Source organism: Peromyscus maniculatus, chromosome 11 (assembly GCF_049852395.1).
Source record: "Peromyscus maniculatus bairdii isolate BWxNUB_F1_BW_parent chromosome 11, HU_Pman_BW_mat_3.1, whole genome shotgun sequence".
Lineage (NCBI taxonomy): Eukaryota > Metazoa > Chordata > Mammalia > Rodentia > Cricetidae > Peromyscus > Peromyscus maniculatus.
Genome location: NC_134862.1, coordinates 82,555,538 through 82,627,064, shown reverse-complemented (window position 1 = coordinate 82,627,064; position 71,527 = coordinate 82,555,538). Strand labels below are relative to the sequence as shown.

The following is a 71,527-nucleotide window of genomic DNA, read 5'->3' as shown; positions in this document are numbered from 1 at the left end:
ACCTGTGAGACCAAATAAAGATAAGGAAAGTAAAAAGGATGCCCAGCTTGGAAGAACTCGAGGGCCCCCTAACTTTCCCCCCCCTTTTTTATTTATTTTATTTTACAATACCATTCAGTTCTACATATCAGCCAAGGGTTCCCCTATTCTCCCCCCTCCCACCCCCTCCCCTTACCCTCAGTTCACCCCCCATTCCCACCTCCTCCAGAGAAAATCCTCCCCCAAGGACTGCGATCAACCTGGTAGACTCAGTCCAGGCAGGTCCAGTCCCTTCCTCCCAGACTGAGCCAAGCGTCCCTGCATAAGCTCCAGGTTTCAAACAGCAAACTCGTGCAATGAGCACAGGACTTGGTCCCACTGCCTAGTTGCCTCCCAAACTGATCAAGCCAATCAACTGTCTCACCTATTCAGAGGGCCTGATCCAGCTGAGAGGGCCCTCTAACTTTAACCAGCTTTAGTCTCACTGTTCTCAACCCATTCCTATAGCCTAGAGTGAGCTGGAAGAGGACATAGCCAGGCTATCTGTAGCACAAATCTTCAAAGGTCTTATTAATAAAAACAAACCTAGACCCAGGTATTGGGGTGAACACTGAAAGATCAGAGAAACAGAGCCAGCCACAGCTAACCTCGCCTCACGAATTCCTCGGCTGATCTTGTTTCCTCAAACTGGAAGCCTCTGTGTCCTCATCCAAATGGATCTCAGTTGAACTGCTGCTGCTAAAAGCCTAAAAGTTTAACAAAGCCTCTAGTTACTGGTCCTCACGCCTTATAAACCTTTCTCCTTCCTGCCATCACTTCCTGGGATTAAAGGCATGTATCACCATGCCTGGCTGTTTCCAGTGTGGCTTTGAACTCACAGAGATCTGGATGGATCTCTGCCTCCAGAATGCTAGGATTAAAGGTGTGTGTGCCACCATTTTCTGGCCTCTATATCTGTCTAGTGGCTGTTCTGTTTTCTGACCCCAGATAAGTTTATTAGGGCGCATAATATATTGGGGGACACAATATCAACACATTAGAAATTTGTCTACAGCTATCCAGCTGGGCATCGGTGGTGTAAGCAGATGACCTTTCCTCCACCTGAAAGCAGCAGTTCCCCCAGCCATGCCCATCTTCCGTGTATACCCAGAGACAGAAGTTCAGAAAGGTGCACCTGGCTGTGTGTCACAAGCCTGAAACAGAGAGGTGAGAATGGGGCTTGCTTCACAAATGATCCCAGACGGTTTCAAGAATCTGGTCAGAAGAGCTGAACAGCAGTCGGAGAGTGTTTACTCTGAGTGGCAAGGTCAAGGAGTAGTTCCTGAAACCCATGTGTCTACTAGGGGAAGCCCAAACTGCAGGACAGCGCCAGCCACTCTGAAGAAAATGTGAAGCAAGGCGCCTCTCAGGATGCTGCCAGTCTTGGTGTAACACACACACACACACACACACACACACACACCAACTTCTGCTCTTCACAAATATTATATCCTATACTCACAAAGTCTATCATCCCCCAGTTTTACTCAGTACTTTGCTGATGCCTTAGAGGACATGTTCTCTAAACCCAAAGGTCCACCTCTTTCTGAGACCCTTATCCATCGCCTGCAATGTTCCCACCTGGTACCGGGGATGCAGTGGGAAAGATTCTGCTGGCAAATCCCAAAGGAGAAACAACTCTGAAAGGTGGATAGGAGGAAAGGAGGAAGCAAGCTATTGCCCACCAAATAGGGCACTGAGTCTCCAAGTCCACACAAAGAACATCCTCCTAGAAGTAGGAAGACCCAGCTTCCTTAGTCGGCTGTGAAGCCGACGTGCTTAAAGAGGCTGAGGAAATCAGTTAACTTCTCACAAGGCAAGGACTCATGCTGTTGGTAAAGAGTAACTGAGATCTGATGGTGCCGACCCTTCCCCTACTCCACATGTTACAATTCTCAGGTCTGACACGTGGGTCACTTTGTTCTCTTTGAAGACTTCCCTTCAACTTCCCCATGCTGCCCCACAGAAATACCATTTCAGGAAAAAAAATATATACCTGCTGCCCATAAGTCTTTGCAGCACTCCTTGTCTGTATCAACAGAAACATTCTGGATTTTATTTCTTGGACATCTCTAATTTTGCCTTATCATCCATAAATCAACCCAGCTTAGTGGTGTGAATAATGTCTCATAACTATGTTTCAATTTAAAAATAAGAAGAGTCAAATAAAGCTGTGACTTTACAGAGAACAGAACGATGGGGTTAAGCCACTCAAAATGATTGACTACAGTATGTATTTTTTCTTCTATCAAACAAGATACATATCATCCGTGTTTATGTAAACCCTTAAGAAGAGAAGTGCATTCCTTTTCCAATTAAAACAAAAGTGCACTGATTTAATTCTCCAAGGATCTATGACTCAAACATTACTCATGCTTCTAATTAGGTGCCTCCCTATGACCCTACAGACAAGCTGGGGATGCTCATACATTATTTCATTCATAAAGTGTTGCTGGGATACGCAGAATAAATGCCAAAAAACATTTTTTCCTTTGATCCAGAAGTAAATCCCACATCCTACTGTGGTCTTACAGCTTTCATAAAAGTGGCTATCCTAGCCAGTTTGTGTTTTACAGGCCAAAGGATACAAGTAGTATAAGGCAGTGAGACAGCTATCTGGTTAGCAGAGCCCTTAGATGCTATACTTTCATCTCAGTTGCTATAACAACCCCATGCCTTACCGTTCACGTCTATTGTGGGTGCACCCTATAGAAGTGACTTCTGCCTGCCATCTTCTCATGCTCCCACCCATTATCAGCCCCTTCTTACTATCTTACCCTAAGGAGTCAGTCTACTTCATTTCTTCTGTGAGCATCTCTCTAGAAAGCTAAAAACAGGAGAAATGTTTTGCAGCATTAGGCCAATAGTACAAGACCTGCCCTGTGGAACTCAGAACTCACAGACGTTCAGTTTGTAACTCGCAGCTGCTTACAAAAGGCTAACACCTGCGGATATGTAATACAGCACTCCCTCCATTCTTTTCCAGGTATTTCACCCTTGTGGAATCGCCCCATACCCACCTGTCTATGCCTCTTATGCATTTCTAACACGTCACAGTAAAATGCATATGCTTCCCTCCTTCCTCTTTTCTTAGCCTGTAAACTTGGCTACCTATCACTTGTGCCTTCTGCAGCTGTCTTGGTTACGGTTTCTATTTTCTATTGCTATGACAAAGCACCATGATCAGAGAGCAAGTTGTGAAGGAAAGGGTGTATTTGGCTTAGACTTCAGGATTGCTGTTCATCCCTGAAAGAAGTCAGGACTGGAATTCAAACAGGGAAGGATCCTAGAGGCAGGAGCTGATGCAGAGGCCATGGAGGAGTACTGCTTACTGGCTTGTTTCCCATGGCTTGCTCAGCCCACCTTCTTATAGAACCCAGGACCAGGAACCCAAGGATGGCACCACTCATCATGGGCAGAGTCCTCCCCCATTTGATCACTAATTGGGAAAATGCCCTAGAGCTGGATCTCACAGAGGCATTTCCTCAACTGAGGCTCCTTCCTCTGATGACTCTAGCTTGTGTCAAGTTGACCCACAAAACGAGCCAGTACACCGGCCTACCTATTCTTATCCTCTGGGATTAAATAGGTAACCCAGGTAAGAATTAAACCCGAGAATCAAACTACAAAAAGACAAATGCAGGGCAAGATACTCCTTTTGTTACGGTGTCCAACTCTCAGAAGCCATTCAAGGTCTAACTCTGTTCTACTGACTTTCAGAGGAGACATTTTAGACCTTCCTCAACATGGTCCCAGAACCTGCCTGTCTTGAAACTGTAGGATCTCAAAGGCCACTAAAACTAGAAATTGAATGCATACAACGTGGCCTGTCCTCCAAATACTATTGGTAAAATTATTAAGGCCACTCCACGTAGTTAAAAGGGAGGTTTATTTAGTGGCGTAACTTACAAATGAAGGGTCTGGGAAAGACGCAGCGTAGTCCGGTGGTGTTCTCTGGAGAACTCTGCTAGGTCTGCCTCCACTGTCCAGGGTCCAGGGACCGAGAGAGGTGGCGCATCTGGATCTCGGGTCTTCAGGGTCCTCTCTTGGGCCCCGCCTTGGAGGCACGACAGTTACCGAAGCCTCAGTGGGGGTTGGAACTTCCAGATCAAAGCTGGAATGGCTACCCACTACAAAACACAGGCTGGGGAAGCTGGAAGGAGTCTTTCTCCCTTGGGCACCTTTCTCCTGTTCTGTCGGCTGTCTCCAGAAAACCATCTGGAGACCACTCTACACTATTTCCCTAAGCATACAAAGTACAAGGAAACTGTCCATGCTTTAACATTAGAAGGGCTATGGCTGTCAACTCCACCAGATTTCTAAATTTCTAGAAATTTAGAAGAAAACTTTCTGCTTCATCCAATGAACAAAGTAGTTCATTCCAGGTGCCAGTCTCCACTTCAGTCTCTTTTATCCTTCTTAGAATCAGGGCTCTGGATGTATCTATGCCTGACTGGCTCCTCTACCGGAAGGACTAGGGTCACCCAAGGACAAGGAACACCCTAGTCCTATTACTCTGTAGTTTCTCCTTGCTCTCCCTATCAATTTCTCCTTCTTCCTAAGGATGCCTAACCTTCAGTAATTTCTTTCTTTAGAATATTCCTTTTCTGTATAACCACACCTCTCTGCTTCATGTCCTCATCACATAAAAGGTTCTGACTGGCAAATCCCAAAAGAATCCATCAGGTGTTATCCTTATACAGTAGCTAGTCATTAAGGCAGATACTTCGTACAGGCACACCACCACCCCTAAAGTCTGTCCCTAAAAATAGTTGTTCTTGAATTGAGGATAAGGACACAGGCTAGCGTTCAACTAGAGTAATCAACTTATTCCCACAGGCTCAGATTCTCTTTTTAGAAGGTAAAAGCTGAACACCCAAGTCCTTTCTTAACACCTGGCTCCAAGGAATAGTAATGGTAGTAGTGGTAATGGTAAAGCTATATTATTCCAAATGCTTTAGCATGTTTCAACATCACAGCTATCCTAGATTAGGAGAAGAATATTGTCATGATCCTTCCACAAAAGAAGCATTTTGATGAAAGGCTCCAGATAATACGCAACAAGTAGCTCTTAAAGCAGTAGAGTCAGAGCTGGCCATGGCACAGTGACCTGACCTGTATCCACTCTGGGAGCCTCCGCAGAAGGAGTTTGCTAAGTCACTTGGCCTGGCCTCGTGATATTTTGCTCTGAAAGAGGACAGAAGAACAGCGAAGATCTGGAAAGGGTTCCAGGTTGGACTCAAAGGTTCTAGTGCTAGTGAAGTCAGAAGGAGTAGCCTCGGGTAAATGAGCTTGGGATGGTCACTGTTTCAGCTGCTAACTCTCTCCCCAATCACCGTAAGTTATAACATGGGAAGCTGATGCCTGGGAGAATGCAGCCCTTGACACAGAAACATTCACTAGTCTTTTACAAGCTTGCCCCCAGTTCCAGACCTTGGGACTCCTCCAACTTGATCTTCTTTTCATCTCACTATAGTGTTAATGAACCTCTTTTGAATCCCCAAGACAGTTTCTACATGAAGAATGCGAGGAGTGGGAGCGAGAGGAGAGCAGAACAAATGCTTTGCACTCAACTGATGAACCAGGAAATAATGGGAAGAGGAAAGCATTCCCCTGGAATCACATAAAATGCAAAATGGAAAAGGATTTTAAGATAACTGAGTCTTTTTCAACCTTATGTATCAGCGTAATTTTTGCCAGGTGTTCTTACTACTTCTAGAAATTTTAGGAAAACCCGCTTGCTTTGAAGATTAAGTTGAAAATGCTAAATGGGTGAATATTTGTTCTTTATTTGCTATATCTGTCTGTGTGGTCTATAATATTTGTCACTCTTTCCACTTATAATTAGATAGATTAGTCAACCCAGGCCCACAGAAATTAAATGACTTATCTAATACTATAAAAATAAAGTAAGTGCAACTGGGAAACTAGAGACTCAGTGAGAACAGAGTTTGAATCCCAGCTCTGCAATTTACTATGTGATGATCAGTTCCTTTGTGTACCTAGACAACCTTCTCTGAGACTTGGATTATTCACTTGATCTTAAAAATTCACACAACTAATAACATCTACACTTTAAGAACATTATAAAGTGGAAAAGAGACAGTGAAATTCTCCGCAGACCGGTGCCTGGCAGCCCTGGCATCCGCAAGGAGCAAGTTTCTACAGTAGCATGTCCTGTCTACTGTCCCTTCCCCTCATCCCTCCTCAGGTGACTCCGGGCCAGCTACTGATAAAGTGTCCTCGCTAAAGTTACTAATGGCTTCCTAATTGTCAGATTCAATAGTCTCACTTCACCTTCCTGTAGCATTTCACACTCTTGACCACAGCTTCATTCTTAAAAATATCCCTCCGGCTTCGGTGAGATACAAGCTCTTCTTGCTGGTGTCTCATTTCTCAGCCTTTCTTTTCACTCTCCTTCACCAGCCCCTCCTCTTTCTTCTTAACTCTCGCTTTTCCAAAGAGCAGTATTATCAGATGCAAGTAAGAATGTTAGTAGTGTTTAAAACTTTAAATAGAAAAAAATGACAGCATAAGATAGGTCATGCCAGAATAAATAAAAGAAAATAGAAGTCATCAAATAATCTCTAATGAAATGTTTTGTTCAGGTACATACACTTGTACCCATATGTCAGCTTTTTCACCACTTAATATAATGTCTGAGACAGTTAACTTAAATAAGGTAAAAAGGTTTATATTGACTCATATTTTTGGAGGTCCCAAATCCAAGATCAGGTGGATCTGTTGCTCTGGACTCTGGTTGGGGTGCTGGATTTGCTGGTGGGGAACACACGGCAAAGCAAATCTGCTTATACAAGTCAAAGAACAAAATGGGATAGTAGGAGAAGCTGGCACTTGAGTCCACAGTCCCCTTCAAGCACACACCCCTAGTGATCTGAAGACTCTCATACTAGGCATCATCTCCTGAAGGTTCTGTATCTTCTAATCCCAGAAGATCAAACCTTCAGCTCATGTTTCTCTGGGCATATTTGATATCTGGGCATCATGCATGTCCTAGAGCATAATAAAAATAAATTGACATCCAAGTGGCATGTGTATTCAGGGCATAATACAAATGATCAGCAAAAATTACTATGATAAAGTGTCTTGGTTCTCTTTTTTCATATTTTCTCCCTGCATGACCTCAGATGGCATAACAACACACACTATTGACTAAGAACTAGAAACCTCCATATTGATCCGCAAGCCAGACAACTCACATGGAATTCAGCCTGGTGAACACAAGCTGCCTTTGGATAGCTGTCCACTGTGACTCATGGGCGTCTCAATTGCAAAGTGTATAAACCCGAACTCCATGAATCTGCTTTTCACAATCCATTTAGTTAATGGACGCAGCATTTCACTCATTAATTGCCACCTATTTATTTATTTATTCATTCTACAAATTCATAAGTAACTCTATCTACCAAGAAATGTGCTGAATTTTGAAGATAGGATAATGGTGCTATCACATGTAGTTTTTTTAATTAAAATTATTTTCATACAATGTATTCTGATTATGTTTCCCCTCCCCCAACTCCTTCCAGATCCTCCCCATATCATTACCTATCCAACTTTAAGTTTTCTCTTTCCCTCACTCTCTTCCAAAGAGGGGGGGAACCACAAAAAAACTAAAATCAAAACAAATGAAAAACCTTTTATGAAGATATGGAAACAGAAAAATAAACAGAATCATAAAAAAAAAGTCCAACTCTACAGATACATCCAACGTTCTACAAAACCAAAATGGGCCAAGTCATCATCAGTTCTGAGGATTCTGTAAGTTTTATAGAGCTACAAGCCTAAGCTGGCATTTAAAATGAGAATAGCTTTTAACCAGTGCACAGAAAGTTATGAAAGTGTATGTGTGTTTGTGTGTTTGCATGTGTGTGTGCATGTGTATGTGTTGTGTGCAGGTGTGTGTGCACGTGTGCATGCGTGCATGCAGTTGGTAGCAGCTAAGGAGGAAGGACATTCTGAAATGTCAGCACCAGCAAATGGCAACCAAGCACCATCTGTACAAGAAACTACAGCAAAGGAGACCATGGCAAAGTCCAGAGGCAGGAAGGGACAGTGATTGCCTGCAAGAACCAGGTCATGAGGTTCCTCCCGTGTCATGTTTCAGAATTCTAGTCCCTCACCAGATACAGGAGTACTGGAGGGTTTTCAGTACCGCAGAGCTGGGATATTGTCTACATCTCAGATACGTGCCTGTTGTGCAGAGATCGTATCCAGGGAGCACAATCAGGGTCCTTCTTTAGGTAAGTTATAATGGAGAGTCAAACCCCAGTAGCAGGACTACTCCAAGCAAATCATGATTTTTTCTTGAAGGTAAACTTAATACGTCTTTTTTTCACTATCACCTAGACAAGAGCTAACAGTGAACTGATTTCTGTCTGTCCTTTCAACCCCCACTTTGCGATATGCAATGCTAAACTACCCAAGACTCAATAAAAGGAGAAAAAAAAATAAACACGAAAGGTTTCAGTTCCATACCAGCATGCCTTGGTATATGGTGATATTTCCTTTCTAGAATGCCCTTCTCTTCTCCCTACCCTACATCTGCCTGAAAAACTGCTCATCGTCCTTGACTCAGCTGAGTCACCTCACTTGCTGTAATATCTTCTCCGACACCCACAACAACCCGAAGCAGATTGGATCACACCCATCTTCACACCATGGCTGCACCCTGTGCATATGGCTATTGGAACCCTGAGTGCAGTATATTGCAATTAATTTGTACACGTCTTTCTCCCACCAGATGACGAGCAACTTGAGTTCTTTCTACCCTTGACAGTCTGAGCAGTGCCTAGCACATGGTGTTGCTCAATATATGTTTACTGGGGTGGGGGGAGGGGGGAAGCAGGAACAGACAAACTGTTGAAGCAGTTCTCTGCCCTTCCCAGACTATTCCTCACTTATTCAGGTTTTTTTTTTTTTTTTAGAATAGAAGTATTAGGTGGGAATTCTTAAAATGAGACCTGAGAATTCTATACGCATTTAAAAGAGAACTATACCAAGAGCTATGGAGTGAATCTGTGTGTCCCTACCCCAAATCATATGCTGATGCCCCAATATGTGTGTGCATCCTTATAAAAAGAGACACAAGAGGGATGATCTTTTCATTTGGCTTGAAAGGTACAGTAAGAAGGTGGTCATCCTCCGACGGAAGAAGACCAGGCCCATGCCAGTACTGTAATCTCAGGCTCCTAGCTTCCAAACCCAGGAGAAATGAATGTCTGACGTTCCCGCTGCCCAGTCTCTGCTGTTCTGTTACAGCAGCATGAAGCAAGACGCGTCTTCCATCCCAAAATATTACACCCCACAAAAAGCTTCTCCTGACGCCAGTGTTTCTTTCCATGGTTCAGCATATTTTCAAGACATTCAACTACCAGGGCTGAGAACTGTATTTCATTTCTTCTCATTTCTTGCTTCTCAAACCACCACCTAACATTCTGTCTCAAGGGCCAAGCTCAGGGCTGTTTCAATTCATTCCCAGATTCCAGTCATCATCATTTGACTGAACTTCTGGGAGTAAGGTTTCAAATTTAAAATCTTTTAGTCTTTCAGTATGCAAACACACGATAATTGTATAAATAGTAAGCATGGAATATAAACAATCTCCTTGTGCATTCGATCCCACTCTCACTAACAGTTAGTATAATAAATAATAACTTTTCAACTTTAATATGCAGCTGAATAATAGAAACACTAATCAAGTGCCTACTCTGTACATGGTACTATTCTAAATAACAATACACTAATACTCACGTCCTACAATTCTTAAGCATATGTACAATTGCTGTCTATATTTTCCACATAAAAACTGAAATCCTCAGAGGGTTAAGTACCTTGCTTGGGGTCATTGAACCACTAAGTAGCTATTCATGTATTTAAATATGCATTTACACATATATGAAATTTTGCATATACATATATACTGTTTTAACCTTTTTGTTCTATTTTGTACAAAAAAAATTAATGATATGTGTATTTCTTTACATTTTAACTAAACAATACATTTTGGATATTTTTCCATAATGGTTCACATAAATTTACCTCATTCTTTTTAACTGCAGTGTGTTATTACAAAGTACGACATAGCCTTATTTATTTTACCAATTTGCTATTGATGGATTTGGGGTTGTTTTCCATTTCTCACTACTGGAAAATATGATGAGATGCACACCTTTGTACATGAATCATGGCACTCATGTGTGAATAAATCTATACACAATTTGTGGAAACAGCACCTCTGGTATTTCCATTTTTAATTTTGATGCATCCTGCCAAAATATCTCTCAGAAAGCTTTGCAGACTTACATTTTCACTCATAATATATGAAGGTGCCTATTTCCCTCAACACTTACCAACACTGTGTGTTATCCATCATTTTAATTTTTAGCAGGCTGATGTGTCTCTTTGTTGCTCCTTAACAGCCTATGGTCCCTTTGGTGCTTTAACTTATATTTTTCAAAATTCAAAAGCAATTGATCATCTTTTCAGATGATAATTGGACAATTGCATTTTTTTCCTGACAATTTCTATTCATGAATTTTGCCCAATTTTCTATTAGCTCATCTGCCTCTTTATGTTTACAGGCTGAGTATTTTATGTATTGTCAACTTTAACACTGCAGTATCTGTGTTCATTCTTTTTCCCACTCTGCAGCCTACTTTTGAGTTTTGTTGATAGTGTCCAGAATGCTAATCCCATCAGAAACACAACTCAATCCTGTTGGTCATTTTTTTGGAGATTTTTTTTTTAATATTATGTCTTAAGAAAGGCTTCTCAACTTCCAAGAATAAATGTATTTTTCCCCCACAGTTTAAAATTTTAATGTGCCAGGTGTGGTGGCACATGCCTTTAATTCCAGCACTCGGGAGGGAGAGGCAGACTGACCTCTTAGTTCGAGGCCAGTCTGGTCTAAACAAAGCAATTTCCAGGACAGCCAGGGCTACATAGAGAAACCCTGTCTCAGAAAAAAATTAATGTATTTTATTTATAAAATTTTCCAACGTATTTATCTGTTCTGTGAATACTATAAAGGAAGTAGATGTTTCCACTCCAACAGACAGATAACCTTTTATTCCACTGCACTTCATAGCCCAATCTTCAGTGAATATATAAGGAAGACAACACTTGGTTTCAAGCACTAAATTCACATGTTGATTTGAAACGATTCAGTGTCTTCTCTGTGTTTTAATGATTATAATTTTTAAGTGGCTCAGGATAGGTCAAAAACCAGCTTCCTGTTTAATTTCTTGTGTCCACCATGATTGTTCTTGACTTGCTTTGGGAAGGGGAAGTTTGAATCTTCCTGTCAAGTTCCGGAAGACATCTTAATGAGATTTAGCATAGTACCGCACTGAATTTACAAATTAAGATTTAACACATCTTTACCACCCTGAATACAGGATTAATAGTTAAATACTAATTCAGTCATGTGACATTCTGCTGCAAAACCACTCCAGTCAATGTTGGACTAAAGTTGAAACCCTTCGAGGGCTAAGGCTGTAGCTCAGTAATAGAGCACTTGCTTAACATTCATGAGGCTTTGGGTTCATTCTTTAACATGGCCCAAAAATAAAGGGCTCTTCCGTGTCTGATTCTCAGATCTTGCTTTCCTAGCTTTGGTTTAAAAGCTCTCCCAATTAATTTTCCTATATTCTCATTCGCAACATTTTTCAAACAAACTAGTATACATATTCTATTCTAAATAATTCTTCAGTCTCAGGGCTAAATATAGAACACAATTAGAGAGAGAAAACAGATACATCCTTTCTCCATATAACTCAGTCTGAAGCACCAACATTTTGTGTCTTCACAAGATCTACTCTTAACCCTTGACAAGGCAGGAATGAATATGATTTCTTTACTAATTTGAGGGGGGGGGATGCAGGTCATGCTATGATTATATAACTTATGGTAATAAGCTGTCTCCCCCCATCCCCCAAGATTCCTAAGAGAGAGAAACTTACACGGGGTTTGAAACATAAAGAAACCCTGCTGAGTCCAAACTCGACATGCATCTACGCTGCATACATCTCTGACAGGTAAGGGGCATGGTAGAGAGGGACGAAGAATGCTAAAGTGTCTGAGTTATTAATAATAACCCCAGAGGAGAAGACAAACTGGAAGGGACTTCACATCCCATCAATGTTTAAAACTCAGAGGAGCGGAGGCAAGGAAGGATTCCGAGATGCCGGGAACCGCACTGCATTACAGCAGAGCGGCCACATCGAGGGGGCAGAGGATCAGGAATGGCGAGGGGTCAGGGTGGCCACATGAGGGTAGCAGAGAGCAGGCTATGTTGCGATCAAGCAAGTGGCCTGGGTAAAAGTGAAGACATTGGAACTGTGAATCCAGATGCACACGCAGTGCTTTATATTAAGACAATGGGTACAAGACAAGAGTCCGTGCAAGACGAACACAAAGCAACGGCCCTCAGGCAGCTGCTCCAAGGTGAAGGAGTCAGAGAGGGAAGTAATGAGTATGTGCTCAGTTTCATGCTAGTGTTACTCGAATGCGCTCACTTCATCATCTTCAGAGTGAAGCTGTAAGATTGACTGTAGTAGAGCCTAATGTTTAGCAAACGAAAAAGACCAAATGCAAACACAACAGCACAGCATGTGTTTTAGTTTGGACTGAGTCTACCCTCAACCCCATGTTTTTCCATGGGCTGTCTTCTCATCAGTCCTAAGCTTCTCCCTGAGGCTGGAGCCAGGACCCCGTGAGCTTTCCTGGGGTAGAACATGCATTCACTTCTAGGTCTGCACAATACACAGGAAATCCCCCCACACACACAACTTCACATGAATTTACAAGAACACTCTGAACACATCCCCCTCCATTTCTGATTCACCCATGGGAGCCATAAAGAAACCCTGAAATGAGGAAGTCTGGTGGGAAACCTCAACCGGTCTCAGCTGGCAAAAGGGATACTAGTCTAGTGGTAGCAAGCTCTTGAACTTTAGGTTTTAAAAATATCTTGGAACCAAAATGGACCACAAGCTGGCCATTCATTTGAGGGAGGGAATGGCTTAAAGATAAGGGGAAAAAAATGTGCCAGAAGGCCTGGAACAGCATTTCATGTTCAACTCATCACCATCAGCTGTGACCTTACTAACCTACTGTGGCCCATCCTGAACCCAACTATCCAAGAGAAAGGGATTAGACATGAGGTGCTGAAATGATAAAGGAACCAGCAGGTTATGAATTGGGGCACTTCTTCTGTTGTACAAGAGGCTGTGGGGCAATTTAATAACAGTTTAAACCCTCCAGAGGGACATTACATAATGGTCAGAAAAAAGAATGAGAAGTCCTCTCTCAGGAACCAGAGGGAAGAGCCGCAAACAGCAGGCAGAGGTTTGCTTTGGACCTAAGACAAAGGTTCTTGAGGATAAACTCAAATGCCTCTTCAAATGTGACCAGGGAATACAATCTGTCCCTTGCATCTATTCAACCAGGATCTACCAGCATGCTCTAGCCACCGGTGTTACACACACCATCTTCCAGCTCTTGGCAATACTATGCTGTAGCAGGAATTTTAAAAGTTCTTATTCATAAAATCAAACCCGAGGCCAGTTATTGGGGTCCATGCTGGTAGATCAGAGAGACAGACCAAGCCACAGCTATCTCACCTCACCGGATCCTCAGCTGGTCTTGTCTCCTCAGACTGGAGGCTTCTGAGTCCTCATCCAGAATGAATCTCAGCTGAACTGTGTTGCTCCATAGCCTGAAAGCTTAACCAGGCCAAATGCTTAACCAGCCAAAATGCTTCTAGTTTCTGGTCCTCACGCCTTATATATCTTTCTACTTTCTACCACCACTCCCTGGGATTAAAGGCTGGCTTTCTGGGATTAAAGGCGTGTCACCATGCTTGGCTGTTTCCAATGTGGCCTTGAACTCACAGAGATCCAGAGGGATTTCTGTCTCTGGAATGCTAGGATTAAAGGCGTGTGCTAATCACTGCCTAACTAGTGGCTTGTCTGTTCTCTGACCCCAGGTAAGTTTATTATGGTACACAATATTTTGGGGAACACAATACCCCCACACTATGCTAATCAAAATTGACAAGGTTTCCTTCCTTTTGGAGCTCACACTTACTCTGAGAAAGAAGCTAAATGATGAATAAATAATAGAAGACAGATTTATCAAAATAATAAGTGATTGCAAGAAAATAAGTTATCTCCAAACGAGGCAGTATCTAAGCTGAGAAGCATATGCAAGAATAATAGCTCAGCACAGAGCACAGGAGAAGCACTCCAGTTAGGAAGGGTTTGGGATGGACATGAGCTTGGTGTCTGCCTGTTAGAAACAAAAGACTGGAGGGCACAGCCATGAGGCTGTGTGAAGCCAGAGAGGAGGGCATGGCCACGGCCATGCTGTGAGCTCTTTTAGGAGATTTGCAGCCAGTGGAGAGAAAGCACTGAGAAACTCAATGTCAAAAGGCACTGGTGTTTCTTAGTGTGAACTGTTCTAATGAGGTATTTACATGGTTTCCTTGGGAATCAATGAACTTTGTCAGGAGATGCAGCCTGTACCAAGTAGTTTCTTAGGGTTGTCAGGGGCTAGGAACAACCCACGAGCATTTGGCATTAGAAACAGGAATTTTCATTATTAACTCACGGAACCAGAGTATCCTGAGGGTCTGAATTATTCGAGTAAGTACCTCCAAGTCAGTCTTTTTTGATCAGGTAGTGAAAGATACGCTGGAATGACCAGACTTTCAAGACACTTAACATTTCTAGAACTCACCAAATTGGTGAGTTCTATGTTCTAGTAAGAGACCTTGCCGCAATATAAGGTGGAGGATAGTTGGAAAAGAAATCCAGCATCAACCTCTGGCATCCACCTGCATGTGTAAGCACACACACGTGAATGTGAGCATGTATACACACATACACATAAAGATATCACCCTCACTACTTAACATACAATTTATAGGAAACTACCAAATTGCTCAAGTCACAAATTCCTCATCTGTAAGAAGGAAATAATACTGCTTACATGCCATAAGGCTATGCATAAAGAATACATAATATAGAATATGCAAAATGCCAGGCACACAGTAGGCATCCCCTGAATGCTGGATAAATAAATGTATGTATGAATATATTAAAGCTACACATGAGTGAAAAGTGTATACATTAACTTTTCACAGTGCTTGTTGTTTGAGCCTAAGATATTCTTTACCATCAAAGAGAGCTCAGAATCTCAGAGAATGAAGATGGAATCCAGGACTAGGGACCAACCTCCCTCTTCTGTTTGCTACTTGGGTTTTCAACTCATCTTCCATTCAATTGGTCTAGCTATCACCCCTAACCCTTGTCACTGCTACTGGCCATAAACAGAAAATAATTCACTCAGTTTTCTTCTTGTCTCTCCAGTTTGCCTTTGACTTGACTCATGGTCTGGGCTACCAGTGCTGCTGAGTGCAGACTACTTCTTCCAGGAACTGCAGTAGTGACCAGACATCCCAGTTTTAGCAGCAAACGCTCTGTCCATGGCAACTGGAACAGTCAGTCTTACTACTAATTCTACTCCACAAAATGTACATTGCTGTGAACCAATGTCCATGTGCACAAGCCTTGTCTACACCATGTATTAGGTCCAAGTCCTAGAGCGATGCTCTGGGTATTTTTTCTATTTTACCCATGCAATATAAGACAAGACCACACTCAGCGGGTCTTATTTTGTGTCATGGTACTGGTTTTGTGGTACCCAAGAGGGGGGGGGGGTCAGGCTTTTGCAGCTCTTATCCATCTATCCAGCCCTGCCAGTGTTATCGCTCTAAAATGGAAATCTGGCTCTGACATTTCTCTGCTTAAGCCCTTCATTGACTGCTTGTGTGCAGAATAAAGAACAACCTAGCATAAATTCCCTCCGAGTGTAGCCACAACTTTGGTGTTCCCTGCTTCACCATTTCTGCATATGCTAGTCGCTCCTTTGTGTCTTTCATTCCTTTGACATCTGGCCCATTCCTTGTCTTGGTGTTTTTCTTACGTTTGCTTTTCATCTCTCCTCTGCTCTTTCTGTACCTCATACATATATATACATTCTACCACACCATCTTGTCATGTTGAATGTGTGTTTGCAAGCTTGCCTTCTCTTTTGGATTATGAATTCCTGTAATGTGGTTTTCATGACTTACTCATCTTTGTATTTTGCTTACCAAACACTGACATTTTGCAACAGAATTTTAAAATTCACCCTCACATAAGGATTTTCAAAAGCAACCATTTCTGTTAGAATGGTAACAGCTATCAAGTATTGGTGCCCCCGAATAGTAACCTGTCTTTGACTCTTGTATTATTCGTCACAGTAAATATGGTTCAAAACTGGAGTAGGGCTTGGAAATGGGATAAGAAAATTGATCTACTGAGCATTTCATTTTGTAATTAAAAAAAAAAATCTACCTAGGCATGGAGGCATGCGCCTGTAATCCTGGCACTTGAGAAGTAGAGGCAGGAGAATTAGAAGTTCAAGGTCATTTTCAGATAAAGAAAACATTAGAGGCCAGCCTGGGCTACTTGTAAGGAAGGAAGGAATTGTTTATATAATTTCTTAAGAGGCTACAACAAAATACCCAAACTCTTTCAACCAGTATTGTTCACCGCATAGGAACTCCTCAGCAAGCTTCTGGAGAGAAGTTGGAGTTGTTCTTACACAGCCTGGGCATTTTTGTTCACCAGATGTGCTTATAAAGGCTCTTGCTGTATTTAGTCTATATTTACAAATGCAAAAGAATGTAACTGTTCAGAAGTGTTCTAGAACTCTTCTTTGGGAATTCCCTTAGGAAGCAACACATAAATCAGCCAATAAGCCAGTGACTATTATTTTACAGCCAGGTCTTAGTTTTTGTATTGCTCGGAATGAACCACCAATTTATAAACAAAGTGTGCATCCTTAAAGATATTGGCCTAAATTTCAAGCGATGTTTAAAGGATGAGTGATTGCCACAACTACAGCAATACAAAAGAACATTACATGCAGCTAGAAATGTAGCTCAGTGGTAGAATGCCAGGCTAGCAAACTCAAGACTCCAGGTCAGAACGCCAGATGACAAACAGACAAGTGGTAGATAGATAGGCAAGTAGCGTGTTCTAACATCAACTATAATAATTATAAAATGTATCCTATATAGACAAAATTATTTGTGAATGTATACTAGAATCTGTCTAATCAGTTTATAAATGGAATATCTATATAACCAAGTGCATGCATACCTGTGTGGAATATGCCAAAGAATTATGGCTAAATGCACGTATATGCTTATGTGGAAGATGGTTTATTAAGCCTGTTTATAAATCTGTCATTTGGCTTAATTCAGAATTAAATAAAATTAGTATATTTTCAGTTTCTACACTGGGAGTAATGAATTCATGAAATATCACTCCCTCAAAGAGTGCACAGTTAGAGAAGAAAATTATTGTGAAATCATGGCAACACAGTGAGAGAATTGTAATAGTTGAAGTATATATTACTTCATACATACAATGGTAGCACCCAGAAAGATAAGCTCACCCTCGGGGGGAAGGCTTTACACAGGTGGTAGCACCTAATCAAAGTCTGGGTGGATAAACACAATTTTCATCAGGCTTGATGAGATGGGCAATCCAGGTATAGAGAGGAGTATGTGCAAAGACACTGAGGCATGAAACAACAAAGTGTGTTTGGGAAATTACAAGCAGCTTGATAATGCTGGAACACAGACTCAAGGTGAACCATGTGGAAATACTTCACTGGAGAGGCTACTGATCCCCATGCAACTGAAAATGTGCATTTTTGTTTGCAGGTGATTATATATGTCTACTGTCTTTCCATAATACATCAATCAGCCTGTAGCTGGAGCAGTGGTGACACACAGATTTATTATATGATTTTATTTTTGCTTGAATTTATCACAAAACAATCTCCCCCGTCCCCGCTCATATTTGTTCTATTTCCCGTCTGCTCTCTCACCTTTTACTCATATTCCCTCTGTAATGTAGTAATCCAGGTCCCTTCCCCCTTACATAGTCGCCTCCTCTATCAATCTGAGACTATCGACAGCCTCATAGGTCATCCTCTTGTCTAATGTCAGGCACCTCCGCTTCTCTGACATTAAGAACTAAGCCCACATGACCTTCAGAGCCAAGCCCTGAGCAGCTTGTCTGGCTAAGCACAAAGTTAAGAATGTAGACTTGGAGGCCTGGTATGTCCGTTGTTCCCATCACAGTGCAAACCGGGCTTCTTCGGGCCCCCACTGTCCTCTCCGGTAATAGAGGTGACGAACACTGCACAGAGGACATGTGAATATTAAAATGTGCAATAAGTGTAGAGAATTTAGCTGAGAGTCTGGCCCTTAATAGTTATTGCTAATTATAAATTCGAAGTGTCTAGTGATTGTCATGCCTAAGTCATACACATACACAGGGCGATTGAATTTGGTAGCTATTTACCTTGACTTTATCTGCTTGCCTGGAAAGCTGTGGGAGGTAGTGCTGCCATGTTACACAACTCCAATTAGAACGATGCCCCCCTGGGGTTGTGCAATATGGCTACTCCGAGAAGGCGAAGGCGAGGAGGCTTTTCTCTGCAGTTAGCTTCTTTCTATAGTCTGAATATTTTAACTCCATCAATAAATTACTTTAATGTTTCAAAGTGCCAATAGGGTCTGTGGGCAGGGACATGCAGGGATTTTGTAATTTGCTCTGTCTCTAGTTTGGGCCGTTACTTATTTAAAAATAAAACGAGACCAGTATTGATATGTAGAAAGAAGTCAAACCAGTGGGTATTAGTTAAGACTTTAGGAGAACCTGGGTCAGAATTACTTGTTGGCAGAGAGGAGGTGAGCACAGGGTCATGGATCAAGCAGGCCTGGCTGGGGATCCGTTGGTTATGAATACAATCATGTTACACCCTGTTTTGCATTGGTAATGGAACTAATGAATTAACCACATTAGGTAGCTTCTGGTACCCACATGAGATACTGTGTGTATAAAGCACTCAGCACGAAGGCTGTAAATGATGGCTTCTCAATCTGTGAAATCTGTGACCATTTTTTTTTTAATCGTATGCACGTTGCTTTCCTGGTCACCAGCTCAAACCTGGCTAGAGTGAAGCTACTAGTTAAAACTGATAGTTAAGTTGAGGGTGCTATTAGGACTGGTAGTTAGAATCGTTAATAGATTAGGGTTAGGATTAAAATTAGAATTCAATTAAGGTTAGAATTAAAATTCGTACTGAGGTTATTATTAAGGATGGTGTTAATTAAAGCTGGATAATAGAAGTAAGGGGTGGTATTGCCAAGTACTGGTTTAGCTGGGTGGAAAATTGAAGAGGAAAGCAGTGTGGGAACCTACATAGAGTCTACTGATACAAGTCAGAGAGGAGAAGGGTCAGCGTGCGAGGAGGGATGTGGGTGACAGTGATGGCTGGCTCACACCTTTTCAAGATGTGTTGTTCTCTACAGGTGCTGCTGGTCTCTTCCAGAAGAACACAGAAAACTCACCCTCTATAAGCTGAGTTCCTTCTCTCTCCCCTTTGAGCAGAAGCTGCGTGGGGAAGGAATGCCCAGGGCCCACACAGCTGTGTCTATCCCGGCATCAATGCCAGTATCACATTCCACACCCCCAGATACCCAGTCTGTTGCTGAGTGGACAAGGGCATGCAGGAGGCCACACTCGACCTCTCTCCACTTCCCTTTCTGTCTCTCCCCAAATTTCACTGTAGCTGCCAGCTCTGTCATCCCACAGACAATCCACCTCAGACCTTGTGCAAGTCTCTGGGAAATGCAAATTGTATGTCATAGCAGTTTCGAGTGGAGAGTAACCATAGAGATCACAATCCAACATAGACACTTACGTTCTACCTATTTTTATGAGAGGATAATCCTTGTAGGTCAGTCTTTCTTTGTAAAGCCCTTTTCCTAAGCAAATGACATGCATGTATGATGCAAGGGGCTGATGCAGACAAGGCAATAGAAGAACTGTAGAGAATGGGTTCTTCTAAGTGGCATGCATCCTCTGTAGGAGACACTACCATTCTGAAGTAAACAGGAAAAGGGAACTCTTCAAGTTGGACATTGCTTTCAGTTTCTGGGTCTCATTCGCCTCATCCCTCCTGCCTTCAAAGGGTCCTTACTATCTGTCCTTCCTCCAGTCCCGTCAGCCTTCACTAGCTAGCTGCTGAACACAGACAGCCACTTGGCTTGTGAGCTTCATTTTCTCATCTGTTCAACAAAGACCCCATTTAAAGGGATGATCCTAAAGGTCCTTTGCAGCTCCAATACGTTTTTATTCCATAATTCTAAAAGCCAACGGCAACTTCGTATCACCAAGAAAGACCTAAAAGGCTGCCAAACTCATGCTGATGATGCAATGCAAGGAAGAGGAGCCAGTGGAAAAAGAGCATCCCAGAGTCTCATTTGCTAGCCTTAATACTGTCTCTCCCAAACAGCTCTCCTTCCTCTCTCCCGCCCCTGGTACCCACCCCTTACAGTAGAGGGCGGGGCCAGAGCAGCAATCATCAGAGAATTAAGGACAGGCAGAAGGGGATCGCTGTGTTGCAGCAGATGGAAAAGATGGTTAATTAAAGGACTTCGGGACTTAATCCCACATCCCGCCTACCCCCACCTAACTCACCTCCACACCCCCTTACCCTGCCCTCTCTAAATCCCACTTAGTTGATAGCTAAGGCTGACGTTTCTTCTGGCTCAAATGTAATTACTCCTTATCCATCAAGAACCTTTTAAATAGAAAGGGCTGATCTTTCCCACCAAGGCTGATAGTTTGTTTTGTTTCGCTTCGTTGTGTTCTGTTGTTGGGTTTTGTTTTGTTTTGCCACACTCCTTCCTTTTCTTATCACAACCAACCTCATACCAACCTGGTCCCACCTCCATCAAGAAGTGTAATCTCCCTACAATCTCGCCTCACCCTGGCCAGTCTCCTCGATCTCTTAACATCCATGTCTTCATGTCCCTGCAATACATGTTACACCATCTTCACTGCTCAGATTTCAAGATAGTAGAGATCTCAGGGAGGCAACTGATGGAGTCACCAACTCAGGTCAAATCAGACCTTGATCAATATTGTCTAGGAAAAAAATAATAACCACCCAGACAGTCAAGAAGTGTCCAAGAGGCAAGCAGATTTCTTCTTCAGAAACTATAAACTCCAGAAACAGTAAGAGAAAAATCTCAGAGCAGACTCAGACCAGCCTGCAGGGGTTCCCTGAACAGTATACTCTCAGCCCCAACCTCACCGCCTGTCATTTAGACAAGACATTACCCGTTACAGGGTATGCTCTGCAGGCTACCCTCAAGCTCTTAGATGACAGGGACATTAACTACATCACCATCAAGAGTTAAGAAACCTTGACATGGGGAAGGAAAGATTACCCAAACGTTAAAGACTAGCCCAGGAAGGCAGCACAGAAGATGGACTGGAGGTGTTATTAAAGACACCCACTCACATCCCACTTCCTGAATGAAGCACCACACACTCTTCCACATGATGCCCTGTGCTGTGTCTTCTGCATCTAAGTGAATATGAAACCTGACTTAGATCTCCTAACTTCCTTTGGGTTAGAGCAGGGTTGTTTGTTTGTTTGTTTGTTTTAAGAACTCTTAACATACCTAAAATTGCCTGATTTTCAGGATTCTAAAATTTAGAAACTTATTCCGCAAAGCTAAATTCCGACAAAACTAACCCAGAAAGATCCTTTTCTGAAACGTACCAAAAACTCTTCCAGGGATAAACTCGAAGAACAGCAAACACTAGGGACTTGGGACCCTTGAGTGTAGCAAGCACACTGTCTTTCTCATCCATCTTCTATATAGCCTTGGAGATAACAGCTGCATTCCTTACAACGTTTCTTGGTCTGTAAGAGGGTTTGTGGGTCTGTCTTTCAACATGGGTTCTTACTAGCTAAAAGCTGAGAAGATAAGAGTCTCGAAAAGACTGAGAAGAAGGGGTATTGAAGGGTAACTGGGGGTAAGGGGCCCAGGAGAGAACACCAAGTTACTTTGCAGGACGCTTCCTTGCTTTAGTGTTTGGGATGGATGATGTCTTTGAGGAAGGCTTGAGAGAGATTGAGTCCCGTGGCCTCCTTGGGTCTGCTTTGCAAAGGAGGTTACCTGGAGCCACAAATTGTTGCTGGACAGATAAGTAGAGGATCTTGAGGAAGAGGAACTAAGGAAGTTAACTCTTAGGAGAATGGCTTGAGTAAGGAGGTACCCTGGGGAGGTATCCTTGGTCACAGTGCTGATGGGGTGTCCTAGCTTTGGGGATCCCGGTTGCCTAAGGAGAAGGCGGGGCCGGAGGATCTCAGGCTAGTGGGCACGCCCTTGCCCAGGCCTGCAGTGGACGCTCTCGCCAGCTGGCCCACCGCCCTGCCCACCTCCCCTCTCTCCACCCCAAGCCTAAGAGGGGTGCGCGTGGGGTCCTACTGCTGAGCCAGCTCCCTCCCTTTGCTCCACACCCGAGTGGTGCTGGAGGAGCTCCCGGGGGAGAAGATGGAAGGCACCACAAAAGCGCGGAGGGGGTGTGGGAGGTGGGGGGGAGTAGGGAATGCGGCATCCAGGCCCCCCCGCCACCAGCCCAGCCCCCCGTCACCCCCCCTCCACCTCCAACCGAATGGTTTGCTCCGAGCGCCCTATTTAATCCCGGCGACTGCAGCAGCGCCGGCTCCCTCCCGGTACCCGCCTCGGCCCCGGGCTTCTTGGAAGCCGTTCCGGGGGCGCCCTTTTGGACAACGACGCCGTCAACCTAGTGTCCCCAGCCCCAGTCCCCGGAGATCCAGGCTCGCCAGCGCCCAGCCGGGGAGGTGGCCAGGAAGCGCGATGGGGGCCCCTTCCGCCCTGCCCCTGCTCCTGCTTCTCGCCTGCTCCTGGGCACCCGGCGGGGCCAATCTTTCCCAGGACGGTGAGTGAGGGAGGGGGCGGCGCCAGGGGAGGTGACCAGTGCCCCGAGGTGGGGGTTCAGATTGGGAGTCGGGCGCAGGGAGCCTGTTGGCTTTGTTTGGAAGCGAGGGTTCAAGTCGCCAGCCTCTTGGAATACCCTTGTGTCTGTCTCCGAGCATCGCTGTCTCTGAGGACCGTGGGGTGTGCCGGCGTGTGCACCCTCCTATGTACACGGCCGACTGTGTGTGTCTGTGTGTGCAGCAGGGGTCTGGATCTCGGGGGGTTGCTGTCTATTTTGAGCAGCCGGGGTCTGGATGTGTTGATGTCCGTGTGTGTCTGGGTGTGCGCGTCTATGTTGGTGTCTGGTGCTGCGTTTCTGTGTCAGAGTCTGTGTGTATGTCTGTGTCAGTGTGTGTTGGGGGCGGAGTGAGATTTGTCGCTGTTTCAGTCAGGGCGTGTGTTGGGTGTTTGTGTATGTATGTCTGTAGGGGTTGGGTGGCCAGAACGATCCCCCAAACTGCTGTATGCAAACATTTCTGCTCCCCCGCGCGTCCCCCACCCGCCGCGGAGCTCTGAGTGGGCAGGGAAGGGGGCCTGGGTGAGGCTGTCGAGGGGGGCGTGGGCAAAGGAGAGGGGGCTTCTCCTTGAAGCAAAACAACAACACTGGGCGGAGGGGCCCCCAGTTTGGCTCTAGTCCTGGTGGTGGCAAATCTGGGAAAGGAAACCTATACTTGGGTGCGGGGCAGCAAAAGGAGAGAGCAAGATATTTGGGGAGAAGGATCGATGGAAGCCCAAAGCTTTCCTGGGCTGAACATCAATTTCTCCAAATTTAGGGTGGGGTAACATATTCGCTTCTTTGCCCCAGTCTGTAACTGAACCCTTTTTGGGTTTATAAAGGTAAAGAGGTGAAGGAAGGGAGTTGGGGGTGAAGAAAGGAGGCGGGGCCAAGGGAGAGGGGACTTGGGGAAGAGCCTCTCCCGCCCCAGGCCAGGCTATGTAGGTCAGCGCTGTGGGGGCACCTCAGCCTTCTTAAAGGCTGCTGGTGGTTAATGGGGTGGCTTGAAGAACTGTGTAGAGACGAGAAGAAGGGCGCCCCAGCTCGGAGCCTCAGGTCCCCGGAGGAGGGAGTACTGGCCATGGAGGGACTAAAGGAATGCATCTTCCTCCTCTCTTCCTCGGCCTGTCAGAGGTGGGCTGGGTGGGGGAAGGGGAAGGGAACGGGAACCGGACCTCTGCGGAGCAAGGGGAAGTAGGGAGAGGAGAGGGAGGGTGGTGGCTATGCCCGGCCAGATGCCAACGAAAAAAACAGAAAGAACCGCAGGGGAGGAGAAAGGGAGGTGGTTCCTGGGCGATGGACCCAGTGGCCAGCAGGGATGGGCACAGGGCGGGGCGGGGTGGAGAGGGGAGGGGTTGGAACTGGGGAGGATGATGTAGAGAATTTCATCTCAGGGAAGCCGGCTGGGAGCCAGGGTGCTGGAGGAATAATAGCTCCACCTTGCCTGACCTCCTCCCCCTATCCTGTCTCCATCCTGGTAAAGGAGTTTCCCCTGGTGTGGGGACCCTGGGGATCCCCTCTCTAGAGTTGGTTGACTGACTCCTTCCACTTTGTACTCCCCAAACTCCCCGAAGGGAGTTCCTACTGTCACCACAGAGATGGCAGTCTCTTCTCTTGTACATGGAATCCCCGTCCCCCGAGGACTGCACTGGTGACCCTACTCACAGAGGAGATGAGCAGTCCTGGGGCACAGTGGGTTTAGTTGTAAGGGGGAAAAAAAAAGACACTGGGTGTTTGTGCCTCAGTAATGAGTCTCCTATAAGGCCTTAACTTTCAGTGAAGCCCCTGGCTTCTCCATACTCACAGCGGGATCAAAGAGGCAAGTCCCCAAACTACAGTCCCTTAGCAATGGGAGCTAAGAGTGCCAGCCTAAGCTGAAAAGAGGAAAAGATCATGTCAGTAAGCTTCAGGTCTTCCTCCTCTAGAACATAAATGGCAGAGACTGGAGTAAGCCTGTTCTGTGACCACATCTTCCTTCACCCAGTGCATGATGGCTCTTTCTTGGTCTTCAACTTGGGAGCCTAGCCCCTAACTGGTCTTCAAGTCCAGAGACAGAGAGTTGTTCTATTCTCAGCTCAGAGCAAAGAGGGAAAAGTAGTAACTTCTGTATGAGGAATTGAAGAGAATGGGTCAGGAGAAGGGAGAGAGAGAGTTAGGATACCCTTTTCAAAGAAAAATCCAATCAAGCCTCCTGAACATCTCTGTAGAGTGCAATACTTGCACTGATATCTGAAACATAGCCACCAGGTATCCTCTATTAAATTAATTCTGTACCTTGAATTCTGAATCTAAGAAGTGAGCCCCCCCGGTGATGGAAAATAAGTGCATAATTATACACTCATGGATGCCAGTCCTGAAGGCCATTCTGATTAGCATCATGAAGGTGTGTCTAGCACCCCTGAGTTCGCTTGGGGCTCCTGAGCAGGGTACTAGGTAATACTTAACTTAACCTGTCATGTTTGATTCAGACTAGGAGAGATGAAGTATGAAGACTTCAGAATAAAATAATACAGCACACTGAAGGTTAGATGGTCAAGGGTGCTATGACTGGGAGGCTAATTCCACTGAGAATAAGAAAAACAAACTTCATGTGCTATTGAGGTATAAAGCTCCCTTGGGCACAGGATTAATATTTAAGACTCATAAAGATGAGCAGGATTGAGAAGCCGAAATAAGGCAGGGCCAGCAAATGCTATCTGAACCTGGCCATTAGTGCTGTGGCCACAAGCTCAGGAATTTGCCACCTGCCCGCCCTTCTGGTCTTTCTCCACTAGTACTGGCAGACGTTGGCAGCTACAGTTTGAGAAACACAAGGCCTGTGAACTTAAGGCACCCTGTGGTCATGTCTCTGGTGAGCAGTTTGACATTCAATATTGTGACCAGCCTTCTTACAGTTCTTTATTCCCCGGTTATTTTCAGTACAGTGATTTAACCCAGCGGATAGACAACCCTGCTTTGCTTCAGCCCAGGTTACAGAAACTTAACCTTTAACTGTCCCCCACACACATTTTTTTTTTCCTTCCCAATGACCTTCTGTCCACTGCCATGCATTCTGCAGCCCCCTGGCCAGATGCCCAGTGTGGAGATCATGCCCAATGTGCCGGAGAAGCCCAACATTCTCTGTAGTGCTGCCCACGGATCTGCTTGGCAGATCTGCTCCATTGAGTTTCTGTTCCTTGTTATAGCTGTAAGAGTTCTGTCTGTTTTTATTTCTGTTCTCTTCTTGGTTCCAGCTAGAACTCTTGGGAAGGACACACTCTCCCTTAAGATTTGTACATCATCTGACACAAGGAAGCGGAGGCCATCAGAGAGACACTAAAATGACATAGTTAATTCACTGAATATTCGGTTTGTCTAATGTAGGATGCCGAATGGCTACCCAGAAATTATGACCAGACACTTTATCCTAAGTTTGGCCAAGGCCTAGGTGGCACTGTTGGTTTTGATAGTTTTCTCTGGGACCCTGATTTCTCACTCATTAAGAAAAACAGGCCACAGGAGAATTACTGACATTAAGATCTGTCACCTCTGCCCCATTCTTGGCTTCTCTGTGTTCTTTAAGCTACACCTGGCTTTTGCTACAGTCCAAAATTCCCTGCCCTCCACTGAAAGTCAGCTGGACCATCAGAGCACGCTCAGGCCTCCTCTCTTCTCTCTTCCAACTGAGGAAAGAAGACCTGGTCCAATTTCAACATTGACATGTTGGAGATATTCAGCATCCACTTGAAGTGGGTGACTCATAGTTCTGCAGCCATAAAATTCCACAGATGGCATCTTTTGGGTGTTCTGGTCATTTTGAAATAGCAGACGGGACATGATGCCATTGCTCTGTAAATCCTTAGATTGGTCTTAGGCATTTCTGGCTGCTGCTCACTGTACTTTTTTTTTTTAATCTAATATGTAGAATGGTGTTTAAAGCTGCTTTTTCTTAAGTCATGTGGTAGGGAAAGAATCTCACAGTTGTCAGAGAAAAGAAAACCCTTGGGGCTGTGCCTAGTCACATCCTTCACTGTTTCCTACTCTGGTGGAGCTGCCTACTGGCTCCACAATCTTTTTTTTTTATCTGAGTCTCAGTAAAGAAACGTCATCTAAGGATGGCAGTCTAGGCTCCTGATTCTCCTGGAAGCAGTCAGCTTTTTGCTGAATGAAAAATCCAGAGTATTAGAAAATTGGAGTAATTATATCTTCTTTTTTTGTTTTTTTTTTTTCTCTGTAGTTTTGGGGATTTAACCTGTAGACTCGTGAATTCCAGACAAGCTCTCCACCACTAATCTCTACTCAGGCCAAGATCTTCTTTTATTTTTAGTGTTAGAGTCTAGTGCTTCCTGTTTAACCATTGGCTATGGGCCAATATACTGGAACATTTTGCTTCCTGTATGGGGTCGTGTCCTAGATGTCCATCCATAGACTGTGAGAATAGCAATCCCCATAGGGATGCATATAAGACAGAGGGAGGGAAGGAGGGAGGGAGGGAGAGAGAGAGAGAGAGAGAGAGAGAGAGAGAGAGAGAGAGAGAGAGAGAGAGAGAAGTCTGGCAAGCCACTAGGGAAAGTTTCAAGTCTCTAAGAACACAGTCAAATTAAGGATAAATACTCTATATCATTATAAAATGGAGAAGATTGTGTCTCCAGGGCAAAGACCCATCTCTGCTGCCAGGATCAGCAGTAGGGATGGTTCTCTATAAGGTCAGAAGCAGATGGTGCTCAGGCTCTTACATCTATGCAAACAAAATCCCAACCCAGCACTGTTGTACATGACAAGGAGATCCATTCATTCTGATTCTGAAAAAAAAGAAAGAAAAAAAAAAAAAAAAACCTCTCAGGAGTAGACCCCACACAACTATTGAGATACTTTTCCACACATAGTGGCTCATTAAAGCTACATACTCATCATTGAACCAGCAAGTATTACAAACTCACTTATTAATTCACCAAAATTTCCCTAAGTATAAAGCCAGTGACTAATTTCTCAAGTAAAACAGAGGGCTTTAAGCCCTGGTGACACCATTATCATTTTGTTTTGTTTTTTGAGACAGGATTTCTCTGTGTAACGGCTCTGGCTGGCCTGGGACTTACTTGGTAGCCCAGGCTGGCCTGGAACTTACGGCGATTCCCCCTGCCTCTGCCTCCGGAGTACTGGGATTAAAGGCGTGAGCCACCACTGCCCAGCAGGCACCACTCATCTTAAAAGGCCTGGTCCCATGTCTCTTCTCCTTGTATCACCAAATATTAACTACTTAGAGAAAATTGGAGATAATCAAAACATCTGGGTATGCCATATAACCTATCTGATAGTTACACACATTTTGGCTTTCTTGTATCCTAGTGTTTATGGAGGTCATGGGTCACAGGAACTGTATGTTATTTCCTTCATTAGACAACAGTCCTAACTATATTTTTTAATAACTTGTAGCAAATTAAAACCTCTTCACCATCACTAACACTAATTTTGCTAATGATCAAAAACTAAGTCTGCTGGTGGTCCTCTCAATCCTGGGTGCATGCAGCAAACTCGAACGAAGTCTGTTAGGAAAAAAAAGAAAGATAGATGTAGCATGATCCTAACAGAAATCGGGTGTTAAGTTCTGTGGGCACTACAGCCTTAACTTGTGATGCCAAGTCCCAAGTGCTCTTTCAAATAAACTACCTGTGCTTTGAGCTCTCCATGGTGCTGGCCCCTCATGGTGACACTCCAGGCACTTCTTGTTGCTCTCCATGGTCCTGCTCTACCTTTCGCTTTATGATCTCTGCTCTGGCAGTGCAGTCCTCAGAACTGGATGAACTTTCCCTCCCCCTGTCAGAAACACATATGGCCCTGGTATTTAAAGGGGAGTCCAAACCATGTTACAGAGATATGGTGAGTCCTCATGACTAATCATCTCTCGGAAGGAGACAGAAAAGTAATTCTCAGGTTATAGATGTTCAGGAAACTGGGGTCTACAGTGTCCTCAGATGGCCTTGAAATAACTGTGTGTTTTCCTGTAGCTGGAACTACAGTTTAAAGCAGAACTACAGATGTTGAGCTTTAGGTTGAGATGGCATTGCCCCTGTACAATAATCATGTATACTGCACAGATGTGGAGTGTAGAATGAGTCCTCCTCAGTCATAAGCATGCAGTCCTCAGTGGCACCCTGAATCTGATGCCAGCTCTACCTGTCCCGCTATAATGCCTGCTTTCCTTCTGTCCTCAGCAATGCAAACACGACATGTAATAACGTTTGAAACTAGGTAACAGAGAACCCTAACATATGTGAGGCATAGAAACTAAATATCAGAACCCTGAGTCATTTATTCCACTTTCATAGCCATCTTTTATGGAGAAAAATCGCCTTAAACATAAATATCCCATCCTGCGTTCATGTCCTTTGCCAAATCTCAGTTGCTGCATCTTTAAGATGGACTCTCCTACACATCTGCCAATAATCTGATGACATCAAGTGCCACCCACCTAGCCAGCCTGTTCATCATATTACATCAGATCAGGGCAAGCTCCTCTTCCCCTGAGGCTAAACTGTCCCATGTCAGTTTCTACACGAATGACCTAGAGAGGTGTCTAGGAAACAGGATACCCAAATGAATTTCCAGGGTGTCTCCTTCATTTCCTCACTTGAAGCAAGAAGACGCTTCATTCATCAAGGGCAGATAATGTAAGTGATTTATCTCTATGATCCAGCCTTCTGGAAGATAGGGCTGGGGTTACAGCAACAGCTGGAGTGTCTTGCTTCCACTCATTTCCCTGAGCACCCTGCTCTAGTGAAGAGCAGACCTGTTTCAAGAAGGATTCAAATGCAGAGATTCTAAGATTTTTCAGTATGCCCTTCATCCCTGTGTGAAATCTTACATCTGGGAAGGTGTCCAGGAGAAATATATATACATATTAGCCTGCATTTGCTAAAGACTTATGTTACTCTTCCCCAGCTAGACTTGTACTAATTGTATATTGATTGCTAATTATAAACACCTTTAGCTCATTTACTTCTAGCTCAGGGTCAAGAAGGTCAGGAGTATCACCTTGCCCTGGGTAAAAGAAAATGTGATGGAAGCCTGTGTCCCAGCCATTCATCTATAAGTTGACCACTACCTGTCTCTCTTCCTTGTCTTCAAAATTGTCTCAAACATTATAAGATGCAAGTTGGAAGGGGCACATATACTATGTTCTTTGGAAAAATGTCCAAATAAAGTAGCATGAAGAGCTAGCACTTTAAATATCAGGTGACATTCAGAATAGGCAGCACCTTGTTCCATGTGTTTGTTTGTTTAGTTTACCTTCTATGTCTTGGCCCTTTGCTTTCCCCCAGAGCTTCACCCAGGTTAGGAAGCTCCTAAATATGAATTTGTTTATGGAGCCTCTGATTTAAAATTTCATACCCTCTAGAAACGCAGGACAACTCTGAGTGCATCAGTGACAGGTAATGTGGAACTTACCATCATGTCCATCCTCTAAAGAACCTGAGGCCAAGTTCTTCCATTATAAAATGAAGGGCCAGTTTTGCCATCTGCTCCTAACCATTTGTCACTCAACAAATGTAAAATTACAGTGGGACAGTGGCACTCGCTACTTCTTATACTTCCTAATAATGACATGTTTCCAAAGAACATAGTATATGTGCCCCCTCCAACTTGCATCTTATAATCTCACACAAATATAAAACCCAGCACCACTAAGCCCTGAGCCTTCCATGTTTTCATTTATCCTCAACTGCTGTTAATGCCAAGTCTTTTCTGGTTTCCAAGCCCTGGAGTCCAATGTCAGTGACAGATGGACTAAGCCTCAGCCCTGGGGAGGAGAGGATTCTGGTCCTTTCCTGGGGAGTTTGAGCAGAAGAAAGAGACTAAATTCTGCTTTGGGGGGAAGCTCTGAGGTTAAGCCATATGGTTTTCTGGAAGTAAGGGGTTCTGATTAATATGAGCATGTGAAAGGGGCTCTGTATCTGGGTCATAATAAAAGCTGTGTGTCTGTGACAGAAAATAAAAATAAAAACAGGCATATGAATAATGAGAATCATAGTGTGTTGAAGGACACATGCTGAAGGAGAGAAAAAGGATGACCGAGGTGGAAAATGCAAGCATCTTAGGGAGCAAAGAGGAGACATAACCACATCAAAGCTGAGACACGCAAGGGAGGTTTAAAAAGAGGGAAGGAGGGACCTTTCTGTCAAAACAACATTATTTGCCATTTTGGAGACTGTGAGATTTGTAGACTTGGAAGAATGTGTCTGTCTCATAGAAGAGTTAAACTCCCAGAAAAGCACAAAGTAAGGCTAGCATGTACAATGAGGCACTCTTAAAAATACAGATTTTTCTTTTTCAAGTGATAAGAATGAAGGGGAGAGAGAGACTAAGTCTCATTTAGGCTTAGGGGAATCAGGGAAACTAGAGTAGTGTGAGTGGGTGTGTAGAGCGGAACACATTTTTCTTCATGTAACACTCCTAACCATTGCCCTGAACCTGTCATTCACACCCTGCCTCTGATCATCCAGTGAAGGGAAACAGTAAAAACAAGTCAGGAATATCAGAACCAGCAGAGATAAATGCTTTCTTGCCTGCCTCATAACAAATTAAGCTTTTCCACAGCATTGTTATCCTTCTGCACCAAGCCATCACCCTGAAAGATCTAAAGCACCACCCAAACAGCAATGGATGGGCTGGAACCCTGCAAGAAAGGGAATTTGCATGTGCAAGCAGACAGGTCAGGTTATCCAGGCAACCAGATAGGAATGGAAGGATGGAAGAAACATGTTGGAAGCCGGACTTGAGAGATCTCTCACCCTCAGGAAATCTGTTCTTTGCATACTCAGACTCAATTCGTATCTCCCTATACCCTTCCAAGGCACTAAATGAGTTCCATGTTCAGTTCTGTTATGTTTCCTTTCCCAAATGCTTTCCTACTTCTTTTTTTCTAGTTTATTTATTTGTATTTTATGTACATTGGTGTTTTGCCAGCATGTATGTCTGTGTAAGGGTGTTGGATCCCCTAGAACAGAAGTTATAGACAGTTAGTTGTGAGCTGCCAGGTGGGTGCTGGGAATTGAACTCAGTCCTCTGGAAGAGCCCAAATGCTTTCCTGAAGTATGGGGGGGGGTGCATATTTGCCACCGTTCTATCCTGTGCATGTGTGTGTGTAAGAAATAACAAATTTTAGGAAGGGTATAAAATTCTCCTGCTCAGGTTAAGGGGGCACCCAGAACTTTAGGGAAAAAAAAAAACAGGCTCTTGGCTATTGTACCAGAATACACAGCCCACATCCAACCTGCCCTGATTTCTGAAGAATGTGACCACTGTGGCAAGGCATGAGGAGATGAGGAAACAGACCCTGACAGACGCTGTCATCATCTCAGGTACCATCCTGTACCTCCACAGAACCTGTTCTCCAGCGTTCTCGGCGATGCATTCCAGTGCTCTGCTCCCTCCCTCCTTCACAGCCTCTTGCTGCAGAAGGCTAGCTGTTTAGAATCCACACTTCCAGAGTAAAAGGGCTATGAACAAAGAGCTGTTTAGGATCCCATGCCCCTCCTTTTTGACTCCCAACTGCATTTGTCCTTGTTACAACTCAATATTGGCTACAGAGGGGCTTGTTTTGGTTGGGGGCCAGCCCAGGGCTCCCTCTCAGCACTAATGCACCAAGAACACTGACTCAGTAGCAAATCAAAGCAACAGCTGTCCCCACCTCCTTCACTGCCACCCACTTCCCAGTCTCTGCTCCTCAGAATCTTAACTAAGTCTGTGAGCATCCGCCCCCCCACCCAGCCTACCACAAGCCCACTTCTGCCTCCAGATTTTTTTCTTTCTCGCTCAAGAATAGGACATGCTCCTCTGCTTTTTCCTCCCATCTCGTCTAACCCCTCTCTCTTCCACTTCATACTCAAGTACATGTTCCCATAGCTGTGCGAGGTGCATGCTCCAGCAGGTAGATTCAGAGGCACACACATACATACATGCATGAGCGCACGCGTGTGCACACACACACACACACATACACACACTATGCACACAGTCTTATTCTCATGACCACTCTTTTTAGCTCCTAAGAACACAGCAGTGGCTTCTGCCCTTCAAATTCCTCTTTTGTGGGAACTCAAGTGTGAAGCTGTATCAGATGAGACTTCTTTGTCTCACCTCAACTTCTCCAACCTGTCTAATGTTAGACTTGCTTCCCCTGAGCTTTGGGGTCTATCCCATATGTGGGATAAGAAGGAGAATGGATAGCACCAGATAGAAAAATCACACTCAGTGGCAAGTGAACCTCTGAATTAGCTATTCCACAAGGACTCTTATGATGTGATAATAAGTACAAAAGACCAGAGTTATAACCACAGCTCCCACTAACTGCCTGTGGGACTGCTTCAAATTCTTACACTTCTCAGGATTTCAGTTCCTTATTGTTAAAATGGGCAGCTGGACTTGGCGATGTGGTTCAGCAGTTTGTAAACATACATGCTCACATGCACACATACACTACACAGCAGTATTGGACGGACTGCTACTTAGGATTATGTCAGCTCTGAAAGGCTATACTTCTGAAAGCTATGGAGGAAAAACCATGTTGGGTGAATTAATTATAACAGAAAAAGGAGAAAAATAATTGCACTCTGGTGCAAGAAAGGCGTTCTTCCCATTCTGTCTGAGAGTCAACGATTTTAGGAGTAACCAGCTCTGGCCATTAGGGGTCAGTAGAAAATACTGATGGAATATGGAATCTGGCTATAGAGCTTAAGAAAGGAGCACGCCTGCACACAGGCACACACACCTTCATGACATCTTAAAATTTGATAGTTTTTTAACATTTCCATATGAAAAACATTTTTGAATGGCTGTATTTTTGTTTACTTTTAATTTTTAGTGAGAAAGGAGTATTAACACCAAAATAAATTTTTCATTTTAATCCCATCCTCACACCTACTCTAGACAAACCAACTATCCTCAGGATGCTTCTCCCCATTTAGCCTGGAAAACTTTTTGTTTTCAAACGGTTGAGGATGGAACCCAAAATTGTCCATGAAATGCATTTTAAAACCTGATGGAATGTAGACTGAGTAGCTCCTAACCTGACTCTCAGGATCTTCTAATAGTGTGAACATGGCACACTCCTCAACTCTTGAGTCTCTGGTCCAGGCTTTATACCAAACTAAGGGGTTAGTTAGCAAGACAGGAAGCTCCTGGGGGGAGGGAGGAGTGGAAATCTACCCTTCCCCCTGTCTGTTTCCACTCACTCTCCTGTGCCTCTTAGGAGAATCAAATCAAGCAGGGAGAGAGTAATGACTTTGGCCCCAAGAGGTTGCTTGACGAACAAGGCTCCAGAAGGGGGAAAAAAAACCAGACAGCAACAGAGATACTAGAGGGAGGACCAAGAAGGAGCAAAGTCTCCTCTCAGCAACCCAGTGACAAAGAGATCAGCAGGGGGGGCAGGGAGGCTAAGATCGGAGGGCAGCAGCTGAGGCATGACTGAGCTACAAGGTTCTGAAGTGAATATGAGCTAAAGAGCCCCTGAGTTATGGAAGGGGCAGGGGGAATGTCCGTAAGGACTTCCTGGTCTCTCTGCAGTACAAAAATCTCATCCCAAAGGAAAAAGAAAGAAACAGGTCTGAAAAGACAGGGGTGCCTAGAAATCAGAATGACCTCCACCTTCTAGGGCCCCGCCTCCCTCTGACTGTACTGTAAGGTCCAGGTGTTCGTGAACGGGGATCTAAAGAAAATAGGCCGGGTGAGAGAGGAATGCTGAGCAGGAAGAGACTACAGCCGTAGTTGTCAAAGTTCTAGTGTAGAAACTGAGGGACGATTTTGGTAAATGTGGCACCGTCGTGGCTGCCAAAGACCAACTGTAGGAAGTGGAGTGTAAAGAGAGTCCTTTGTGATGTCAGTGACTCCTCCAAATCTTGGAGTTATCTTCTAAGTCAGGATTCAGATGGAACTGGTCCAGTTTCCTCCAAATGCACATTCAAACATTTACTCTTAAAGAAAAATGTGGCTCTGAGGATTAAAAAAAAAAAAAAACCCTCCAGGGGCCAAATTTCAAGCCTAATTTTGCTATGACTGTTCTCTGCTCTCTGTGACCCGCATATGCATAGCAATTTACTAAGCAGCTGAATTGGGTGAGATTGTCAGGTCTGGGAGCCTAGCAATGAGACTCCTAATGGTGGATACTCCATTTGAAAAGAGAGTCAGTATTCTGGGCCACAGCCCCCAGTATGTTTTTTTGCTTGGAGATAACACTTCTCCACCCACCTGTCAGGGTAGTCGTGAGGAATAACAAGTAGGCTGGGCTGAACATTATTTTTAACTCTGGAGTTAGAGAAATGCTGAGTCATCACCATCATCATCACCATCACCATCATCATCAACTCCTACTCAGGGAGCTGTTTTTCTCTAGAGTCAGGGAAGTGGGGCCCCCGGACACAAGCACCAGGGAGGCCAGAGGCACTCATGCAGCCCAGAGCTCGTCCCCCTGTTCCACCAGCCCAAATGCGCACCTATGACACTGTTAATAGTTCTGCCAATACATCCTAGATTCCCAGAGCAAACAAGGCAGGGAGATACATAAACCAAACAGTCAAGGGTGATGCTGCCATACTCTCATAGCCTTCCCTACCAGTCACTTAAATTGCAGGCATAATACATTCTTATTCATTTGAGTAACTCACTTATTTATTCAATAAATATTTATTGAGCCCTTACTATGTGTGAGGTCCTGTGCTTGCAGTGAAAAACTGAGTCATTGGTGCCAATGTATGCTTTGAAGAGACACATTATTAAGTCTGCAGTCCCTGCCTCTGCTATTCCCAGTATGAACAATCAGAAGGAAACCAGTAGAGAGGAAAGGATTACTTTGTCCTTTAAAATGCTGAGAACTCTAAGGCTATCAGAATTTAACCCATGGGTAAAGAAAACAAGAACTAAGAAACACTCAAAGGGATTGAGAGCCAATGAGATAACCTTTTCATTTTAACCCTAGGTGCTAGAATGTGATGGAAACATGAAGAGATTTTTGTCAAAAGTTTTAAATAAGCACATCTGTTGTTGGGTTAACCAAAGAGTCCCACACTGCAAAAACAATTGGGGCAGACAAAATAGATCCCGAAGTATGGCATGAAGGCACATTATAGAATCCAGCTGAAACATACTTCACTAGACGCCAATCACAGCACCACCATCACCATAAGCATCCACTGTAGCCTGTTACTCTGAGTTTTATCATTCTTCAGGTGAGTGTCGTGAACACTGTCTAGGTAAGCCATCCCTAGCCAGAAATGTAACAAAGCCTTACCTCATCTATTCCCAACCCACCACCACACACACAAAACGCCTGCCTCTGCCTCCTGAGGCAGGCAGTAGAGTGGGAAGATGCAGAGAGCTTGGGCTTCATGACCAGGGAGGCCTGTGACTAAAGCTTGTTCCATGTTAGCCCTTACTAGATGCTTCCCATCATTCCCTAGTTGCCTGCAGTTATGCCTATGGTCCTCTTAACTTAAATCTTGAGATTAAAACTAGGTTGGGGTGGGGAGGTTTGTTGTTGTTGTTGTTGTTTTTAATATCAAGTCTTGTCTTGTAGATATCTAGATTTCCATGTGTAGGGAGCCCTATTTGGCCGACTTCTGCCTGTGCTTTCGGATTTGCTATATTCTCCGCACTCACAGATTCTTGAGCTCTGTTCTCACAACAGAAGATACTCAGCATCTGATTCATTTAATAAATAAATATTTATTAAGCACCTTCTAGGTGCAATATGCTATATTGGAGCCGGTATTGATACGGAGGTGAATCAGATGTCAGCTGTTCCTGTAGGATCTTTACGATTTGGGAAGAAGCAGCCCAACTTGCAATGCAGGGAAGAGGGCACTGCATCATGTGAGGAAGGCAAAGAAAGCAATGCTGCTCAGAGATACGGGGAAGAATTCCCATCCAGGCCACCGAGGAAGCATTCTTGAAAGAAAAGCTACACAAAGTAGGCTGAAAAGCTAGAGTTAAGACCTGTGAAGATGGGTGAACAGCATTAAAACTGAGTTATTAGAGAAAAGGGGATGGACCCAGGATGGCAAATGTTTTTAAATGGAGTTCTAAATAGCTCCTGTGTCTAGAATGTGGGATCAGTGAAATGGAGAAAAGACGAAGTTGACAGGTGGGTTGACATCAGGCTGTATAGGACCTTGAAGGCCAGGCTAACCAATCTGGGTATTATCTGCAGAAAATGTAAAGTCAGTGTGGATATAACTCAGTAAAGTACTTGCTATGGACTTAAATTCAGATTTCCATCACTCACGTAAAAAGCCTAGCATAGTGGCATGCATCTGGACACCTAGCACCAGTGGCTGGGGTGGCTGCACACACCTCTCTAGAAAAATCTGGTAAAGAGCAAGTAAGATGGTAAAGGAGCTTACCACCAAGACTGACAACCCAAGTTCAAATCCCAGAACCCCTATGGGGAATGAGGTAACTGACTCCTGCAGGTTCTCCTCCAGCTTCCACACAGACCCTGTGGCATGTATTCCCCCCAAGTAAATTTAATTTTTAAAACATAAGCTGGAGAATGAGTGAAAAAGACACACCATGTAAGCTTCTGACATCTACATGCACAGCTGCATGCATATGTAGGCATATAGTCATGAACCCACAAACCCACATACAACTCACACACACATTCACACACACACACACACACACACACACACACACACACACACACACACAGAGAGAGAGAGAGAGAGAGACAGAGACAGAGACAGAGACAGAGACAGAGACAGAGACAGAGACAGAGAGAATGAAATGGAAAGTCAGGGGTATGTGAGTAGATAACAATGTGACTAGTAAAACTGACGCTCCCCAACTCATATGATCAAGACTGGAGCTTTCCTCCATGGCTCTCCCCACGTAGGGAGGGTGTTCTTCACCAATGGCTCTGTGCCAACAGATCCTTCCAAGGTCCCTGAGTAGAATCCTTACTAACTCCACTTCAAAGTCCATATGTCCCCTTTAGAATACTCCTCGGCTTCTTCTCTTTCCTGTCCAAACATTTTGAGGGAAATCATGGTGATTTCATAAATGACTGGCACAATTTTAATCCAAAGATAGTTCAAGCTTTTCATAAAGCGGCTTATACAAATTTGTGCTACTTATCCATGCTCCTGATGATAGCGTTACAATCACTCACCTGCTCCCATAGGAATGGCCATTCAGAATGTATCACTAGAAGCCTACAATTTCATAAAATCAGGTAACTTTCAGACATATTAATGGAATTCCCAAGAGTAGAGATATAAGATCACAAGTACATTTCAGGATTAGGAGATATGTCATGCACACCCCCGATAGAAGGGGGAGCAATGCCCCAGCCACATCTTAAACTGTTTCCTAAAACACTACAAACCAAAGCAAATTCTCTGCAAACTCACAGAGGCAATAAATCATGCACATCCCAAACATGTCATTTATTGAAGGTTATTTGTTGCTTCCTGCCTCTGAACAGTTCAGCTGTGTTTAAACGATGTACATCACCATTTTACTTATTTATCCTATGCAGAAACAACAACAACAAAAGCAACAACAACAAAAAAAAAAACCCCGCAACATCCAGAAGTGGGAATGGGGAGATGACGGACAAGTGTGAGCAAGCAGAGAAGCCACTGAGGAAGACACAAACAAAGACACAGATGAAAGACGCAGGAGAGGGGAGACCAGACACAGGCTCTGCTTGGTTAGCAATGCAGACAGCCTGGTGCTGAAGTGGCAAATCACCAGACTAGTCGCATGCACCGAGAGCTCACTAGGGTGGAAGTGTTAAAGAAACGTAGGTGAAAATGATAATGTTAACCAGCCCTTAACCAGCTCGGAGTTTAGACACAGAGCCTGGTACCCAAACACATGACAGCGTGGTGTGGGCAAGTGCTCTGGAAAACAGGGGCTGTTCAAAGCGGAGAGCCCCACGAGGGGTAGAAACGGTTCTTGAGGGTTGTGCCCTCTGGGTTCCTTTAGGTGAGCCAAGGACCCCTCTTCCGATGTCAACTTTAAAAGTGATTATATCTGGCTGCCTACCGCTAGCAATTGTTTTGAGATTAAATGAAATCATGGGTGAAAATCCGCTCCGCAAACTAAAAGTCCCACACTGAAGTGTGACAAGGCTATTTCCTCGGTCCATTTGAGTAAAAGCCTGTTTAGTGGGTTTTAGATTGTGTGCTGGGTTACCAGTGCCCTATGAGGGAGCACAGACCCCTTACCCTGCTCCCCCCTGTCCCGCAAGCACCCCATGCCTTAGTACAACCAATCCTGTTTCCTCCTTGATGTTGACGCAGCACACTCCAAAACGTATACAATAACATGAAACACTCACCAATGTCCAGTGGTCTCTATCCTTGGTGTCCACACAAAGCATCCCCAGGACGAGAGCTCTGCACCCGGGGACTGCCTCTCTGCCTCAATTGAGAGCCCTGCCATCCTTTTTCTCTCATCCTTGCCTCTCCTCATCAATTCTTCTTTTGCCTCTCCACTCCTCTTTTCCTGTTTGAGATGTAGCTGGAACTCTCAACGCCACTCAGAGCTAAGTAAATTCGCAGATCTTCTGGGAGCCCCAGGTCAGGAGCAGTGGGAAAGAGAGGCTGTTGACACTGCAGCCAGCCAGCCCCAGCAGGTCTCTCTTGGAGCTTTATCTGATGCTAGGACTCTCACGTCCCGCCCCCCACTTTCCTCCCCCCATTCTCCCTTCCCCCTTTCTTCCTTCCTCTCCCTCATCCTCTTTCTCAGCTACCTCTTCTTCTCTCTAGCTTCTCCCCTCACCGACTTGCTTTCTTCTTCTTGTGATTCATCCTTTTTCTCCCTAGTCCTATCCCTTTTTTTCCTCCGGAAAAGTCCATATCCCACTTTTTTTTTTTTCCAGTTTTGACCCACCCACCTGCCCTCTCTTAGCCCCACCTCCACCTTCTTATCCTCCCCACCCCCACGCCGGACGGTGGCGCCTGGTGGGACCATTGATAAACTTCTCCCAGTACTGCTGCTGTCCCAGGAAGAGAAGCAGCTCCCGTGTCTGCTCAGCAGCTGATGATCTCACTGGATTTTCGCGATGTGATTGGCCACTCTAGGGCTCTGTGGCGGGAGATCTTGAAAAGGTGCTTAGCTGGTTTCTTTGTTCCTTTTGCTGTTTCCGTCTGGGTTGGAACTGTGAACCCCAGACGCTATTGTATTTCACCAGAGAGTAAAACAGCGATCTAGTCCTAAGAGAGGTGGTGCCTATTGCCGGGGTAACAAGGTTTGGTTGCGTCAGAGGCAGGTACGCACACACTGAGGCAGAGCCCTGGGAACCTAGTATGCAAACTTAGAATCTGAGCAGGGAATGTAAGACAGTGGAAAGCCGTAGTCCGACTTCTAGCTCCAACTTGGATCTTTCTTCAGTGAGGAGGGTGTCACACCTAAAGAGCATCGGATCTGAAACCAAGCATTCATTTCTAGTCTCTACTCAATTTGTATGACTTTGGGCAAGTCATTTCATTCTGCTTTCACTTGGCAAAACAGGAATGGTGATGCCACCACTTTTTATAGGTTAAGGGAAAGGATCAACTGTGAAAAATATGCTCTAATATGCTTAAGCCTGATGCCGTGTTAGTAGATAATGTGGTACAACAAAAAGAATCCTAGATAAGGAGTTTATAACGTTTTTGTTTTGTTTCAGTTTTCCATTTTTCAATAGTGAGCCCCTCTCAATCTTTTGGGGACGTCTTTGTCCTCACCTGTGAAGTGGGCAAACTGGGCTGAATGGTCTCCAAGTTCTCTTTGACGCTAACACTATGTGACTGACAGATGAAATTGTTATCATCCTCCTGTAAAGGGCCTAGCAGAAGGAGAGCCACCTCCTTTTGCAGACCTCTTGCTAATGTCTCACTTTCTCTTAGGTATGCTGGTGAAGCTACTTTCCCTAGGGGCCTAGCCCCTCCCACACCCCCACCATGGAAGTGTAGACACAAGCTATAGTAGTGTGCACAGGGTTCATCCTTGATGCAGGTTCTCTCCCCAGGCTACTGGCAGGAGCAGGATTTGGAGCTGGGAACTCTGGCTCCACTGGACGAGGCCCTCAGCTCCACAGTCTGGAGCAGCCCTGACATGCTGGCCAGTCAAGGTGAGAAACCAGGCCCTTCCTCTCAATGTTCATCCTCACATCATCTCCCACTCATGGTACACCACCCCATGTTCTCACTCCACTCATTACTGCACAGCTTTCTCCTTCCCATTCGACATTTAGTTCTTAGTTCTGCACCACCACCACCACATTGCCATGCACCAACTCCCTCCCTCACTCTGGTACAGAGACCTCTGTAACCCTACACCTCTTTCCAAAAATAAAGATGCCTTCAGAGGAGTGGATTACTCAAAACAAAGAGGTCTTGGAGAGGCATTGTCAAAGAGGAATTCTTCAAAGGAGACAAGGACAGAGGGATGAGGGGTTGGAAATTGATATATGTCTATTGCAAATGAAGGGCCTCAGGCACCTTCCATTGAGAAAATTTCACTTCCATATTTGCTCAGTGGCTACACAATAATCTCAAAGTCCAATCATAGCCTTGACTCTCCTTTCAGAGGATCACTTTAGGAAGAACTCCAGTGACAACAGCTCTGTGTTGGGGACAGAACCGAGTTACAGTGTTGAGAACTAGCGGGCTGATCTTGGGTGTCACTTCTCTTGGGTGTCACTTCGCCCCTATTGCCTCACTGCCTGTGCCTATGAGATGAGGGAATTGGATTCCTGGCCCCAGTGAGCTCCCTCACTTCCAGCTTTTACAATTCTAGGCAGTACTAACCATCAGGCTTCATACTCCAGTTTGGAAACTACCAGTCCTTAATGGTGTGTCTTGCTTGGCAAAAATTTCCAACATGCCTTTCCTCCTTAGGGCCTTCTCTCTGCTAAGATCACTCAGGGTGTCTTTTCAAGTCAGGTGACTAGAAAAGTAAGAAAGAAGCAGGCAGGTGGGGTCTGTGAGTCTGTGGCAAAGGGAGCAGCTGATTGTTTTTCTAGCGCCCTGTGGAGAATGTGCTAAGCATGTTTCCTGGTTTCCTATTGAGCCGTGGACATTGCTGGTTGAGGAATTCTGTGTCATCGAGCAGACTTTTGGATGTTCCTGAAGCAGAGAAGGGAGATGATTATTTCAGATTAGTTCTGAGGAGGTCACTGCTGTTGGGTCACTAAAAGAGATTCTGAAGATGAGAGAATCAATATTAGGAATCAGAATCCATGCTGTGGGAACTTAGCACAACATGTGGTGGGGGAAACAGATGTCGGTATTGGAGAGGTTCACAGCTAGGCCTGAGGAAAAGGTTCATTTGGCATTCAATTGATTTGTCCAAAAGATATCTGGATTTCTTCCTCCCTCCTTTCTTTCTTTCCTTTCTTCCTTCCATCCTTCTCTCTCTATCTATCTCTCCATCTACTTATCTATCTATCTATCTATCTATCTATCTATCTATCATCTATCTATCTATCTATCTATCTATCTATCTATCTATCTATCTATCTAACTAACTATCTATCTTTCTGTGTGTGCATGTGTGTGTGAGAGAGAGTGAGAGCGTTTGTGTGTGAGTATGTGTGTGTTTGTTATTTTTGATGGGTGTGTGCAGCCTAAGTTGGCCTCAAACTCAGTATATAGACAAGGATAACCTACAATTTTTGCTCCATCTGCCTCTACTTCCTGAGTAATGGGATAACTTATCTTCTCCATCACAACCAGTCATTATGGTGCTGTGGAGATCCAGTCTAGGGCTTCCTGAATGCTAGGCAAGGACTCTATCAACTGAGCTTGTGTTTTGTTTAATTTCTCTAAGGAGAGAGGAATTAGAAAATGTGCTTTCAGCACATTGAGCGGGAAACTTCAGTCTTTTACTCTTTAAATAATATCAGGGTGGTGACTTGGGTTTGTATTTGGGGAGACAGAAAGACTTACCAGGATAGAGAACAAAGAATTGGATGTGGTTGTGCATGCTTATAATCCCAGCACTTAGAAAGCAGGGGCAAAAGGACTTTGATAGGACTTTGATAAATTCAAGACCATCATGAATACATAGTAAGTACCAGGCCAGCCAGGACTGTATAGTAAGACCTTGTCTCAACAGCAGCTACAACAACTAATAATAATAGTAAAAACTGATGGTGGATTTGATGATTGGATTGAAGTTATTGCTAGAAAAAAAATTTAAAGTACTCTAAAATGTTTCTGTTCTTAATTTCTATTTTGTTTATTTTGCTCTTTTTGTATAGATGGTATAGATGAGTGGGCACACCAAGAGCTGGTTTAGGCTTTTCCCCATTTCAGTTTTTGATCAGTAGTCATAATTGCCCATAATGGTTTTGTTCTTACAATAGGTGACAGGAAGGTAACACATAGGGTGGCAGATATGTATGTGTGTTCTCAACGATGAGTGGTAGAACCATATCTAAAAAGACACATGTGGAGTAGTATGTTTAGATCGGGTGCCTTTATCCTTTTAGTGTTTGTGACCCTGTCCGTTCATCCAACATTCAATAAATGATGATGCTTTCTGTGTATCCAAAGTGAGAGAAGATCAGGTCTGTCTCCCCTCTACTGCCACAACCACCTCTCTGTCCTTCACTCATGAAGCTTCAAGAGTATACAGAGACCAGAACCTTGGATAGCCTGAATTAGATGGAATGGAATGTGGCCCAGTAATGGGTAGACAGACATCCTCAGCAATCTTCATGAAACTAATCATACTCTACCCCTGCAGATAGCCAGCCCTGGACATCTGATGAAACTGTGGTGGCTGGTGGCACCGTGGTGCTCAAGTGCCAAGTGAAAGACCATGAAGACTCCTCCCTGCAGTGGTCTAATCCTGCCCAGCAGACTCTATACTTTGGGGAGAAGAGAGGTAGTGTCTCATGAGTGACCTTTCTCCATGGGAATCATGGGCTAGGAGAAAGGGACAGCAGAGGCTGAGGGGAATTGTCTTTGTAGTCCAGAGGCTGAGAAACACAAGGTATGTTATTTGAAAATGCAATCAACTGTGGGCTCCTCATTTGTTTACAGAGAAAAATCAGCACTACAGCTCTGACCTTAGCCATGTGTAGTCTTATCGGTCTTATAGTCTTATAAGGTCCTGGAGTAGTATCACCCTGAAGAAGCCTTATGAAAGCTGATACCAGGCAGCCCCAGGCCTTCCTAAGTAATTACACATGATACAGACTATACTGGCCTATTAAGCTACTGTGTCCAGTGACTCATGAAAGTCACTGAATGAGTCTTTCCTAATTTAGGAGGGTTTTTGTTTTGTTTTGTTTTGGTTTGGTTTGGTTTGTCCTCCACCCACACCACTCTGCTCATCCCTTCCTCTCAATTATTGGTAGCCCAGGAATGGAAGGTAAACATGTAAGGAAGGTCCTGGTAGAATCCTGACTCTCAGTTCTGATTTCCCCAGCCCTTCGAGATAACCGGATTCAGCTGGTTAGCTCCACTCCCCACGAGCTCAGTATCAGCATCAGCAACGTGGCGCTGGCAGATGAGGGGGAGTACACATGCTCCATCTTCACCATGCCTGTGCGAACCGCCAAGTCCCTCGTCACTGTGCTCGGTGAGGCTCCCAGACCTCTGTGTGCCCACAGCATGCTGCTCTGCAAACAAGTCTCCCTCAGTTGGTCCCCAGAGCTTCCCAGAACCAGGCAGGCCACCAATAATATCAGAAAAGTTCTGCACATTTCCCCTTAAATACAAGGAAAGCGGAGTTCTGATCTGCTGTACTTACTGTTTAATCTGGACCAAATCTCTTTAAGCATAAACTTCATAATTTATAGCAAAGAACAGCCATTCCATTTCACTCCAAAAGTTATATGTGGAAATGCAAGATCTATATAAACTGCCTAATTCTAATTTCCAAGAAAAGGTCTTCAGTTGTTTGAATACAGTTATCTTCATCCTATATTCTAATTCCCATCTCCACTCTCTTGAGCCTTTCACTGTGTATCTGCATGGCCACCTAACTGGACTCTGGGGTATCCATTCTCTATCATGCTTTAGGCACTGCATCCCGCTCCTCCTACACTATCCTTCTTCCTCCCCTTAGTCTTCCCATCTCGTCCTCAGGAAGTAGATCCAGGAGGATGCTGACCCTTCATGCTTCCACCCATCTTTCTAAACCAAAATAGAGCTCAGATATCCTGTCCCTCGTAGAGGACATGTCTACAGGGAGAGCTTGAAGTGTGACTTCACGGTGCCTCTCCTTCCTATCCTGGCCATCCCCTCTCTATGGCAGGAATCCCACAGAAGCCCATAATCACTGGTTATAAGTCATCCTTACGGGAAAAGGAGACAGCCACTCTAAACTGTCAGTCTTCCGGGAGCAAACCTGCGGCCCAGCTCACCTGGAGGAAAGGTGACCAAGAACTCCACGGTGAGTAGCTCCTGCCATGGTGTAACAGGAGTGAGGTGGTGCAGGGAAGGTGTGTGTGTGTGTGTGTGTGTGAAGTATGTCTATATAGGGCACATAAGAAACAGTGGAGATGAAGAAAGTGAATGACAGATACATTGTGAATGCGTGAAGAAAGTGAATGACAGATACATTGTGGACGCGTATATGTCAGGGTCTACATTCTCTTTATACATTCATATCCATTTCAAAAATTTTCTAAATTTGTCCAAGATAGAATCTGTGGAGCCCAGACTATCTGTATGTTAAGATACAGTCTGTCTGTATATACTGACAGTGTGTCTCCTGTGTGTGTGTGTGTGTGTGTGTGTGCATGTGTGTGTGTGTGTGTGTGTCTTCTATCTGTTTCTGCATTCCAGGAGAACAAACACGCGTCCAGGAAGATCCCAATGGAAAAACCTTCACTGTGAGCAGCTCAGTGTCATTCCAGGTTACCCGGGAGGATGATGGCGCAAGCATCGTGTGCTCTGTGAACCATGAATCTCTAAAGGGAGCTGACAGATCCACCTCTCAGCGCATTGAAGTTTTATGTATGTCATGGGCTTTGGGGTGAGAAGGACCAGATTTGAGGTAGGGAGTGAGGAAAAGAAAAGTGTTGCTGGCTACACATGAGGCAACATGCATAGTTGAAGTAGCAAGGCTTGAGAAAAAAAAAATGCCCTGTGGTAAACATTACAGGCTTTGTCTCAGTGAGTTGACTCTGCGTGTGCTGCGGGAGAGCAGCCACAGACAGAGGGTAAACAAATGAGTTGGGCTACATTCCAATAAAACTTTATTTACAAAAGCTCGCAGCTGGCAAGGATTTGGCCCATGGGCCAAGTTTACCAGCCCTTGGGCTACACTTGTAAAATGGAACTAGGCTGTAACCTATGGTGGTAAGTATAGCAAACCCAGAGTCTTGGGATGTAGCTACTACTCTGTACTCCACTACATGCTGGTTGTGTGGCGTGAAGACAGCTCTCCCCCGCTGATCTTGGTTGTTTCTTGGTGAAATGAGAGAGGTGAGCATGGCCATCATGACGGCCTCTTATCACTCTAACATTCTATGACGCAAGAGGTGTGGGTGGAAGAGAAGCCCAATTCTCTCCCGTGTTGAAACATTCCAGGACTTTCTCCTCCCAGTCATTTCTCTATTTGCCCCAGTTTCATGCTTTTACTAGGGATTCCGATCTAAAGTGGCCAGTTGTCAAAATTGCTGCTCACACTTACGCCACACCTCTTCATCCTCTTCGTGGACCCTGCCTTTATAGTACCCATAGGGAATGTCTGAAGAAGCTGGGATATTTGCAGATTTTCATCTGAGGAAATCTGGAAACTTTTCAAAGCAACTCTCCTGTATGGAAAGGAAAAGGAATAATTGAAGTGTAGAAGCTGAGTATGGAGGCGTGTACAACAATGCATTTCTTTTCCTAATTTACCAAAAGGTTGGGGAATTTTCAAAAATAGCTAGAGCTTTTAATCTCCTATGGAAGACACAAGCTGATTAATTTCCTAACTTCAGTGCCATTTAACTAGTGGCTAGACCCTTTATTCAGACTTTAACATTAGTTAATTTTGGACAGAACCATAGTCCATTTGGATGACACTCAATGGACAGGCAGATGACTAGCCTTCTAGCCAGTACTGACACCGACTAGCTGTATGGGCTTGACCAAAGCATTTAATCTTGCTGTAATCTAGCCTCCTATCCTGAATTACACTGAGAATAAATGGAATAATATACAAGAAAGAACTCTACAAACTTCCAAGTTCTAAATTGCTATAAAGTACCTTTGTGTTTACTAGTTCCAAGTGTGAGGCCCTGGGCCTCGGGCAGTTCTCTTGAGCCCTGGTTCCCAGCCATAACTAAAGAGTACTTAGAGTCCCCAGAGTCCTCTCTTAGATACCAGGCCACTTGGCTATTGATCTGCAAGGGTTCCCTTTGGCCTGTGATCAGCCAACAAACGCTCCATTCCAGGTGCTATGCTGGAGATCTCTTTAGCTGTGAAGCCTCAGGATGCCCGTTTCTCTCACCTGACCTGGCTCTCCTTGTCCTGTATGATTTAACTGAAGCATGTTCATTAACCGCTTGCTAAGGCTGGCTCTGTCCTTAGGGATAGTGCATCCTCTTTTATCTGTGGTTCCAAACCAGCATCTGCTCACATTGTTCTAAGCCGCCATCTGGACCCAGCCTCCTAAGCAGCCTTTTGGCATCAGTGACAGATGTCATTATTTCCTCACAGAGCCATCCATATTGTCTCAGGCCTTTTTTTTTTTTTTTTTCCAGCCAAAATCTGACCCCCGCCCCTTGCTGTTTCTATGTTCTCCGTCCATGTTTGGACTGGCCATTCAAAGGGATGTTTTGTGTTCACGCATGGCTTTCGCTCCTAAGCTCTCTCGCAGAGCAGACAGAATGGAGAGGTTATGACTCAGTCAGTGTCAAGTTCACTTTCTTTGTTCCATTAAAAAATATGTATTAGGTACTGTCTATGTGCCAGGCAGTTTGCTAGGCATGAATAAACCATGGGTTCTCCTCGACTGCTAAGACATCTCGTAGGCCCCACCCAGGACAGGCCTGCTGGAAGGCCATCACTCAGAGGTTGAGATACACCAGGTTGCTCTCAGTCAGGGGCACTCATAGTCTGTGTCCACAAGAGCCAGGAGGAAAAGGGGCTTGTTCACAGCCTCTCGGACTTCTGAGACTTCGGGAGATAGAATCTGTAGCATGTAACTAGATGATTTCAAGGTTTTAGGGATCTCCTATGCAGAGTGGGGAGTGGGGTGCTGACATCATGTACTTCTCCACAGACACGCCGACAGCCATGATTAGGCCAGAACCTGCACATCCCCGTGAAGGCCAGAAGCTGTTGTTACATTGTGAGGGGCGTGGCAATCCAGTGTAAGAAGAGCAGACTGCAGTCTCTGATACCCCTCTATACTCTCAGATAACCCCCCACCCCTGGGTACCCGCCGAGCCATACTCCTACTCCCCTAACTGTACAACAGCACCCCTCCTTTCTTTCTACTGCAAATCAGCAGAAGTGAGGTTGGAACACTCCCTAGCTCAGCTCCTTTGGTTCCCCTAAGGAACAAATTTACAGTAAGATATGGATCAAAACATCTCTACCTTCTTTAAATTGTACCTAAGACTGATACCCCCACACCCCCCACCAATACCCACCCTGTGGCCCATTCAGCATCTTAAGCTTCACCATGCAGTTTCTGACTTCTCTGTTCCCAGTTTGTTTTTAATTCCTCTAGCCCTTTGGTCCAGGCCATCCTGAACACTTCTCATCTTTCCATCTCAACAGCCCCCAGCAGTACCTGTGGGTAAAGGAAGGCAGCGAGCCACCCTTGAAGATGACCCAAGAGAGCGCACTCATCTTCCCCTTCCTGAACAAGAGTGACAGCGGTACCTATGGCTGTACAGCCACCAGCAACATGGGCAGCTACACGGCCTACTTCACCCTCAATGTCAACGGTGAGTCTCTTGGACTTCTCTCCTCCAGCATCTCCCTTCTTTGGCCATCTCTTGCTCTCCTGATGGCAACCCCCTACCCTGAGTGGTCGTAGGGTGGATGGAAAATGTCCACTGCTGGAAAGCACTGCACTTAGGCCCTAGGAATGTGTACCAATGGTCAAGCAATATAAAGATGGGCTCCCGTTGTCTCTGTCTGCAGGCAGTGGCTCCTCTGGAATCATCTCTCTCACCTGATGGGGAGAATATCAACTTCATTTAGAGGCCCCTCCTGAGTGCATGTGAGCTTGCGGAAGAGCTCCTCCTCCTAGGGCTAGATGCAGCATGCATGCCACTGCCACCACTTCCCTTCCTAAGGACCCTGTGTACATTATGATTGGGCAAAGAATAAAAGAAACCAGCAGGCACTGTGCCTAGAGATGGTCAGAATCTCTCCTCTAACGCTTCCAAAGGGACAAGAGATTGCTTCTTTCTAAAAATTCTTCTCAAAAATTGGAACCACCAGACATCTAGAATGTTTAGGTTGGTCAGTAAAGTATCTGCCCGTTGGAGCAAAATAAAAATCGGTGTGGTAGCTCACATTTGTAATCCCAGTGCTGGGAGGCAGAGACAGCCAATCCTGCTTGCTGAGCTCTTGGCTAGTGAGAGTTGACTGAAGTGACCCTGTCTCAAAGAGTCAGGATGGAATTCCTCTGGCCTCTACACTTAGTACGAAGACATACATGCACACTCACACACATTTGCATGCGTATACAAACAAACACAAAAAGATACAGTCAAACCCAGCTTCAAGGGAAGTGACAGGCTCAGACAGAGGTGGCTTTAGAGGGAGCTGGTAGGGGAAAAAAAAATTTTTTTTTTCTTGTTTTGAAGACACCAATGGCATTGAAGTCCTTCCAGAAAGTCTTCAAATCTTTCTGCAGAATAGGGGAAATGTTGAAGAAACTTCAGGGTGTTTCTCCATTTGAAATACCCAGTAAGGCAGGGAATGGGGTGCCTAACACCCAGGGTCCCAGGGTTGAGGAAGAGCCCTAAGTGTTTGGGACCAGAAAGTCTACATTGGTGATTAGCAGTCCTAAGCCAAGCTCGCACCCCCATGGGCAGCTCTTCAGCACAACCGAGCTAGTGCAAGATTCTGAGAGCTACAGCAAGGCACTGAGATCTAGGCTCAGCCCCCGGATCTCTCCAGACCGCTTCTGATGGTGACTAGCAGTGAAAGAAAGTTTATGTGCCCCGCAGCTGGTATCTTGTTGATCCTTCTGCTCTGGGATTAAAAAGCTAAGCAAGAGTGGATTGACTGTTTGCTGCCAGTGCTGACGCCTGGTGGTGGAAGGAGTTACTGCAGCCTCTTCAGGAATCTTTTTTTTTTTTTTTTCCCAGTGAAGACTTGCTCTGAATGAAATGAAAGGAACTTCTACCTGGAGACAGGGGGTGGTTATTGACAACCCCAGAGGTCAATTTTGACCGTGAAAGACTGTGTTTTTCCAAGAACGTTTTACTTCTATAGCTTCTGGAGCAAATATCTACTATTGATTTCCATGGTGGACCATGTCTCATGTTTCTTCACTCATCTTCCCCTACGTGCACATACATGCACATTCACACACATTGGCATGCATATACAAACAAACACAAAAAGATACAGTCAAACCCAGCTTCAAGGGAAGTGACAGGCTAGGACAGAGGTGGCTGTCTGTCATGTCAACACATCTGTCCCATCATGGAACTCCTGAGTCATCCCCCACAGCCCTCCCAAGCAGAACATTTTTTAAAAAAAGAAGCATAGATGTTTTTCTTTTCAAACAAGGCATGGGAAATCAAGGAACTAAAAAGCTGGCCCAGTCAAGCCTGAGGAAACATAAGGTAGGGAAGAAAAAAAGTATAGGAGTCAATGAGGCTCTAAGACTCAAGCTGAGTCCAAGGGAAAACAGGAGTTCTCCCATGGATGGGGGAGATATGGTTGTGGCTAATGTAACTGTAGAGACATCATAACTGTCCTGGGCTTGTGCATTCATCCTCAGACATTTGGGTTTCTGACCAAGGTTCAGATTTTTATTGACATTCTTGGTCCAGGTTGTACTGAGATCGGTCCACACCTATTACAGAGGGTGGATTTCGTATAGCTAATGGAGGGAACACTAGCCATCATGGGAGAAACCAAACAAGTCTTGTGCACAAACCTTTAGACAATGTCAGCGTAGAGATGAAGTCCTAGGCCTCCTTCCTTGGATGGGTCAGAAGATTGGGTTTTACTGAATCACTAATCTTCCTTTCCAAGAAGGAATTACTGAAGAAAAAGGCCAGCTATATTCAAGAGCATGTAGACTGGAGAGCTAAAGGAAAAAAGAAATACCTGGGAGCAGAGACACCAAATACTATGTGATGTGATAAGGCAGTTGTATAGGTCACAGCCCAGGCTGCGATAAGGATGCTGGGATAGAACCTGAGGTCTTGGGTTCATCTTAGAGAAGGTGGATGATTTTCTAATTCACATACATCAGACTGTAACTTTGCTCTCTAGGGGAATTTACAAGTCTTATACAGGATGGCACAGTCTAGCATCTTCTTTGCAAGGTGCTTTCCAACTACTTAATTCCTGGATCTATCAGTTTTCACTGTTTCTTCTCCATCTGATCTTAAGACTGGAAAAGCAGCAAAGAAACCCCTAAAGGAACTAATACAGAATACCAGACAGGATGTGAGAAGACATGGGAGACAGTCAAGGAACAAGAAAACACAGATGTATCTGTGTGTGTGTGTGTGTGTGTGTGTGTGTGTGTGTGTGTGTGAGAGAGAGAGAGAGAGAGAGAGAGAGAGAGAGAGAGAGAGAGAGAGAGAGAGAGAGTTGGAGGGGCAGAGTGGAGGATGGAGAAGAGGGAGGAAGAGGAGAGAATTTTTGATATTGATCACAGGCATTAAAGTAATTATCTCTGATTAAGGTTAAGCTTTGATGCCAAGGAAGCAACTTGGATAGTGGCGTGAGAGCTGGTTTGTTTATTGCCTGTTGAATACATCCATTTTCTTTAACAGTTACTGCATTGCCAGCATGGTGATACTCACTTGAGCACAGACTAAGGCATGTCCCCTTGCATACACCTCCTGAGTTCTCTTGATGTTGATGTCTCTCCTGTGGAATTATCCAGGGCCAAATCAGCATGTGAGTTAAAAGTCCTCCCCTCCCCAGTTCTAACTGTAAGCCTGTCCTCCTTGCAGATCCCAGTCCGGTTCCCTCCTCCTCCAGTACCTACCACGCCATCATCGGAGGGATTGTGGCTTTCATCGTCTTCCTGCTGCTCATTCTGCTCATCTTCCTTGGACACTATTTGATCCGGCACAAAGGTCAGAGGCATCAGGAGGACTTGGGTGTGTGGGGAGATCAGTTAGGAAAGGACAGACAGTAAGAGGGCTTTCAGACAGGGCCCTGTCTGAGAAAGAAATACAGCCAACCCATACAATGCCAAGGCTGTGATCACTGAGCAGCATCAGCAACCCCACAGTCAAGCCTGATCACTTGGTTAACATCCAAGTACAATTAGACCTGCCCACTCAGTCAGCTGCTTCTTGCTGCTCTACATTCGGCCGAGCCCCTTCCTTCTTGCCCTCGTCTTCTTTTCCATCTGTTTGGCTTCCTTTCCTCTCTTTGGTCTCCTTCCTCTTCATACTCATTCATAGCTTTCCTTTTCTCATTGTTTTACTTTCCCTTATATTCTGGTACTACATGCAGCCAGCAGCCTAGCTGTCTAGCTAAGACTGGTCATGCTTAAGTCATATCTCCACTACATACACACACACACACACACACACACACACACACACACACACACACACATCTCTTTTATCCCTTGCCTACATTATAGATGAGATTTTAGTTAAAGGCAGAATTCATTATTCATGGGGGTGTGGTCAGGTGAGGGATGTTGGCAGCAAAATGCAAATTAGAGAAGGCGGGATGGAAGAGAGCTCTAGGCAAGAGAGAGATGAGATGAGCAATGTGTGAGTGGGTGGGCAGGAAAGTGGGCAGGGTGGACTCTGGAGGCTGAGAAGCTTCTGAAAAGAGGAGCTTCTATCTCCACACAGGAACCTACCTGACACACGAAGCCAAGGGCTCTGACGACGCTCCAGATGCAGATACGGCCATCATCAACGCAGAAGGCGGGCAGTCAGGCGGGGATGACAAGAAGGAATATTTCATCTAGGGGCACCCACTCATCTCCTGCGCCCCCCCAAGGGGCCCCATGGGGACTGCTGGGCTGTCACCAACCTGGACTTGTACAGAGCGACCCCAGGGCCGCCCCTCCCGCTTGCTCCCCAGCCCACCCAGCCCCCTGTACAGAATGTCTGCTTTGGGTGCGGTTTTGTACTCGGTTTGGAATTGGGGGGGGAGGAGGGCGGGGGGAGGGGTGGGCCGCCCTCAGCCCTTTCCGTGGCTTCTCTGCGTTTGGGTTATTATTATTATTTTTGTAACAATCCCAAATCAAATCCGTCTCCAAGGCTGGAGAGGCAGGGGCCATGGGGGTGAGGAGAGCAGCAAATCTGCCATGTTCGGAGAAGGAAGTTGGAGGCTGAGAAACAACTGAGGAACAGGGCTGGTTTGCAGGTGGGGGCTTAACACGGCCCTCCTTCCATGTGCACGGCCGATCTGCCTGCCAGGCGTCTCCAAGGAGCTTGGGAATATGGCGGCAGGGGGCTAGTGGTGGCTCTCTCTACCTCTGCCAGCCATGCCTTGTGAGCTAAAGGCAGGGAGACAGGTGTGACACCACCGACACCCCTCTACCATTACATAAGAAAGGAATGAGTAGGAGAGTCCTCAAGAAGACATGAACTGAAGATGGCATGCAGCCACACAGGGACCCAGGGCTTCAACACGTCCCTCCCAGAGAGAGTAGATTTCCAGAGAGAGAGGTCGGAGGAAATGGCCCTGTCCGTCCCCCCACACGATGAATGAAGCTAGGCTCTTTTCACAGAATCGGCCCTTGGGGGGCGGGGGAGGACAGCGGAGCTCAGCTTTCTCTCCTTGCTCCAGCATTTGTGGGAGAGGCACTGTTTCTGGGCCTGGACAGCGTCTGCTTCCTGCACCTCGGAGGGGGCCCCTCACTCTTACCCAAGACCCTGGACTGTTGCACGGCAACCGCTCCTCTCATGGCATTGCTCAGCAACGACTCCTCCACCCCGTGCCACCCCATGCCCTCTCCGGTTCCCTGTGCCAGCCCTCAGTCCCTCCTCCCTCAGCAGCCAGGCAGACATGACAACAAAATTACTAAAAGGAGCTTCGCTGCAGTGAGCTGTTTCCTGCCCAAACCGAGGGAATAATGTGAACTCTGTGCATGTGTGTGTGCGCGCGCGCGTGTCTGTGCGTTTGTGTAAGTGTGCGTAAGTATGCATGGGTGTGTGTACATGTGTGTTTGTGTGAAGAACAAGAAGCAAAGGGATTGAGGAGAAGGACCAGGGGTCTCGGGTGGGTGACAGGGCATGGAACATGTGAGGCATGAGGTGGGCTTTGGGAGTGGGTGGTTCCTAGTCAGGGTTTGTACCTCACCTAGGGGGCGCTGCTCTGTCCTAGTCGTTTCCAAGTCACTCTCGCTGCCTCTCTGAGCGAGAGGGAGGTTCCAGGATGCCGTTTGCCCAGCTGTGCATTTTGCCCCTCTCTGAAACACCCCTCACTCGCCATCCTTCCCTGGACCTCCCACCTCTGAGCCACGGAGCCAGGGCCACAGCCTCTGCTATGCACCTCTCAAGCCTCTCTCCCTGGCACCGACTCTGGATTCCCATCCTTTGGACCCAGTGGCTAGAGGACTGGGTCCCCATCTCAGCTTTTGGTTTACTGTCTTCCTTCTATGGCCAAGCTGGTTGCTGTGGAGATGAGATTGCTCACCCTCGCCATCCAGGCTGGCCCATCCCTCAGACCCGGGATGCCCTTGGCATCACTCACCCCCCCCCCCTCCTCCAGCATGTCCTCCCTGCTCTGACAACAGGTGTGCAAAATGGGGCGGCTGCAATCCAGCAGGCCCGCCTACTCCTTCAGTTCAGGTAACACTTTTGTGAATCTTCCAGCCCCTGGTTAGGGTCCTGGGTACCCCAGGCAGCCCCTCGCTTAAGCCAGGGATTCTCCTCTTATAGCAGCAAGGGAAGCCCTGGGCCCCAGGCCTGTCCAGGCTCCTCATCTCCCTCCCAGCACCCGCTTTTGGGAAAACGACTTTTTTCTCCTTGAGCTGAACCACTCTGTCCATATTACACAGAAGCCATATTTGTACTGGGCGGGCGGGGGGGCGGGGCAGAGGGGGCCGTTGTGCTGTGTGTGTCTGTCTGTGGGTGGGGGCGGGGGCAGGGGGCAGGAAGGGGATCGTGTATCTTTATAATCTTTCTAACTCTCCTGTGCTAATCTCAGAGGGGCCACCCTCAATATATCTGGATTATCCGTGTGGTCAGGCTGCCTCCTTTCTGCTGCTTGCACTGCTGGCTGGGCTGCATGTCAATCAGGGCTGCCCTCATGTCCCTGGCACCCGGCACTCGAAGGGTATGGCATCCTTGCCATGCCGCTCCTCGGAGCACCTGTGTATGGGATCAAGGGAGAGAGTGTCTGAGTCACCTGCTTCCCAGAGAACATTTGGATTTCAAGCATGTCATCCGACTGCTACCCTGTCACCCTCTGCCCAGCGATGCTGGCCAACACCGTGATGGAGGTGAAGGCCCCACCAACCCACCACCCAGGATGGAGAGCATCATCAGTTTTTGCCAAACTCCCTTTCTAGCTCTCTCCTGTTAAACCTGAAACTCGACCTGTGTACTCATCCTTTTGCACCTCAGGTTGAGGGGATTACTGAGAATCCACCTACTGAACATGTATTCCGCATTTTTTTTTTTCCTGGCCAGAGAAATAACAATTCTACCTCCCATCAGAAACTTCACTTATTGCTAAAATGACAAGCCAATGAACCATTCCCACAGTCTGTATGTCTTACAACAATATGAATAGAGATTACCCAGTGGGCTATAGTCTCACATTAAAGTATGCTGTCCCACGGTCCCCCAGAGCCTATTTTGATGTGTCAGACCATGTGTTCTGCTTGGTGTGAGAGATGCATTCATTGAGTCCATAGGTGGTAAGGCAAACGCCCAATTGCTCCCTGAAGGAGACTCGTTACACAGCCTTGACAGGCCTCCAATCTTCTGTCCCTCTCACCCTGCAGCGCCTGTACCTCTAGATAGCAAAGCACACACCCAGGCACCACCCAGCAGCTAGCACTCAGATGGAGACACACTGATACCCAGCACAGGGACGCAGATAAATAGGTGCATTCCCCTGCTCATTCTACCACACGCAAAAGACCTCCGTTTAAATGCATAGTCTCAGTCTGGACAGAGCCAACAGCAAATGCCCTTAGCACAACTTCCCTGCGAACAGGGGAACTTTTGAACTCTTTCCTTGGATCTCATTCAAAGGAATAGAGAACAGAGAGAGTTAGCAGATGCCCGGTCACTCCAACTTCCCAGCACCTCTTTCTTATCTCTGCTTCCTGTGTAACCCCTGGCCCCCTCATCCTTCCTTATTCCTGAAGGGTCCTCCCTTGCTGGAAAGCTCACTGACTTCTTCCTTGCCACTTTTGGGAAAATCCCCCCTTTTGTGGCCTTCACCACGTTGTTTTCCTGAGGTCATTCTGACCAGCCAAACCCAGCTTCAAAACAGGAAGCTCCAGGACAGTACCCTGTGTTAGCCTAAGGTTTAAGTAGGCAGTCCTGAGTGTGACCCCCACACATATCCCGGCTCTGCCCAGAACCAGAGAGCATTCATTAGCCCTGGGCACTTATCTTGGAGCCACAGCTGCTGACCGAGAGTCCTGGCCCTGTACTCTGCCTGCCCTGAGCCTGCAGTGCCATGGGGAACTGTCTGCACCCGGTGAGTGTGGGGGCCGTGCTCCGTGACCCTTGCCGCTGTCCCGTTGTCCCATTCCTTCTACCTCCTCTGAATTCCATGCCGTTCCCTCTTTTGACCATCCCCTAACCCTGCATTTCTTTCTTTCTTTTTAGTTTCAAAACTCTTTTCCCTTTCTCTCCATACCTCAGTTTCCTATCCCCACCACCATTTGTTCTCTCTCTCCCTCTCTCTTTCTCCCCCTCTCTCCTCTCTCTCTCTCTCTCTCTCTCTCTCTCTCTCTCTCTCTCTCTCCCCTCCCCTCCCCTCCCCTCCCCTCCCCTCCCCTCCCCTCCCCTTCTCTCTCTCTCTCTCTCTCTCTCTCTCTCTCTCTCTCTCTCTCTCTCTCTCTCTCTCCCCCAGTCCTGTGCAGGTTTCTCCTCACTTCCCTCCCCATCCTACTCTTCTAAGTCTCCACACAGCTCTGACCAGGCTCCTCTGTGGCTCTGACCATGCTGGTTCCGCAGCTTCCCTTGTCACCCTGCCCACTGTACCCACCTCCTGTAGGCAGATCCCCCTATTCTCCAAATCCAAGCTCCAAATCCAAAGTGCACCCCAGCCTCTTCACTGAGGTTCCAGATGCCCTCCCTGACTGACTGTCCCTTCTGGGTACACCCTGTAGGTGGAAACCTCCTTTTCACTAGACAAGAATGAGACTGAGTGGCTTATGGATCTGTGGAATTATTCGTATGAAGAAAACGCCTATGACTTTCCCGATAACTACAGCGTTGGGGCAGCCGCTCCCTGCCGCTCCTGTAATCTGCTGGACAGTTCTTCACTGCCCTTCTTCATCCTCACCAGTGTCCTGGGCATGCTGGCAAGCGGTGCCGTCCTCTTCGCCATTCTCAAGCCTCTCTTCCACTGGCAGATCTGCCCCAGCTGGCCTGTTCTGGCACAGTTGGCAGTAGGCAGTGCCCTCTTCAGCATGGCGGTGCCTATCCTGGCACCAGGGTTCAACACTGTCCATAGCACAGGCCTGTGTTACCTGGGCTACTGGGTCTGGTATACTTCAGCTTTTGCCCAGGCCCTGCTCATAGGGTGCTATGCCTGCCTGAACCCCAGAGTGAATATAGGTCAAATCCGTGGCCTCACCTTGGGACTCACTGTGGCACTTTGGGGAGCAGCTGGCCTGTTAGGGCTGCCAGTCACTTTGGCCAGTGATGTTTACAATGACCTCTGCACCCTTGCATCCAACAAGGACCTGGAAGCTTTGAAGTCTGCACACTCTGCAATCTGTTTTACCATCTTCACCGTGTTCCCACTGGCTCTCTTGGCAGCCAACGGGCTGAAGAAAGCATTGAGCAAGGAGTCAGGCCCCTGGGTTAGTGTCCTGTGGGTCTGGTTCATTTTCTGGTGGCCTCATGGGATGGTTCTCCTATTTGATGCCTTGGTGAGGTCCCAAATCGTGCTTTTGCCATCCTGTCCATCCCAGCAGATTCTAGATGTGATGCTGAACCTGGCAGAAGTCCTAGCTGTGCTGCATTGTGTGGCTACACCCCTGGTCCTGGCCCTGTTCTGCCACCAGACCACCCGTAGATCCTTGGTCTCTCTGTCCCCCACTGCAAGACAGTCTTCTCCTACAGATGCCTTTGCAGGCAAATGCTAGTTCTTTCCCCATGTGTCAACCTAAATTAAAGTCTATACTGCCTTTATGAAGCGGGTGTTTTTCTTATTTCATCTGGAGAAGGAGAATGACCATGGAGAGACAGGAGGGCAATATGAAGCCTGCCTTTCCTGTTTCTAGAGTTGCCCTGGAAGAAAGAGGATGGTAGATAAACATCCCCAGGGCATAGAGATGTTCTCTTGAGGTGAGTGATGACTCTCTTCTTGTGGGGATAGAAAAGAGAGACAATGGCGTGAGTGGAGAAGATGAACTCTCTAAACAAGAAGGCAAGACTCGATGAGCAAAAGAAGAGAAGCCATTTCAGAAAGTAAGTGAATAGGTATAGAAACCGAGTTGCGGGGGCAGCAGGGGCCGGGGGGGGGGGGGGGACGAGACAGAGATGAGTGGCAGAGAGTGAAGCACAAAGCAGTGGTGCTCCCCTCCTGTCCGACCCATCCAGACAATCCTTGTCTTCTTGGTGGGAGGAAATGAAAGAAGTATGTTCAGGGACATTGGGGAATGGCTACCCTGTTAAGGTTGCCAGTCACTTTGACCAAAGATGTTACCATAGCCTAGTCTAGGGCATGTGTTGAGAGTGTAAAATGCTGCTTCCTAGGAGCTGTCTTTTGCAAGTTAACTCTTCATCATGACCTGGACACCCCTGCCCAATCTCTCTCTCTCTCTCTCTCTCTCTCTCTCTCTCTCTCTCTCTCTCTCTCTCTCTCTCTCCTTCCCCCTCTCTCCACCACTCCCCCCTCCCCTCTCCCCTTCTCTCTGCATGCACGTATGCACACTTGAGTTTTTCATTACCATGACCTTGATTCCTCTGTATGCTCATTTCTCTCTGTATGTGAATGCATGCATGCTTGGGTGACTGTGAATCAGTGTGTGTGTGTTCTTGCAGGTTTATTCTTCATCATGACCCTTCTTCCTCCTCCCCCTTCTTTCTCTCTCTCTCTCTCTCTCTCTCTCTCTCTCTCTCTCTCTCTCTCTCTCTCTCTCTCTCTCTCTCTGGTGTGTCTATACATCTGTCTCTCAATCTGTTAGGACCTGTAGTATCCATGTTATAATAGAGGCATGCACGCAGTGAAACGTGTCTATGCATGAGCTTACACTCAGTCAGTATCTGCAGTACACACACACACCCATGTGTGTGCACAAACCTCTCGCAGAGCCCCCTTCCTAACTTAAATCTGTTGCACCTGTTCAGGGTGTAAGGGCAGAAATCTCTATTCGGTAAGTTCATTTACTTGCTGTTTATGTCCAGCATTTCTGTATGTGGTGTATAGAAGAAAGAGATCGTGAAGGAAGAAATGGTGAAGCGACTCAAAGGGAGACACCCCTACTCAATCCATCTTGGGGCTCAAACTGCCCAAGTTTCCCTTTCAAAGCCCAGCTCTCAAAAGAAGCCTTTACCTCACACTAGTCTTTGTGTCCTTCTCTTATCCACCCCCAGCATCCTAGGACATCTGTCCCCCCACACTTGCCTGCTTCTCTGTCTGTTTCTTGTGACTTTGGAGGGTTGTCTTCATGCCCTGCCCAGCAAAGCTTGGGTAGTGTGCAGGAGGACAACAAGTAAGACACTCTTCATATGTAGCACACCTGTCAAAATCGATCTTACCCTCTACCTGGAAAGACCACAGATTTCTTCAAGCAACCCACCTCAAGCCCACCCCGGAAAACTTGAGTGGCTACTTCACATCGATCTCAATCTACTTACAGTCTTTCCATACTTTCAAAAAGGTTCTCTACTGTCCTCTTCCCTAAGGTATCTATGCATGACATTCTGGGTTTAAGGACGGAGAGGAAAGTGAAGGAGATGGGCAGGGATGACTTAAAACATCCTAGGCTGGAGGGTGCAGAAGGATCAGGGAATTTTCCTGGGTGGGTGCTTTGACAAAGACTCTAAATCTCCCTCCTCTGGTCTCTTAGCAACCACCAGGTTTAGTTCCTGATTGGTGCACCATAAATTGAAAGGCGTGGTTGTGGGACCGATTGAGACGCGGGAGACATTCTGAAACATAAAGGAAGAGAAAGAAAATGAGGAAAAAGGAAATAATTTACAAGCCTAAATTATGCTCAGGTCTCCAACCATAGTGATGGTGAATGTGTCCTGGTGTTTTTGTTTTCTATTTCCTTTTCTGTTGCCAACTCCCCCCCACCCCCCGCCGCCCCCTCCCCACACCCTTGAATCTCCAACTGCTCTCGAAATCATTCCAGATGTTGCTTTCCTCTCTTACAAGGCACTGGATTTAGATGCTGACCTAGTTTAAGGGGTGGTAAGGCTGTTTGGGCTCCCTGATTCTTCCCATGCTCAGGGGAAACTTGGCCTAATACCACCAGGGCTGTCTCTTCTACCTGGATCCTACACTCCCAGCTAGATCTCCCTCCTCGTCCAGTCTGGGTTGAGTCCTGGTGATAGCTGACAGCTATCACATCTCTTGCGAAAGGAAGGCAGAAACAGAAGCCAGAAACTGATAAGAGGTCACCGCAGATTGGAAACAAGAACGCTTAAGCTGTCTGCTCCCCCTCCCCCTCCCCTCCCTCACCCCTGCCTTCTTGCTCCAGGCCCTTTGGGACTGCCCCCCCCCCCTCGCCATTATGTATCCTGCAGCTGGACAGTTCATCCTTATGTCTAACTCTGACCTCAGCCAATTCTAGAAGCTTTCCATGGGGACCTGCTACCCAAACCTATTTAACCCAATGGGTACCACTAACCACTCTAAATTGGGTTGGAATGTGGCATCTTCTGTGCAACCCTTCAGGAATACAAATTCTGTTCCCTTAGAATTTAATCTACGGGTTGGCAGGGATTTTAGCTGCGTATGAGTTATTGGGCCTCCTGGCTAAGAGGGAAAAAAAAAAAAAACTTCTCTCAGAAAGATCAGAGTCAGGGAAACAAGCTCTCGGGGATGCATAACGCCCCGGGGAGGGTCAATTTACATTAAGGGCAAAATTTTTTTCTTCAGGAAAGTTTGAACATCACATTGAAGCTTGTAATTCATTTATTTTTGGCTGAGCCCCGCCACCCTAGAGGATTTAGGAAACAAATGCACATTTCCTAAATCCTTTCATCCACCACCATACCTCTACCCTCCTTCCCTGTCTCCCAATACCTTTCTTCTGCAGCCTCCTAGGAATTCTCACTGAGAACTTCACTGGGATTTCAAACCCAATTCTTTGCCAACTCTAATTGCCAGGAATTTGCATGAAAACTATCCTATGCTATCTAATTATTCTGACAACAGCAGTCCTCCGTCTGGGCACAAGGAGAAGCGCAGTTTTAATTAACAATAATGCACCTTGCAGATGAATGTGACGGTCTAGGTTAATTAACAAGTCCAAGCGTCTCCAAATCATCATCCAGACATTTAGGCGATTTGGATAGGAGAGGTATGGAGCGTATAAGGGGTGGGGATAGCTTTCAAAAATCAGTTCAGAGAAACATTCCGGTTGGTTTTCAATCTCTTCTATAACCATTGGATGGAGGGAAGAGGAAATCTCAAAGCAGAATTCCCAAATATTTGGGTTGGGAGGTTTGGGGACAGCACATTGTTTCAGGCCAGACATCTTTGTGCCACTTTTACACTTAGAATATGTTTCCCATACTTCTAAATACACGACAGGGTTAAGTCCTTATAATTCGCGGTTATCTCTAATTTCTTGTCTGTTTGCTAATTTGATTTCTAGCATGAAAGCACCACCTTTCCCAATCACTGACATTACCTGCTGCTTTCCTTTGTGTGTCTTGAGCACACGTGGGGCGGGCACCTAAAGTTGCCTACACCCAAAGACACTGCACACAGTAGCTCAAGTCACTCCCTTGTCTCTCCCATCAAGAACGATTATTTGCATATGTAGCTAGAGTTTTCCTGCCTTGCCCACAGTCAGGACAAACCTTTGTCACCCGCCAGTCCCACAGCCGCTCAGACCCAACCAAGTGAACACAGAGACTTATATTGCTTATAAACTGTATGGCCGTGGCAGGCTTCTTGCAAACTGTTTTTATATCTTAAATTAATCCATTTCCATAAATCTGTACCTTGCCACGTGGCTCGTGGCTACCAGCATTTTCACACGCAGCTTGTCCTGGCAGGCGGCTGGCAGTGACTTCTTCTGCCTTCCTGTTCTTTTATTTCTCCTCTCTGTTAGTCCTGTCTATACTTCCTCCCTAGCCACGGCCAATCAGGTTTTATTTATTGACCAATCAGAGCAACACATTTGCCATACAGACCATCCCCCAGCACAGCCAAGTGCAGACCATCTCAGGCACCTGCACTCAGGCCCATGGTCCTAATCATCCTCTATGCGGACCTGCTGGGTAAAGCCACGAGGAACCCGAGAACAGGCTTCCACAGGACATACAGAACATCCCACAGCATGCATAGATTTCTTAAGTAGTTTTCAGGGTGCTAGGATAAAAACATTCCACATAGCCTTAAGCTGCACCCTTTGTCTCTCTAGTCCTGCTGATAGCATGTGCCTTGTGTTCCCCTTGAAATCAAGTCATGTTGTGGGGAGAGAAGGAGTACACGTCTTGGAAAGTCTTGTGGAAGTCATAGAGTCTGTCTTTAAGAACTATACTATCATACCTCAGAGTTGGGATTCAGTTCCCCATACTGCTCTTGTAGTTCATGGCTAGTACTGTGCTCACTGTCTCAGAACATTGGTTGTTAGTCTGGGACTTGGCTTTTCCTCTTGTTCTTGAAGTTTTATTCCTAATGGCAGTTTCTCAGTTCTCTGGATGAGAAAGTCCCTTCTCTGTGCCAGTCTTCACATTCGCTCTGCATATATTGCCAGAACTCTCTTTCCTGTGTTCTTTGTGTGAATGACAGCTCCTAATCCTTGGGGTCTTGGAACAAACATTAATTCCTTCAAATCTGACCTGGCATCCAAAAGGGATACAGCTCTAGCTTCCTCATGGAAATCATTTTCCATACCAATTCTATTGGGTTATGCCTTGTTCCCTCCTCCCCCCCACCCCCTGCCTCAAATTTATTTTGTGTATATGTGCACATGTGTGAGTGTGTGGATGTGGATACATGCACAGATGGAGGACAGAAGAGGGTGACAGATACCCTGGAGCTGGAGTTACAGTTGGTTGTAAGCTAAGACCTAACTGTGGGTCCTCTACAAGAGCAGCAAGTGCTCATGGAAAATGCCCCTGCCTCAGGCTCCCAAGCCTTTAATCACCCTTCGTTCTCAGCCATTCTTCTCCTCCAGAGTCAGTTACAAAGCCCTGGTCATTGACTGCCACTCTCTCTTCACCTCCAGAAATGTTTTCCTGGGCAAATTAAGAGAAACACATGTTGGGATTCTAGGCATAAGCCACCACACCCAGCTGATGCTGTTTCCATAGCAGCAAGAATCCCACACCAACATTGTCTTGGTTATTCACTTACTGTCTGACCAGTTTATTTCCCATAGAGCCCTTCCTTCTACTAGTAGATACTGAGCTTCAAGAGTATAGTGCCTGGGCATGAGCACAATCAGAGATCAATAAATACATAAGCGAATTAGTTCATTTTATGTATCTGAATAAAGCGTAGTTTCCCCGCACTGGAGGGTTCATAGCCATCTAGTCCTGAAAAGAACAGAAACAAACAAGCAAACAATTGGTGGAGAAATCCGTAAAAGCAAAACAAAACCAATCATCAATAACAACAATAAACCCTTTCTTCCCCTGAGTCACGCAAGGTGTTATTTAATTATTTCAGGGTCTTGTTATTTAGTTATTTCAGGGTCTATGCCTCCCTTTCTGTGCCAATTCATGGCTAACAGAACTAGAGGATTTCACCACGTAATGAACAAATACATTTGTTCTTCCTTTGGGGCATTGCTAGGCTTGGGACAGCCAGGAAAAGGAGGGAAAGGCTGTCATATTTCATCTGTCCCTGAGGAAAAGAGAATCATGGGACACTCCCTGAAGTTCTTGCACATTGAGTCTTCCATTGGCTCCAAATCATGTTCAGAGTCCAGCTACTGCCTCAGTTCTCATCATAGTCCAGGGAAGGGCCCACATTTCCCAGAAAAGAAGTCATTTTGTTCTATGTGGTAACCTTCACCTAGTTTTCTCTACTAATTTTAATTTAGCATTCCCATCAGCCTTACCCTACCCCCTCTCTACCTCTAAACTCTACTTCCTTCCCTTGCATTTTGTTCTCGGTAACCCTCATTCTCTGGGGGCAATTTATCTTTCTTATGTTCTAGGTACTTGGTCACGTTAACTTTTTAAAGCATATAATGGGTATAATTAATGCCATGAGAGCAATTGGGAGAAACAGAAAGAAACTTTGCAGTCATAAACAAGATTGTCTTGTCTGACCCATCTGGTCCTTTTCTCCTTTCCTTCTTGATCAGGGTTTCTCAGTCTTCCAATGAAAAACATTGGGCTTATTTGGATTCCAGAACACACATCTCCAGATATTCTCAGCTAGGCTGCTTCTTCGCAGCCAACCTCAGAGCCCCTGCTTGTCTCACTGGCATTTTTTCCTGAGCAGACCCAGAGATGGACATTTACCGTCATATACTTTTGCAAGGTGGTTGTGGTAGATTCTGGAAGCCAACACACAGAAAACCAATTACCCAGAACAGAAAGGACGGGTGTGGCGCTTGGAGCAAAAGCTTGCTGAAAATGAGTTGGCTCACTCTGTAGCCGAGAAATAGGTGGGGTGATTGTATTTTTATCAACCTAGAAACTTCCCAAACCACAGCCATGGTTCCCTTGTTCTGGCCACCCCTTTCACTCCTTCCAGTTTTAGCGAGAGATGCTTCTTCCTTCCCAGATTTAGTTGATTGATGGGAGAAGACTCACAGAAAGTACTAGAGAATGTAAAAGGAGCAGACAGAAGGAAGGATACCATGTTAGCAAAACTTGAAAGAATACAATAAAATTTAATAGAGATGAATAGAAAACCTGCAACTCAAACAGCAACCGCACAGAATAGAATGGAAGAGACCTAGCTCAACAGACAAAAGTCTTTATATTAAAAACAACAACTAAAAGGAAAAAAAAAACCTTAGAGGTTTTACTTGGCTACAAGCTAAGGATGATTCAATCGTGTGTGTGGCAGCCAAAACGCTAATGCAGTCTCCAACTGCATTAGGAGATGCAGCATCCAGGACAAGGGAGGGCATCATGCCACTCTTGCCCTGACAGGGTGTGTACAGAATGGAGGGCTCAGATCCAGGTTCCATGTGTTCAAAGGACCACTAGCAAAGTAAGCCTCTTAAAAGATGTTGACCAGGGGGTTGGGGATTTAGCTCAGAACGGTTGCCTAGCAAGCAGAAGGCCCTGGGTTCAGTCCTCAGCCCTGAAATAAATAAATAAATAAATAAATTAAAAAAAAAAAAAGATGTTGACCAGAATGATGATGACCTAAGAGACCATGCTTTGGCTGCAAGGATGGTCTGAAGGAGTGCCCTGGGGGGTGTGGGAGAACTGCACTGGAAAACTGGAGCAATTGCCTATCTGTGCTGAAGTAAGTGGAAAGTGGGGCTGTGGGGGAAAATCTAAGATAGGCGAGCAGCTTCAGAACTGGAAATAGTGGATGAGATGTAGTAACAGCGAGAATGACGAGGTATGAACTTGAGGAAATGCCATCGATGGTGGAATCTCTGCCTCAGAGAGGGGCTGTCACACTCTCACCAATGGAGGAAAGAAGGGGGAAAGAGGAGAGGACAGACAGGATGAGAGGAGTCTCCCGCGCCAACTCACACACATATGTGAGCAGACAATGGCTCTATATTGCTTCAGGTTCCTTTTATTGATTAACTGACCAGATATGAGCCGTGACCTTATGGTGTCTGGAGACCAAAATGAAAGGCAGAGATTAAATGCATAAACACATGAATAAATTACAAATGTTACAAGATGAAAGGACTGGTGAATTAGAAAAATGAATAAAAGGGAAAGAAATAATAATTAATGCTATAGGGGTTTTGTTTTGTTTTGTTTTTTGTCCAGAAAGAGCTCAAGCTGAGGTTGGGCAAGAGAATATTCAGAAGGTAGCACAGAGTGTCCTGTCCTTAGGGTGGAGCTGAGAATGCCATAACAACTACCTCGCATTCAAGGAGAACTTTTTCAATCATGGCGTCCTTGGCTCAACCAAAGATGTTCTGATTCAGGTTACTTGGCACAAAAGAGCCCCAGGTCCCTCTGATAATACATTAAATGACATAGCCAGATGAAGATGCATATTTTTTTAAATTCAGATTCCCAGGTCTCACATTGATTTTAATCTCTGTTTGGATTCTGGAATTAAACATCTGATCCACAGCTCAAACAGTTTTGTTTTCTCTGTACCTGGCTTATAGAACAATGAAGGAATCCTTAGCCAGATGTGGACCTGACCTGAATTTTTCCAAAAGGTGGGGACCAATCCTGGCACAAATGACTGCGGAAAGAGTGTTGCCGGTGCCGGGGGGCCCTCTAGTGTTCAGATGTTGTCACTTCAACTCCCACTTCTCCCAGACCCAGGGTGGGTCCTAAAATCTACTGTTAAAAGGTCTAAAAGGAGTCTTATTAAAAAAAAAAAAAAAAAAAAAAAGTAAAAAAGCCGAAAGATGTGCTTCTGAAAGTTCTTCTCTGTAATTAATGTTAATAATAGAGATGGGAAAGCACAAGAATTGCTTTCCAAATTCCCTTTGCCTCCTTTTGCCTTGAATTTGGGTATTCTAAATTTAAACAAGGAGATTGAGAGATACACAAGCCTTACAGACTTAATAAACAATTCTCTAAGGATACCAGACATTAATTGGGAATTACAAAGGTCAGTTTTGTTCTATGAGAAAATACATAATGTACTAGTGTTAGGTGGCTGAGTTGAAACACTGGGCAGAGGTGCGGGGTATGGGTCCTGTGTTCTGTATCACCTACCTTCTGAATTCTCATTTTCTTATCTGGGAAAAATAATGACACTTGCCCTACTTAGCTCACAGGTCTGATGTCAAGATTAAATGGGCTGACAGATGTTGAAGATATAAAATCAGTTACAGCTGGGAGGAAATATGCCATAATTAGTATTAAAAAAGAGTTTGCCCTGCAGGTGACTGGGGAAATGCCCATTGTCTTCTGGGATCATTCCATCTAACCACACATTTTTCTAAGTACATGAACATATGGGAAATGAACTTTTGGAAGTTATCCCTCCACTGCTGTCCTTGGGTCTTCTCTCATGACCACAGGGCTACAGGTCTATCTGAGACAATGTTTAATAGCAAACTACAAGGAAGATTTTAAATGGGAGCCAACGGGTGTGGGAAGGTGGTAGTGGTGGCTAGTTGGAACTGGGCATGTTGCTGCCTTTGGGCTGGCTTGGACTATGTTATAGCATTATTTAGAGCAGATTATAAAATGTTGCTCTTCTGACAAACAGCAATGATCCCTCTGCAATTCCCTTCATCATACTAACCATATTTAAAGATCTTAAAATGATCCTCTTCTGACTTGCCCCAAAGTCCTGGGGTTCCCATCCCTTTCAGGACATTTAGTGTAGGAAGGAGGGGTCAGGGTCACTAGAAGAATGTTCTGGCTCAGTAGCTGAACTTGACCCAACTCAGCCAAAAGAATGTAAATGCCCCATGACCTACTTCAAGCGCGGGACTAACGCTACTCCAAGTATGGGCTGTGAGTCATGACAGGGGAGTCACCTAGAAATTTGCAGGGAATACAGACTCGTAGACCCCCACTCAGATGTGCTGCTGAATCAGAATCTGCCCCTTGATAAGATCCTGTGTGATGTCTTTGCACAGTAGACTTCCACCATTGCTTGAGTGAATTCTAGCAACTTCTCAGGGGGAAGAGAGGGAAGAACATCCAGTCTTCTGGAGGCCTCCCAGGCTCTAGCTCAACCCACTCTAAAACAATTCCACATGCAGACAAAGAGATTCTTATAACATGTCAACCAATTCATAAGAATCCATGAGGATCATCGTAGAGTAAAAACCAAATTAATCATAGGGCCCAAAATCGCGCCCTTCCCCACCCCCCCCCACAAACTCCTGGACCCACCCCTCTCACCTTGCCATTCATGCTAATATCCAGACATATGGATGAAAACCATCCCTTGAAAGCAAGCTTCCTTCTTGATGGGACCTCTGTGTCTTCACATAGTATGGTACCACGGTCCCACTGTCCCTCAACAGCTCTCTTTATCTAGACAAGGCCTCTTGTCCCTCAAGACTTAGCTTAGGTTATCCCCTTTACCTACAGCCACCCCCTGTGCCCTGCTGGTTGGATTGGTGAACTAGGTGTGCTTGCTTGCCATGTGCTCCCAGAGCAACTTCGGCATTCGGATGTAACCACTGTCCTTGTGGACTGCTCCCACAAGTCTTAGGCAGAGTCTGTGGCTTTCTTGTCTTTTGATTTCTAGAAGCCAGCCTAGTGCTAGACAGGGCACACATTTTAAACATTGCATGTATATTAATATTAAGAGTATATTAATATCATATACTCCTATAGTAGAGAGAATGGGCCATTCCAATCAGAAGTGAAGCAGTTTTCCCAAGGATAAGCTGCTAGAAATCTTTAAAATCTAAGATCTGAACCCACGTCTGTGTTCCAAAAACACTTCCAATCTCTTGCTCTTTCTTTCTCTCGCTTTCAGATGGTAGTGAGTCATAACACACACAGCCTCGATGCTCTGGTTCACATTATAAATTCAGATGCGACCTTCTGGGAGAGAGCTTTGAGTGAATCAGGTTCATTCTTGTACAGAAGATGGCTGAGGCCCAGAAACATGGAAGAAGGTTCCCCCTTTGTGTTCCTCAAAGCATCCGATTCCGTCTTTATCACACTGTAATCGGGGCAGGATGAGATGACAGCCGATGGGGGATGGCGATGGGCTAGGCAAAGGGAGCCTTCTCCACATGAGAGTCAAGCCGATCTATACGCACCGTCAGGAACTACCGAGGTAAATAGAAGATGGACAGAAGGACAAAGAAGCTCCCCCCTCCCCTCAGCCCCAGGGGAAGACTGGACAGAATCCCTCACTCAGAGCCCATTTGCTTCTGGCCTCACCACAAGGGGCCACATCCAGATGGAGAAAATGGCTAAGAGGGTCTAGCATTTACATACATTTGCATATGTTTACATACTCGCATAAGAACAAGTAGTTCATTCTCCAGCAATTTTCCAGTAAATGTGATTATTGCCACCTTCAGGTTGTCACGGATAGGCTTTGCTCTTCTCAATTGCCTTCTTGCCCGCCCACAGTCCCTGAGCCCTGATTCTGGACATGCTGAGTGTGTGCCAGTGCCGTGGGCAGGGCACTGTTTTAAAAGAATGCAGGAGGGCAGCGCACAAGCAAAGAGGTGACAGGGACAGCTTGCAGTCAGGGCAGCTCTGGCAAGCACACTTGCACTCCATCTCCACAACACACCGTGGGGGCTGTTCGCTGCTCACATCTGTCCTGTTCATGCTAGAATAACAGCTGCACTGATTGGATGTTCTCAGCAGGAGACATGCTTTTTCACTGTGAAGGTGGCAGTGTTAACAGGGAAAACCTTTCTGACTCAAAGATGGCGGGCAGATGAGGAGCATTACATGAACATAAAGCTGTGATGCCAAACCTCAGATTCCTGGGCCCTTTAGAATAATTTCCTCATCGCCATTATGCTAAATCCACTTACCTTTTCCCATGAAATTAGCTTTCCCTACTATTTGGCTCATGCTGGATTCTTCCCAACAGACTTTTAACGTGGCTGAAGAAGACCCAGAGGGGAAGCCCTTTCAATCCTTTAGGCCTTCAGATAGTCCACAGGCCCTGCTGGATGTTTAGAGAACACAGGAAACAAAGCACCAGGCAATTCTTTGCAGCTCTTCTTGGCTCTGAGAGGAGACTGGGGCAAGGTCATCAGGCTCTTCCCCACAGCGATCAATGAGTGAACAATTTAAATGAGAGCGCCATTTTTATCAGCTTCACAGATTCAAAATCCTCCTGTTTAAATTTGTGAAACTACAAGTGGATGGGTATCTTCTGTGCGCCACGCCGCAGTCAGCCCTGAGCCTGCTGTGCGGGCATGTGCATTACCATGTGAGTTACCACGGGCATCCAGGGGACACTCCATTATTATTGCCTGTGCTGCTGCTGAGAGCTTCAGAAACTGAAAAAGAAAATAATAATAGGAGACCCACCATCTAGGAATGCAGAGTCTATAAAGAAACTTGAAATGTTGGTTAATATTTAATAGCAGAAGTCATGCACGCAGTGGTTCTCTTAGTTTGGACTGACTGCAATAAAAAATACTGTACCCTTAATGGTTTATAGACAACAACTCTGGTTTCTCTGATTTCTATAGAAATCTCTGGTGTCTCTTCTATAGGGGAACTAATCCCACACCTTTACATCCTAGTTACTTCCTGAATGCCTCGCTTGCTAAACTCTCATATAGAAGGGTAGACTTTCAGTACGCATGTGGGAATGGAAGGAAGCAGGCAGGGTACAGAGACCCAGTCTAGGACAGTCGTTGACAACAAAGACATCATAGTTAGAGATTAAAGTTCAGTTCTTTTGAGATGGGGCACAAAACTTCCCTGAGTCTCTGCTGAAAGTAGAATCAGAAGCATCTATTACATAGAGTTACATAGAAGGTCAAGTTAGCTAACAGGAAAAGAATCCAGCACATTATTTGGCAATAAGTAAGATTCTAAGATGTTAACCAGAAGAAAAAAAGAAAGAAAGAAAGAAAGAAAGAAAGAAAGAAAGAAAGAAAGGAAGGAAGGAAGGAAGGAAGGAAGGAAGGAAGGAAGGAAGGAAGGAAGGGAAAGAAAGAAGGAAGGAAGGAAAGGAAGGAAGGAAGGAAGAAAGAGAGAAAGAAAGGCATAAGTACTTAGTGATTTAGACTTGTACAATTGTCAAAATTACAACAACAACAAAACCTGCCTTTGAAACTCTTTAATCCAATGTTTCTCAAATAATTTTGTGTGGATTGTTGCCAGTTTTTTATTTCCTTTTTTAACCTGGGTACAACAAAATGTAAAATCAGAAATATAATGTAGTGATAAACCATTTTTCCTCTGGTATGGACATCCAGGTAGTAAGATCACTAGCCCATTTTTAATGATTAAATTGTTCATATAATTAAAGAATTTAAGAATCCTTTCATCAGCAGAGCAACCTTATATGTCATCATCTTAGCTCCATGGGCTCTGGAGTTCAGATATGGACAAGCAAACACACCTCACCCTT

At 45.5% G+C, this 71,527-nt stretch overlaps 2 protein-coding genes across 3 annotated transcripts; both read left to right on the top strand.

Moving 5' to 3' along the window:
- The first annotated feature begins 22,656 nt into the window (after positions 1-22,656).
- Cadm3 (cell adhesion molecule 3) lies at positions 22,657-55,860 on the top strand. Of its 2 annotated transcripts, XM_006990553.4 has the most exons (10): positions 22,657-22,928; positions 40,954-41,055; positions 43,677-43,817; positions 44,364-44,516; positions 45,195-45,332; positions 45,728-45,898; positions 48,156-48,246; positions 48,659-48,828; positions 52,039-52,164; positions 52,903-55,849. In XM_006990553.4, exons 1-10 carry the CDS (start codon positions 22,847-22,849, stop codon positions 53,019-53,021), a joined length of 1,293 nt encoding a protein of 430 aa, XP_006990615.1. In that variant the 5' UTR covers positions 22,657-22,846; the 3' UTR covers positions 53,022-55,849. The 2 variants fall into 2 exon arrangements, with proteins under 2 accessions (XP_006990615.1, XP_006990616.1); XM_006990554.4 differs by lacking the exon at positions 40,954-41,055 and having other exon boundaries at positions 22,678-22,928; positions 52,903-55,860.
- Positions 55,852-58,390, top strand: Ackr1 (atypical chemokine receptor 1 (Duffy blood group)). The gene is made up of 2 exons (XM_006990555.4): positions 55,852-56,719; positions 57,357-58,390. Exons 1-2 carry the CDS (start codon positions 56,699-56,701, stop codon positions 58,338-58,340), a joined length of 1,005 nt encoding a protein of 334 aa, XP_006990617.1. The 5' UTR covers positions 55,852-56,698; the 3' UTR covers positions 58,341-58,390.
- The last annotated feature ends 13,137 nt before the right edge of the window (positions 58,391-71,527 follow it).

Excerpts from the sequence above, each read along its gene's own strand:
- Cadm3 (XM_006990553.4), top strand. The coding sequence starts at position 22,847 with ATGGGGGCCCCTTCCGCCCTGCCCCTGCTCCTGCTTCTCGCCTGCTCC. Across the intron at positions 41,056-43,676 it reads TGACATGCTGGCCAGTCAAG|ATAGCCAGCCCTGGACATCT; the intron begins GTGAGAAACCAG and ends CTACCCCTGCAG. Across the intron at positions 44,517-45,194 it reads GTCCCTCGTCACTGTGCTCG|GAATCCCACAGAAGCCCATA; the intron begins GTGAGGCTCCCA and ends TCTCTATGGCAG.
- Ackr1 (XM_006990555.4), top strand. The coding sequence starts at position 56,699 with ATGGGGAACTGTCTGCACCCG. Across the intron at positions 56,720-57,356 it reads TGGGGAACTGTCTGCACCCG|GTGGAAACCTCCTTTTCACT; the intron begins GTGAGTGTGGGG and ends TACACCCTGTAG.